This window comes from Sinohyriopsis cumingii, chromosome 3, assembly GCF_028554795.1.
Source record: "Sinohyriopsis cumingii isolate HCF-2022 chromosome 3, ASM2855479v2, whole genome shotgun sequence".
In the NCBI taxonomy this organism is placed as follows: domain Eukaryota; kingdom Metazoa; phylum Mollusca; class Bivalvia; order Unionida; family Unionidae; genus Sinohyriopsis; species Sinohyriopsis cumingii.
Genome location: NC_142963.1, coordinates 70,015,090 through 70,079,782, shown reverse-complemented (window position 1 = coordinate 70,079,782; position 64,693 = coordinate 70,015,090). Strand labels below are relative to the sequence as shown.

Genomic DNA, 64,693 nt, shown 5'->3' with positions numbered 1-64,693 from the left:
GCAGTTGTATGCCAAGGGACACGACCTGTAACTCTTCACGCGCATACATTAGTTTAATTGCTGCACCAATAGTGCCAAGCAGATAATATAATGCGTGCGAGTCGGTTTTTTAGACCTTCCACTCAAGATTGGTGATTCGACCTTTCCTGCCCTCAAGTTGTCCTGTGCATATAGGTACCGCGCAAAGATTTTTGAGGGCAGGTCCAGATCAACATCCAGCGTCTCTAATGTTTCCAACTGTCCCTGCACCGCCGTTTAAAGAATGGCATCATTACGTGTTTCGCTTGTACGTCGCATTGCCTCATCGTTTAGGGCTGCCACAACGGCTGACAGCAGCCAAATCCACTCGGTCGTACGATTTGCAGTCTGACTCTCATAAAGCAATATCTGCTGGTGTACTGGTGCCCAAACAGCCTCACGAGCAGAGTGAGGTTGAACCTCCCCACAATGTGCTGCGCACGATGTACGCTGAACTTGCCCCACCTCACCAGCACGCCTTACGCAACACGTGCCCATAAGCTCCTGGCCGGCATAGACGCGCAGCAGTTATGACAACAGTAGCGTTGGCGACTTTGGAAGCCTCCTTTGTGATGATGAGCTCGGCCTATTTGTAACGATGGCAACATCATCCACGGCCAGATCTTGTATGTGTATCGCCAAAACTTGTCGTCCGGCTGAAACAAGATGTCATCTTGGTACTCCTCGTTAGGGGCTGAAATATCAAATCGTGGCAGGTAAATCTGCCATATGGGCAGCTTTTTTAGCCACACCATAGCAACATCTTATGTGACTTTAGCGGCTTTTCCTAGTTTTTTTTTACCAATACCGTGCCCATCTAGTAGTTTCATGGGCCATAGTATATTACCGCAAGCTTAGTATCCATTTCATTTTGTTTTGATTTCCCTTTGGCTACAAATTAATAGAGCATGCTCAAACTCGACAGCAAAAAAAATGTTCCACCAACTACAAAGATTTGTTCGTATATCTGGAGCTTATGCGAGCTTGGGCTCAGGGCCGATCTGTGAAAAGTTATTCTTTAATACAGGCACAAGAAAGTACTCAAGGGTGACTTCTCTAACGCCCTAAAGCGTTATTTCGGCGAGCCATAGTCGAGTCGCTCAAATCTCTTGTGTTGGAAGTTGGCCTGTACAGCTTGAAGGGCTTCTGAAGACCTGTAGTGTCACTCGCTCTCTTTCTCGGATTCTTTGGAATTCGGCAGCGAAAAGAGGTTGTTATAGCCAGTAAAGGCAAGGGTGTTGACGATCGCCTAGACGACCACGAGTGCTGAGGATCGCCCAGACGACCACGAGTGCAACTGTGATCATCAGTCAGGCCTGTTTCATTATGTTCGCCTAGAGAATGCCCTATTTTATCAACATATCTTGTTATGTCGTGTTAAGGGTTTCAGCGCTTGTCTAATGAAAAGCGCGGACACAGGTGGACCCCCAGACGTGTTTTTTTTTTTTCTCCAATGCATTAACCTGCTCTGGCACGGTATGAAGATGCAGGAGGCCTGCAGAAGTCGAAACTACGACACCCAATAAAACATAAGGTGGCATTGCCGGATCAGTCGTTTCGTTGGCGGGTTGCGTGTCGGCAGTTCTGCGCAATTTTAGAACGGCCGCAAGTCTTTCCCATAAGTGTTCTCGCTTGGAGAGCGTCTGATTTTAGTGACCAGAGTCACTTCCCGTGAGGGTACCATCTCCGCAGCGTGACCTAATCTAGCTCGGGGGGCCACCATTTCTGCTGTTTCTTTGGTATTCATCGCTGCTCATCGTTCTTTTATCAAGGCTGCCAACGGTCACGATTTTTTCCTTTAATTACTTGTGCCACTTCCTCTGACAGTACTGTCACCGCTTCTGCAAGTGCTGAGGTCTTCATGACCTACAACAGTTCCGCTGACGCAACCTTTCCGTATCCATTTAGAGCAAGGTTCCCATGCTACTGGGAAATTGGGAAAAGGTCGAGGGGAAGAATATGTTTATTCCCAACCGGTAATACCCTCGAATGTTGCAAATATCAATCAAAAGCATGGGAAACCGGGAATTTTCAGCCGCCACTTGATCACCCCCACCCCATAAAGCTTTGCTTCCCAAGTTCCATTGTGATATGCAAAGTTAAACAAAAATGTATTGTGATAAACCTTTGCTTATTACTTGATAGTTCGCACTGAGAACACGTTATTTATTATCGTTCATTGTAACCTTCGCCTCTCTTAATTCGCCTTTGTGGTGAATTTTAATCTCAAACCTTGCAAAATACTTTAGGGATTATTCCAACTAAATTTTTGGGGGGACTTCATCCCTAGAATTGGGAGTTGTTATCTCAGAACGAGTATTTGGGAGAATGTTTGACACACAGTCTTATGGTTTATAACCTCCAATCCTTCGTCACTCCTAATTTTGATTGCAGTTTGTATTCAGATGGAAAAAAATAATATCATATTGGTTTGTTTATAGTGTAACTAAAAGTTACATTGTTAATTTTGTTTTTCTTTGGTAGAAAAGTTATCTTTCTAATAGCAGAGGTGGTAGAAATTTTTTGTTGTTGTGTTCTTGGCATAAATGTATTTTTTTTTTATAACAAGCGATTAACATAAAACAAATGTATATGTTTATTGATCAAACATATTATAGATTTAGGTTGAATTATAATATTCGTGTTACTCACTAGTGTTACTGCAATAAAGATGACATACGATCGTCTAGCACCGTTGGTTCAAATTAAAGTCCAGTTCTGCTTTAAAGGATATGAACGTAATCTAGAATAAAGTATTGAACACTGTTACAAACTATATTATCTTTACAATGCAAAAAGCTTAAAACATAATTTCCTAAATCAATCATTTGGTTCGTTAGAAGTGAAGTAGTGAAACGAGTCAACACATAACTCCCAGGCATATCTTTGCAGACAAGTCTCGGGCTCTATGTTGAATATCAGTAATTCAAAGCACAAAATGTGTGTATCGATCAGTACCAATATGTATTGTCAACTATCAAAATGGCTGGTAAAAGAAATTTATAATCAAAGAAGGAACACGTACCCGTCGCTACGAAAATAGTGGAGTTGTCTACCCGCTTGTCTGCTTTTCGACAATGCTAACATGTTGGAGAGTCCGAATGCTGACAGGATTCATGCCGGAGGGGTGGGGTGAGGTGATTCGATTGAAGTAGTTTCATTCGAGTATGTCATTTCACCTAAACAGGACTAAAAGGTGATTTCAATTCGCATTGTGTTGATTTCAAGACCTTTCCCCCTCCCCACCTCATTTTGTTTCAATACAATGCATTTATAATCGAAGTGATGCGTTTACTTTTTTTCGGTAAATTTTCCCTTCAAGGAGGAAGGTGGAAGTACAGAAAAAGATGTTTTATGTTCTGTTGACAATGTTAGTGCACATTTGATGATTTTAAATACCAGAAATTACATTGTTTTCTACAGAATTCCTGCTGAAAATTCCCACATGATAACAAGAAAACCAAGCGAAAAACGTAATTGTTGTAAGTAGTGAAGTGGGGCGATTTGGCGACAATGGGAATTAGCATTAAAAAACACCCTGGGCCTGTTTAGCGACAAGGGAAATTTAACATTAACCACCCTGGGCCTGTTTAGCGACATGGGAAATTTAACATGGGCAAAAAACCCTGGGCCTGTTTAGCGACAAGGGAAATGGAACAGGATCTGGACCCTATTTTAATAAGGTACCGACCTGATGGGTCTATGGAAATAGAACGTGGGAAAATTGAAACAGGGATGGGTCTCTATTTTTTTTTTTAAAAAAAAATGGGTAGGCAATGAAAGTCAAGGTCTTTTCCAGACCTATGGGTGGCCCTGAAAAGGGCCGTTGGGTTTATGTTAATATACCCTTAATATTAACATAAAGGGCATCTGTGAGATCTTCTTCTTCTTCTCAAGCTGCGCCTGACTGCAGGGCCATATACTAAGACTCTCTTTAGGCATCCTTGCCTCTCCACATATATCCTTCGTATCCACAGGCTGGTGTCTGTCCTGTGGACAACTGTCCACTTGGATCGGACATACATCGGTATGTCCGTCCGGAACATCATGGAAGAAACAAGAGTTGATGATTCGACTGTGGTCCACATGTTGAGGGTGTCGAGAACAGGTGAAGGAATGCAGCAAACGGCGCTTATTTATAGGGAGAGGAAGGATTGAAACGGATTGAGTTGGTTAACCAATCCAAACACGCGTTACAAAATTCAGTCAGTCCACGTCCAATCCGAAGACAGCAGTCTGTGACGTCACATGTCCTATATAGATTTCCTAGCGCCTGTGCGCAGTCAATCCATGCGACAGTTTTTCAACATGACGGAAACTCAGAAAACGATAAATTGGGGTGCACCAGCAGTGGAGACTACCCAAGGGAACTCGGACTTACTTTCAGAAGAGGTGAACTGGGATTTTGTGGATTTTCTTACCTCGCAAGAATTTGTTCCGGAACCTTCGCCACCTTCTTCTTCATTACCGCACGTGGAAAATTTTAGACAGAGACAGAAAGAAGAATTGGAGAAATTTATACATCAGCAAAAGGAAGCGGAACAAGCTTTTCTCCTACAGCAACAGCAGCAAGAAGAAGAGGTAAGAAAAAACAAGAAGAAGAAGAAGCAGCAGAAAAGAAACGAGGGTGTGGAAGTCAGACGGTCACGGTACTGTTAGGCATGTTAGCAGAGTTAAGAAGTCTGAAACAAATGTATCAGACTTCTTTATTACGACCGAAGAGAATGCGACCTTCCCGAGCTAAACACTCCAACCCTGTGACTAAGCCTACTGTACCACCCTTAGTGATTTCAACCACATCATCATCAACATTACGCAGTCCAGAAGTAGGCCTTGGCCGTGGCAAAGGCTTAAGACAGTTAAAGTTGATTGCTTAAACTCACCCCTACCCCCAAAGGCCCTTTTCAGGGCCACCCATGTCTCTCGAAAAGAGATAGACTTTCAATTGCCAATAACTCAAAAAAGCCCCATCTTACCCATATAGTACGTGTCTGATTATGAGTACGTGATTATAGCTTCTTATTTTAAAATCAAAACCCAAAGACACTTACCTTTATATCTAATTTATTCTTTTATATATATTTACAATCCAATTCACAATTCACAACATAAAACTTTAAAAAGTTCATAGACTTCTTCTGTCTCATTGTCAATCTCTCTGTTTTTTCAATTTCTTCACCGTCACAGTCTTTTCCTCCTCTTCATCCTCACTTTCTTACCTTCTTCTTTTCTTCTCCTGTTTCTTTTTCTTCGCCTGTCTGCTTTCTTCCTCTTCTTCTTCTTCCTCTTCTTCTTCCTCTTCAGAATCCCTCTCTTCTTCTGACTCCTCTTGTTTCTTATGGCAATCTGGAGACCAATGTCCTTTTTCTAGACAATAATAACAGGCATCTTGACTTTTGTCTCTTTTAACCCCTGTTTTGCTTTTTTGACGGCCTGGACACTATGAAGACCAATGCCCTTTCTTCTGACAGATATAGCAAGTATCTTGACTTTTATCTCGCAAGGAAGGAGAGTAGTCCGTCGGCTGGTCTGAAGAGAATTTTCTAATGACCCCTCGCAAAGCTCTGATGAAATGTTCGATTTGTGTAGTCTCTTCCATCGTTGTGCTCGGTTTGAGGGTGAAATGAATAGTGAAAGGACAAGACACATACCCTTTTATATACGCTGGTCTGCCATGACTATAAATTAGTCCATGGTGTTTGAACTTGAGTCATTTGACATTTTGCTATCAAGATGAAACGATCCAATTCATTTGAGAAGAAAGAAGAAGAAAGTAAGAGGCAGAAACGTGATCTATCGCCTCGTACCAGGGCTGAAGTCTTGGCACAAATTCATGCCAGTGATTTTGAAGAGGACATGAATGAACCAGAATCCAAACCCTCTAAACCAAGTTCACCACCCTTAGTCAACCCTGAAAAGTACTATTCCATTCGAGAGACGGAAAAGCGTCCCCTTGAAAATTTAGAACCACGGCTTACAAATACACGGTGAAGTTTAAAGATTTCAAGCCGAAGTACCGTTACAGAAAGCAGAAGGGTTCATCACCGAGATGTGAGATTCTTTGCTCACCACACTCAAGCGATAATGTCAACCCAAAGAAGACGATCGCTTGAGACTTTCCATACAACACGACGGCTTGAAATCCCCTGTTTGGATCGAGTTTAGCAGCCCTGCAGAATTGACCGCTTCCAAAGTCATGGACAAGATTCAACACGTACAACAATCCAATGACCAGTTTGATATCACTGATGGAAAAGCCACACTGTTTATGACCCACGTTTCTCCTCCTCAAGGGACCGGACAGCGCAAAAAGGTCTTATTGGTGAACGATCTTCGTAACACCAAAATGAGTCTCGTCCAAATTCACAATTCTCGAGACCAGATGTGCTTAGCCCGAGCCATCGTGGTGGGACGAACCTAAGCCAACAAGAACGACACGGTAGAATGGAAAAGAGCCTGGAAAACTATTCAAAAATCGGACCGAGCCAAACAACGAAGTGAAGCAGAACTCCTGTTACAACAAGCCGGTCTGTCCAAAGAAAACACCCTGTGGCATTCCTGAGATGCAAAAATTGCAAGATGCCCTAGCTCCACGATACACCTTGAAAGTGCACCCTCAAGAAGTGCGCGGACCTCTGTTGTTTCGAGGGAAAGACTTTAAGGATGGAAAATACATTCACCTCTATCATCACGATGAACATTTCGATACCATTACCAGTATCACTGCATTCCTGGGATACAGTTATTACTGTGAGAAATGTGACTATGGCTATAACAATCGAGAGCAACACAAACATTGCGGATCGAAATGCTCAGGATGTTTGGCCTCTCCACCCTGTCTGAACGAAGGGCAAGAACGAGTGCATTGTCCTGCTTGTCTGAGCACGTTTGTCAGTCCTGCCTGTTACCAACAACATTTGAAGATGCAAGGTTCACAGAAGAAATGTACTTGTCAACTCCTGAGATTGTGCCCCACGTGTGGACAAGGCATACTTACCAATAATATCAAGGCACACGTTTGTCGAGGAAAGAAAAAATGTCACATTTGTCACCACATCGTGGACTTGGAACACCAATGCTACGTACAAAAATACCAACCCCCACCAGAGAAAGAGGACGGTCACAAGAAGAAAAAAGACAATTTCATCTTTTTCGATTTTGAATGCATGCAAGATGCCGGTATTCACATTTCTGATTGCTGCGTGGCTCATCGAGCGTGTGAGAAGTGCATTCAAGAACCTATCTTCAGTCATTGCCCTCACTGCAGTAAGATTTCTGGAGCACGTGAAAAAATCTTTCGAGGACCGAACACGCTAGCCGATTTCGCACGATGGGTCTTAGACCCCATCGGCAAGACGTGGAGCCAAGAGGACATCGAACGTTACGGAGATTGTCATCGTCATGCCACGGTAATGGCTCACAATTTCTCCAGATACGATGGACAGTTTCTTTTGAGATACTATACGGAACATGGTACCGAGCGTCCTAAAGTGACTTCGAACGGAGCCAAAATCATTTTCATGCAAATGGGACAAGTGCAGTTTAAAGATTCGATGAGTTACTTGGCCATGCCTTTGAGTCGAATGCCTAAAACGTTTGGAATGACAGAAATGGCTAAAGGGTACTTTCCACACTTTTTCAATACCGAAGCCAATCAACATGCCGTTCTACCCCATTTGCCTGTGGCTCACTAGTACGACCCCGACAACATGAGTACCGAACAACGAGAAGCTTTCTACGCTTGGTACCAGGTCCATGCCTCCGACCCTTTCGACTTTCAGGACGAAATGTTAAAGCATTGTCGTTCCGACGTGGACATTTTACGGCGTTGCTGTGGAACATTTCGAGAACTGCTCATGGAACATGGAGGGGTCGATCCTTTGAAAGAAGCTTGCACCATTGCCAAAGCATGTTCCTTAGTGTACCGCCAACGATTCATGCCTGAAAACACCGTGGCTGTCATCAGTCCTCAAACGACCAGCTATGTCAAACGTCAGTATTTGGTCAAAGCCCTACGCTGGTTACATTACTTGTGCAACAAGGAAGACAAATGGATTCAGAATGCCCGCAACGGAGGGGGCGAAAAGACCATCGGAACGCATTCGGTCGATGGCTGAGACTTAGAAAACCCCAAGATCGTGTACGAGTTTAACGGTTGCTTATTTCACGGATGCCCCGTCTGTTACCCTGATCGTAGCACTAAAAATCAGTTTTTACATCGAACCATGGAAGACTTGTACCAGGCCACTTGTCAGCGACGCCTAAAGTTAGAACAGGAAGGATACCAAGTAGTGGAAATGTGGGAACACGAGTACGATCACCGTTTGAAAACCGATCCCGAGTTTAAACGCATCGTGGAAAGTTACCAGTTCATGGAGTCCCTGGACCCGAGGGATAGTTTGTACGGAGGAAGGACCAATGCCACCTGTTTGCTGTACCAAGCCGACGAAGAGAAAGAAGAAGAAATCAAATACTTGGACGTGTGTTCGCTGTATCCCTACGTGTGCAAATATTGTCACTTTCCTGCAGGGCACCACAATTGCTGACGGAACACATCGACCTGGTCAACATTCGACAATACGAAGGCTTGATCAAGTGCAAAGTTTTGCCTCCCACGAAACTATACCATCCCGTCTTACCTCACCATTGTCAAGGCAAACTGATGTTTCTCTTGTGCCGTACTTGTGCCGAAACGTGCAATCAAGATCGGCCTTGTCAGCACACCCAGGAAGAACGGGCCTTGACGGGAACCTGGGTCAGCGTAGAATTGTTCAAAGCTCTGGACATGGGATACCAACTGTTAGAAGTGTACGAAATTTGCCACTTTCCCAAGACACAACAATACCACAAGGGAGACCCCAGTCAGAAAGGCATTTTCGCAGACTACGTGGATGCCTTTTTGAAACTGAAGCAAGAAGCCAGTGGTTATCCGTCCTGGTTTCACACTCCCGAAGTCCAAATACAATTCAAAGAGAAATACTGGGCACAAGAAGGTATCACTTTAGATCACATCGAGAAAAACGAAGGCAGGCGATCGTTTGCCAAGTGATGTTAAATTGCTTGTGGGGAAAAATGGCACAACGACCGTGTTTACCCAAGACGGAATATTTGACAGAACCTTCCCGCTACTTCCAGATGATTCACGACAAATCTAAATTCATGAAACACGTGGACGTCGTTCGCGATTTGATCTTAGTGAATTACGAATAAGATCTGGACTTTGTAGAAGCCGACCCCTTTGGAAATGTCATCATTGCGGCTTACGTGACAGCTCATGCTCGCTTAGAATTGTGCGAAGCTTTAGAACTGTTAGGGGAACGCGTCCTGTACTTTGACACGGATAGTTGCATTTACATCGATCACCTTAGTCAATAGCACCCTGACATCGAAGGAGACCGTTTAGGAGCGTGGACAGACGAGCACCCCGACGACAAGATTCTAAGTTTTGCAAGTGGCGGTCCTAAAAATGACGGCTGCGAATACCGGGACAAACAAGGAGAAGTGCACACGAAGTGTAAAGTGAAAGGATTGACTCTGAATTATCGTACCAGTCAAGTGGTGAACTTTGACGTATTGAAAGAAGCCTTGCAGTTCAGAGAAGATGAACACTTTAAAGTGACCACCTATCAGCCCAACAAGATTGTACGTTTACCCAATCACCACATCGTCAGTCGACCCTTGGAAAAAGTCTATCAAATCGTGTACCAGAAGAGAGTGCGACTTCCAAATCATTTCACCTTACCGTATGGACACGTCGGTATTGGTCTGTATATAAAAAGGAACCCTAGGCAAGATCGATAGTTCATTGTGACTACCAAGACTAAGAGAACAAGATGAATACTTTCAAAGAAACACAAAACAAGTTCAGACCGGCACAATTCAAGTTTGGGGACTCTGAAGTAGATTGTGATTGTGAGCCTTGCGATGGGAACGATGCTGTACGTTGTGACCTTAGCGATGCCGTAAAGCATCATGGGAACTTTGTTCTCACTACCCCTATCATGGAAAGTGATGCTGTGCGTGTCAAACCTGAGGGATGCGAAAGCGATGCCGCTCGTCCTCTTGGACACTTTAATGGGTTTCGTTTTAAAGGCGGATGTCCACCTTCACGTCTACCCGCCTACGGATGTCATCCAGCCCTGAGCAAACTCCTGTCCATGTCACCCAGCCCTCATCGAAACGAACCTGTGAAAGACGAATATTCGTTTCCTGTGCGTTTGTCGGAATATTGCGACTTTGAAAATCGTCTTCAATCGTTCAAAGGAAAATGGCCTAAGTATCTGGGAGGACCGACCCCCGAAGAATTAGCCAGAGCCGGATTTTTCTACTTGGGCAAAGGGGATAAAGTCAAGTGCTTCAGTTGCGGTGTGTCACTTCACCACTGGGAACCACAAGATTCGGCCTACGTAGAACATGCTTGATGGTCACCGAATTGTCATTACTTACCCTTAGTGGGACGGAGACATTGAAGTAACTTACCATGTCGTTGAAGGAGAAACCAGATTGGTTAGGAGTCAAATGTTCGACATTACTGAGACCAGTATTTAAACTCCATTTCAAAAACGATATTGAATCATTACCTAAAGAACTGCAAGAGAAGATTTACAAGGAAGTTTGGCAGGGACTTGCCAGAGTGAAATCTCAATGGGTAACTGTAGAACTTTTGTGCCGAGAAATTCACAAGAGGAAAGTGAAAAAAGTCAACCAGTGTGTTAGATTTCTCTGGGTCAAGGATGCATTCATCCTATTATATCACTCTAGACCGTTTACATCAAAAGAGTTCAATAAGATTCTTGGACGTTACCCTGAATGGCAGTGGTCAGAAATTACTTACTATGTGGATTACTTTTGCTCTAGGAGAAGATTGTGAATTGTACTGACTGACCAATTCATGGATACTTTACAAGAGAACATTCGTGCTTTGCCTGTGGAGTTGAGAGAACGCATTTACCGAGAGCTGGTCAAAATACAAGTCAAACGTAAAGAACAATTGCATCCGTTACATCACCGGTGTTTGAACCACTGGTACGTAAATGCTATACAAGGACTGATTCAACTGAAAGTGTTCCATTGGACAGACATTGATCAACGACCCCCTGGTTTAAAAAAGGATTGGTTTGCTATTGATGATTCTATGTACTACATTGTAAACTTACTGCATCGAATTCCAGAGGAAGAGTTAACGAATTACCAACATCTTTTACACAATGTCAACTTAGTGAAAGAGGAAACTTCTGAACGAATTGTAATGTGTAAATTAGTGATTAAACGATTTAGATTCGACAATGAATTAAAACCATGTCTGTGCAAACGGTACATTTCTTGTGTCAGAAAGAGGATTTAGTATGACCTTTTCATGGATACTTTACAAGAGAACATTCGTGCTTTGCCTGTGGAGTTGAGAGAACGCATTTACCGAGAGCTGGTGAAAATACAAGTCAAACGTAAAAAACAATTGCATCCGTTATGTCACCAGATGTTTAACCAATGGTACCTGAATGGTATAAGAGGACTGATTCGTCAGAAATTGTTTCAGTGGTCAGACCTTGTTCAACACTTTGAGTTAGTAAATGAACGAAATGTTCATCATTTTGGTTACTTCGAGATTCACCTAGATCAACGCATTGAGGAAGACGAGTTAAAGGATTACCAACATATTTTACGTGGAATCTGCTTAGCGGAAGAGGAAACTTCTAAACGAACTCTGAAGTGTAGGTTACAGTATGCAAGATTTAGATTCCCAACTGGAGAACGAAGATCTCTAGTTAGAAAGTACCTTTATTGCTTCCGAAATAAAGAGACTATAAAAACAGGAATCCATGCCACGGCTTATGTCACAAGTGATTGAACAGATTCCGTGGAAGGAACTCAATGATCATATTCAAACCGTGGATCATTACCATCAATTATTACAAGAACTGTATCCAATCAATTTGGGACGACGCATAGTGTGTGTCTTAGTGACTTGTTTTCTGGGATTTCGTTTACCAGCCGATTCCTTGTGGACTCTTTACGAACAGTACTTACCACCCCATTCAACATGAAAGTGGTACCTTTAAATGTTCACGAGAGACTCATTTTGCTCAAAGCCTTGCGTTTTCATCTGGATACTTCTCGACCTCTACGTGAAAAAAAAAGATTCGTCAACTTTTAGCTACCGAAGACGTGTATGACGATGTGTGTGTAGGTTGTGACTTACACCCCCATTGGACAGATGTACGTGCCTGAAAAAAAGGGGGTTTTGAGGCATGGACCCAAGAAGTGGCCCAGTATCCACGAGAGTTGTGATCGTTCCTTTCAACATCCAAAGAAAAAAGTCACTTTTCAACCTGTGTTAGTGACAGTACCAGAAGACGAACTCGTCACTCAGGACAGGACTGTCGTGGACATGCCTGAAAGACCCTTTCGGGAGGACACTTGTGTGACTTTACCCCCTATAGAACTGGTCAGAACATTACCCAAAACATGTTGTACAGAAACTTGTTTCTATTCCACGTTGATGGTTTTCGTGTGCCTTTTATCGTTGTACTTAAGCCTTTGGCTTTTATGTATTTTTGTCTTTCGTGTTCATGTTTAAAACATTCAATAAACGTGTTCTGAAAAAAGTATATAAACTCTTGTCTTGCCTGTTTTCGTGTCACAAGTGACATTCTTGACACTATAGCTACCTCTGCTGTCTCTGCTCCCTCTTCCTCTACTGTCAAAGTCATCGACGAACACTTAGATCGTGCCAGTTGGGAGGCTTTGTATCTTCGCCATCCCTTTAGCATGCTCATTGCTGGACCTAGCGGTTCAGGCAAAACTGAATTCGTCAAACGTTTGATCGAACATAAACATCATTTGATCGATCGTCCATCTCATCGCATCGTGTGATGTTACGAAGAGTGGCAATCGGCGTACAGCCTCTTGCGAGAAAGTCAAGGCGATTGCATCGTGTTTGTGGAAGGCATTCCTAAAGAAGACGACGGAATCGTCTCTGACTCCCGTCAAACCCATTTGGTCATTTTCGACGACATGTTAGGAGAAGACGAAGAAGAAATTAAACTTTGGTTCACGCGCAAAGGGCATCATCGTAATGCCAGTGTCATTTACATCACCCAAAATTTGTTTCAACAAAGTAAAGCCCATCGCACCATCAGTCTCAATGCGCATTACGTGGTCTTGTTTAAAAGCCCTTGAGATAAATTGCAAGTGCAAGTCTTAGGCAAACAGTTAGGAACGCCTTGGCTGACTCAGGAGTACGACGATGACTCTCAAACGCCACACGCCTATTTACTCGTCGATTTGAAACCTACGACCCCCGATGATTTGCGATTTCGTACCCAATTGTTTCACCACTGGTGTCAAGACGGAGGGCCTGTCCTGTACACGTCTCCGTCCTCTACTTAACCCCACCAAAAAAATCTATAAAAACCTCAGATACCTTTAGTCTGTCTCACACACCGTCAACATACGTCCCTTCAGTGGCATCTTCCCGTCAAATTGATTCGTGCCTTGTATGGCATCAGTCGAGAAAAAAATCCACAAATACGGGCTCGTGTCTTAGAAGCTAGTCTCAAAGAAGTCTTACGATGGTTCACGGTGACAGCAATTACTGCAAGGGATCATTCAGATTCCTCATCAAACCAAGCGCTTTTTTGATCGAAACAAAGCCGCTTTGACCCAACTGGCCGATCCCCGCATCGACACTCAAACCAAAAAACAAATCATTTTGAAACCTGGAGGGAGCGGTACTCTAGGAGGTGTCATCATTCGCTCTCTCTTAAGATGGGATCCTAACGCTCCCAAAGTTCTCCCCAAGAAAAAAGTCAAACGAAGCTCCAAGAAGAAGAAGAAAAAGAGCCACGGTGTCAAGACCAGGTCCCCATGGAGACCCGTGTCTCCAAGAACTTCTCCTGTGGCGGGACCCTTCTCTTACCAGTCACCGCCCCGGAAAAAAAAGCCCCCAGAAAAAGAAGCAGAGAAAAAGTCCCCAGAAAAAGAAAAGCCCACAGAAAACTAGTCGCAAGAGAGGCACTTCGGCCAGGACGCAACCTTACACTCGCAAACCACGACCTGCAAGGACGGTGACCGCGTCTCCGGTAGCCTCAGGTTCATCCACTTCTCCGTTGATGACACCAAGAACTGAGAAGTACTTGGAGACGTTGATCACACCAAGAACTTCTCCGTTGATGACCCCAAGAACTTCTCCAGTGGCAGGACCCTCCAATTTAGTGGCAGTGGCCGCTGCTCACAAAGTACCTGTTCCCAAAATCAAAGTTCAAGAAAGATCGGGCATGTTACAAAGTTTACTGGATTTGTCCAAGCAAGAACTGGCTCGATTTAGTCCGTTACGTACCCCTGCACGACGTGTCATGCCTGTCCTCAAGTTGATACGACGTAAAGACAATCAGTGGCGACGCGTTCCAGTATAAAAAAGACCTGCGACAAAGTAGGGGTATCAGTGAACTTCCAAAAGATGTTAGCTCCAAGAAGTGCACACCGTCACTATCGTCAAAAAGAAAGAGACAAAGGCAGACTCGTCATCCGACAAAGCGCTTAGCCAAGCATCGACGTTACCCTAAGAAAAGATACAGTCGTTCAAAGAAAAAGAGGCGTCAACAAAGGGAGGATTCCTTGGCGATTTTGGAAAAAACTTTGTCACCTTTTTGACAAAGCGATAGTCTCAAAAAAAGAAAGATAAAAGGGCGTGTGTTAAGTCATCGACGTTAGTGTATGTTTGGTGAATGTCCCGGAACCCACAAGCAAAGATGTCACCCTCCAGAAAACATTCCTCTTCTAAACCCCAAGGAAAGAAAAGGAAAGGACTGCCTCCACGTTCAGTCAAACATGGGGACATGTTATCTGTCCTGTCCAAAGCTTCTCCACCCCTGCGAAAAAAACTCATTCAAACGGCCTCCAAAGAGGTCATCGATACCGTGTGCGAATGTTGTTTGAACGTGTTGAAAGGCACGATCCCTTTGTCCAAACACCAGAAACAATGCTTAGGCAAACATCATCACGTTCTTCGCCAAATGGTTCAAAAGAAAATTCCCATTCGTCAAAAGAAGATGTTGGTCCAACGTGGAGGAATGTTACCCCTCTTGCTAGGCCCATTACTGAAAGGAGTCTTGGGAACCGTACTGGGAGGACTGGTGGGAGCAAGATAAAAAGGCCCTCTGGAGTCCCAAGATCTCAGAATCGACCCCTGACATCCCATGGAAGGACGAAAACTAGCTTTAGTGCCTTACAAACGATGGATGGAATACCATCGTTGGCAAGAACAATAACCCCGCATTTACCTCCCAATCCCAATTTGAGCGGAATGTCCCAGTTACAACACGAAATGCAGTCCTTAATGGATCGCCAAGATTTATCCGAAACAAAAAAATCGCAAAAGTACGGTCAACTCTTGCAACGACTGCAACTCTTTCACCAGAAAGCCTCAGACGAAACAGCTCTTCGCACTCTGAAAGATTTTAAGACCTTGATGAAAAGTCTATCACCATCACCACCACCACCACTACTACCAGTGACCAAGACAGATAAAGGAGAAGAAGAAGAAGGGTTTCAAACTCCACCAGAAAAAGTACGCAAGTTAACAACACCACCTACCTCCAGAATTGGATGGATTAAAAAGATGATGACCACCCCTTTTTCATCAGAAGAGAAAAAGAAGGTGAAGACAGAAGTGAAACAAGAAAAGATATCCCCTGTTCAGACATCCTCCTCTGCGACACCTATTGCCGGTCGCACACGCAAAGCATTGCAATCCAAGAAAATACCCCAAGAGAAAAAGAGTAGCATCCTCCAAGAGTGGGTGCCTTATTAACAAACAAACAAAAAATGGAAAAAGTGTTAGCCAGCATTTAGTACGATCCCTCGCATCCTGCAGGTTACGCAGGAGTTCAAAAATTGTATCGTGCTGCCAAAACGCGACTGAAAAGTCTCCGTTTACCTCAAGTGCAACGATGGTTACAAGAACAAGCTACTTACACTTTACACAAACCCATTCGACGCAAGTTTTCCAGAAGTCGCACCCGAGTGGAAGGCATCGATCATCAATGGCAAGCCGATTTAGCCGATGTCTCTCATTTAGCCAGCTACAATCGCGGCTACAAATATTTGTTTTGTGTCATCGACGTCTTTACCAAATTTGCCTGGGTCGTGCCCTTGACTTCCAAATCGAGCAGTGAGTTAGTGCGAGCCCTGCAACGAGTGTTGAAACAAAGTGGTCGTCACCCTCTTCGATGGCAAACTGACAAAGGTACCGAATTTCTGAACCAAGCTTTCCAAAAAGAATTAAAGAAACGTGACATTCATTTTTTTACCACCGAGAATCCTGAAACCAAAGTCAGCATCGTGGAACGTTTTCAACGCACTTTCAAAGAACGCATGTGGAAATATTTTACGCATCACCACACTCTGAAGAACATCGACATCTTACCGCACCTGGTGCAAGTGTACAACCAATCTTACCATCGAAGCATTGGACGTGCCCCGCAAGAGGTGACTCCCGAGAACGAAGTGCTGGTGTCTGATCGCCTATTTGGTACGTCCCCAACGAGGGCTGTCCCCAAGAAAAGTGGAACATTGGACGTAGGAGATTGGGTACGCATTGGCAAAACCAAACGCACTTTCGACAAAGGTTACTTACCTAACTGGACTACCGAATTGTTTCGTGTCACTGGACGAGTGCATGGCCGTCATCCTGCCTTCTATAAATTGGAAGACATGAACGGAGAAGTGCTCAAAGGAACGTTTTATTTGCCCGAGTTACAGCGTGTCACCAAAAAAGAAGACGACGTGTACGACATCGAAAGCATTCTCGAACGCAGAACCCGTAAAGTAGGCAAACGACGTGTCAAAGAAGTCAAAGTACGTTGGAAAGGATATCCACCCAGTTTTGATTCTTGGATCGACGCTTCGCAAGTCATCGACTATAAAAAGAAGTGACCATCATGCCCTTTCACACAGACGCAGCTACTGCGACCACTCCTTCACCCAGTTCTTCTCTGCAAGATTTACAAAAACAACCTTTGTGGGTGTGGTGGGAGAACGTGTGCCTAAAACGTAAATTTTCTTTTTCTGCCAAATCTTTGTGGTGTATTGTGTCATCGGTGCAGCCATTGCCAATTTGAGTTTGCAACAAGAAGACAAACAATTGTGGACCATTTTATTAAGCAGTTGCATCGGTTACCTGTTTCCCAGTCCCTCCCTGAAATTCTCTTCCAACGGGAACAACGGGAACCTTGTGTCCAGTGCCAGTGTCAGTCACCACTCCAATAACAACAACAACAATCCCATTTTGGGCGGAGACACGCCTCTGACTTCCAGTAACCCCTCGGACAGCCACAGAAGTCTGGAATTATGAGTCACACTAACCAATTTTACTTAACCTTACCCAGTGACAGTTCCATGGAGGTGTTTCCCAACAACAGTTTGTGCTGTTACACTGCCAAATTACTTCAGGCCATCCAATTAGATCACGAAGCCCATTGGGAAGTGGCTTTGGTAGAAATCATTCACCCGACCCAAGTCTTCAATATCCTTCCCAATCAAATTTTTTTACGGTGGAAGTTCATGACGAACAATTGCAACAGTACTTGGATGCCCACGTCAAATATGATAAGAAACCTCTAGCACAAAAACTCAAAAGTGGACCACCTATCACTTGTTCATTCCTTCAGGCTATTATTTTAGTGGTCAACATTTGGTCAGCACCATTGCCTCCAGGTTTAATGTCGTGTTTCTTAAAGCTCTGGAGAGTGTCGGAAAAAGTGTCACCCTGGAGTACCACAAAGTAGCTCGTCGCTTCCTGATGAAATTTCCTGAGGGGGGTAAAATCATGTCTTTTTTATTTTGTCCTGAATTGTTTGCCATGTTGGGCGGGGACATGGAGCTGAGGAAGATAGTAGAATAAAAAAAAGACGAATTACCAGTCATTTCCGACAACGATTCTTTTGCCAAGTTTTTTCGTGCCCCGGTAGAACTGAACCAAGGACTGAATTTGATCTTTGTGTACTCTGATGTGGTGGAGTATAACGTGGTGGGACCCACCTCCGTACCGTTACTGCGTGACATTCCTTTTAAAGTGGATTCTGTCACGGTCGCTGACGAGGAAGGTGGAAACACTTATCACGTACACCGCGAATTTGTACATCCTCATTATTTACCTGTCAGTAAGTCTTATTTGGACACGGTCAACATTGCTATAAAAGGAGATCTGGGACAAAATATTTCATTTACCAAAGGGAAAGTCACGGTGAAACTCCATTTTCGAAAACGGTTCTCTAACGACTCGTAAGTCATGTATCCAGTGTACCGAGGGGTTGCTCGACAGCGAGGACACGGTTTAGGAGATATGTTGAAATCGGCCTTTCGTTCGGTGTTCCGGTGTTGAAACCGATGGTGACACGCGAATTGCACGCCTTGAAAGATGCGGCATTGACACACGATAAAGAATTTCTCCAAAATGTCATCATCGACAAACAAAACCCTAAAGAAACCTTCTTGAGAGCAGGCAAAAATTTCTTGCTGCGAAGAGGTAAAGACCTTTTAGGCCGACGAGAAAGACCTATAAATGCCCTGCACCCTACTGAGTCAGGCATTCCTACTTCCCTGAAGCCACAGCAAGGACAAGGTAGAAAGAGACGACGAAGAAAACACCCTTTCACCAGACTTCACACTTCTAAAGCTAGAAAGACAAAGAAAAGAGGAACCGTTCGAAATTTAGACGTTTTCGATTATTAAATTATTGACACACATCAAAATATGATGCACCGAGAATCTTGCGCTTGTTCCAAGTCGGAACTGGATCTGTTTGCCATGCCACCCACCATGATGACTATGCAAGAATCCCAATGGGTGGAATTTCATCCCATCTCGTCTTTGACGGATTCAGCCCCCATCGAGTTTGAAATCAAAGGACAACCCGAAGATTACATCGATCTGAATAGCAGTTACTTGTACCTGAAAGTCAAAGTTCTAGATAAGACTGGAGGTTCTATAGACACTGAAGCAGTAGCTCCCGTCAACAATTTCATGCATTCCTTGTTTAGTGGAGTGGACTTGTACTTGAATAACAAACTGGTCAGTAGCAGCATGGATACTTACCTTTATCGCGCCTACCTGGAAAATCTCCTGACGTACGGAATAGACGCCAAGAACACCCATCTCAATGCCTGTGTGGTATGGGAAGCTGACGATGCATGCCAGTTTGAAATATTGGAAACTGATATAAAGAAAGACCACAATGAGGGATTTGTAGAACGGAGAAACAAAATCATGGGAGTCAACAAAAGTTTAAAACTGATGGATCGTTTGCATTTGGAATTGTGCTTGCAAGAAAAGTATTTGCTGAACGGGGTGAATGTCCGCCTGAGACTGAATCGTAGTAGTACCGCTTTCCATTTAATGGCTGATAGTGCCGATTACAAAACCAAAATCGAAGAAGCTAGACTCTACGTACGACGTGTGGAAGTGTTACCTAAAGTGGGAAACGACATTAGTCACACGTTGAGTAGAACGACCGCTAAGTATCCGATCCGACGAGTGGAAGTGAAAACCTTCACCATTCCCAAGGGTCTGCGATCCATGATCGAAGATCATCTGTTCCAAGGACAGTTACCCAAACGTTTGATCGTTGGTATCGTCGAGAATACAGCCTTCAACGGAGCTGTCGATAAAAATCCTTTCTACTTTCAACACTTTGACGTGTCCCAGATCGAAGTCAGTCGCGATGACAAGACCTTGTGTACCCGACCTTTCGAGCCTGACTTTGAGAAGAAGAATTACTTGAGATCGTACTTGTCCCTGTACGAAGCCACCGGACAGTTAGGAACCAACACCAGTCACAGTATTACATACGAAGATTATGCAGGAGGCTATGCTTTGTGTGCTTTTGATTTTACTCCAGACCAAGGCAGCGACGGGGGACAGTTCCACCCTATAAAATCCGGTCAGATTCGTATGGAAATTCAGTTTGCAAACCGAGACCCTGATGAAACGGTGAACGTCATCCTGTATGCAGAATTCGATAATACGATAGAAATCAACAGTTTGAGAGAAGTCACTCTAGATTATTAGAAGCCATGGAAGACTGTTACCCCTCTTTACCTATTGGAGAAACTTTGGACATGGAATGTGAGGAGACCGTGGAAGAAGTAGAATCCCAAGACGAAGAAGTTATCATGATGAAGTCAAGATGGCCAGAACAAGAAGCCCATTTAGTCTCCTGTTTTGCTACAGTCCTGGCAGATAAAATGAAAGAATTGATCAAGGAAGAGTGCTATGGATGTCACAACGATCATCCCAGTCAAATTCAACACGACAAATGTCTGATGTTGAGTCAAGAAGAAAAGTTGGACGAATATCTGGACAAAGCTTGGGATCACATCGAAATAGAATTCGTGTTGAACGAGTGGTATAAAGCCTTGGATAAACATTCTTCTCCTGCATTAACGTCTCTGGAGTGTCGTCGCATCGAATCTCTCTTTGACCAGAGTAAGAAGTCGGAGCCAAACGCCTTTTACTTGTCAGACATTTTCAAGCAAAAAGTCAGGATCAAATTAATCACTTATCATTACCTGTGAAGAAGAAGAAGAAAACAAAAAACCCACACAAAACATGGATACCTGGGAACTTTATTACCTTTTGAACCACAGTTCGTACACTGCTTCTTGGAATCCTGTCGTCTGTGCTAAAGATGAACTCCCTCATCGCAAACCTAAAGACCATCAAGCTTATGTGATCAACACGGACGACAGTCATCTCCCAGGAACCCACTGGGTAGCCGTCTACTTTCCTCAAGAAGGATGTGTGGAATATTTCGATTCGTATGGATTGCCTCCTTTGGAAGACGATATCATTGACGTAATGAGACGAAATGCTCAGACCACACGATTCAATAATGTGAAATTACAAGGCACAGATTCCTTGGTGTGTGGACAATACTGTGTATATTTTCTGCATCATCGCAGCCTGGACTATTCATTAGAACATTTAGTGACTCATTTTGATCCTCGTTCTTCTTCTAGAAAAGATGTGAAAGTAGATCGATGGTTCTGTGACCATTATGCTTATCTTTTGTCTCAAGCTAGGAAACGTAGTGTCCATCAATGGCCTAATGACTTCCAACAGTGGAAATCACAATTTTATCCACAACGTTGCCAGCCCTGTCCAAAATAATGTGTTAGTTGAAAAAAATGTTTGTGATTTGAAAAAAAATGTTTGATGTTTTATTGTTTGATTATTGTTAAAATGTTATAGTTACGTGTTAGTGTTAAGTGCTTTTGAATAAAAAATGTTGTGTTTTGAAGAAAAAATGTCTTTGTGGTTTGTTTGGCTATAGGAATCTTGATTCATGCTCTTTGACTTCTCTCTATCCCTCCCATGGCACTCATTAAACGTTCCGACTCGAAAACCGTGTAGGGATGTTTTCCTTCACGTCCGCGCTTTGACTTTAAAAACCGGGGGCAATCTCCAGTCTAACCATCCATTATCGACTCATCCTCCTTCGAAGATGTGCTCCAGACTAGCTAAGCTAAACGAAGCCTACGTGAATTTGCATAGGGTCAGACACAGTCTGATACCGAAGCCAGAAGAGATAGAGAATGTGAGAATGTTAAAAGTCACTGAAGACCTGATAGAAGAGCTCTTCAGAGAAGAAATTAACAGGGAGAAAGAAGAATGGACAGAGAACTACAGACTTCAGAAACAGCAGAGAGATCAGCAACAGCAACAACAGCAGCAGCAGCAGCAGCAACCTGAACCTGACAAAGGCTTTGTCGACTGTTGTATCGACACCAAAGAGTTCTTCTTCTCTTTCCGAAGAAGCAGACCTTATCCTGGGAGAAAACCTATCGTCAGAGGAGTCCGCAATCTTAGAACCTAAAAAAGATTGCCATAGCAAACAAAAAAAACAGCCCTTTTCAGGGCTACCCCAACCTCTAGAAAAGAAATAACAATCGATTGCCTATAATAAGTTAAAATATAGAAGTGCGTGTATAAGCACATGAATTATTTATGTTGCTAAGAAAGTGTGTGTGATTGTAAGAGCTCAAGTAAGTTTGTGTGAATAGTAGATTATGATAATGTTTTTTTTGTTGTTTGAAGTGTGGGAATAGTATATTTGGGTTTGATTTGACTGATTTAATTATATGGATAGTATATTATTTATTTAATGAAAATTTTTAAATTAGTTATGGGTAGTAAAAAAAGTGAGTATTTCTTTTAGGTCCGCGCGTTGTTTGGTCATGATCTAGGTAATATAAATTTTGTCTTAGGGGATGTTTTCCTTCACGTCCGCGCTTTTCGTATAAATTGAAAATCGCTCAGCAGTCTAGCTACCCTTGTTGATTGATCAACACTAGAGAATGAACACCAGACTAGCTAAACTGTTAGAACTCCATGTGCACCTGGAATATGCCAGGCTCATACTGAATGAGCTGGCCGCAGAGGCTATAGTGGAAGAAGGAAGGATGAAAGAGGAGGAGAGAAGAAAAAAAGAAGATGAGGAAAAGGAGAGAGGAATGGCTGTACCACAGCCACAACAAGGAAATTTCTGAATCCCAGAGAGAGAAGATTGGGATTCTGAAGCCACTCATCCCGCCTCTGCACTCCCAGCGAAAAGATTGAAAGGAGACTGGAGTAGAAGATGTGTGTGTGGTACCAGGTCGGGGAGGTGCAACCACTAACAGGTGTCTGTGGAGTTGGAAAAAAACGGCCCTTTTCAGGGCTACCCATACTATAGAAAATAAATAGTAATCGATTTGCCATTGTGTGTATGTAGAGTAGTGTGAATATAAACACTCACTCTTTTTTCCTAGTGTGAGTGTATGTGTTTGTGTTTGTAAGCACTCACGTACTTTTGTGTGAATAGTAGATTATGGTTATGTTTTTGCTGCTTGACGTGTGTGGATAGTATATAATGAGATTAGATTATATGGCTCATGAACTTTGTGTGGATAGTAGATAATATGAGATGAGAAAAGTAGGGGATGTTTTCTTTCACGTCCGCGCTTTTTAAGTGATGATCTAGGTATTATAAGTTTTGGGTTTTAGGGGATGTTTTCCTTCACGTCCGCGCTTTTCGTATAAGAACTCACAACATTCGTCGTTCGCGCCATTTTACGGAATAAGCGAAAAGAAAATGGTAGCTGTGTCTGACCTGTTCAACAACTTAAAGGAAACATACTATTGGATGATAGACAGTGAATATGTAGTGGAAAGAATTGAAAGAGAATGGAGGATAAGAAACAGTCTGGACTTTGCTAACAAACTAAAAGTAGCCAGGGACAAGATAGAGGAGTTAATAGAAGAAGAAGTGAAGAAGCTGAGAGGGTTTATTAATCCTCCCTATGTCAAAATTGGAATGTTAAAAGAGGCCTTGGATAATGTTGTAGAAGTAAGGTGTTTTTTGGAAGGAATGGTGAAATGGTCAGATTGGCCCTTTGTCAAAAGGGGTCTGGAAGATCTGAAGAATGCTGAAGAACTAATCAGAAAAGTGATGGTGGAAGAAGTAAAGAAATAAAGGAGAAATGGAGTAAAGAAAGAAAGGATAAGGAAAATTTAAAGAAAAGGGAAGAGTTTGAAAGGCTTAATCAGAATTGGATAAAAGTTCAGGAAAAGTTTAGAGCTCTAGGCCATCCTGACTGGATGCCAGAAAAGGAGAAGAAGAAGACAGGAATAGTGGCAAAAGTGAGAAGATGGTTAAAGAATTGGAGGAGTTAGAAGACGAAGAAGAAGAAGAAGAAACATAAACCCAACGGCCCTTTTCAGGGCCACTCATAGGTCTGGAAAAGACCTTGACTTTCATTGCCTACCCATTTTTTTTTTTTAAAATAGGGTCCCGACCCTGTTCCATTTCCCTTGTCGCTAAACAGGCCCAGGGTGGTTAATGTTAAATTTCCCTTGTCGCTAAACAGGACCACGATTTTTTTCCCATGTTAAATTCCCTTGTCGCTAAACAGGCCCAGGGGTTTTTGCCCATGTTAAATTTCCCTTGTCGCTAAACAGGCCCAGGGTGGTTAATGTTAAATTTCCCTTGTCGCTAAACAGGCCCAGGGTGTTTTTTAATGCTAATTCCCATTGTCGCCAAATCGCCCCACTTCACTACTGTTGAATGACTTAGTGGAAGTATTCAGGTCCCTTACTAATACAGATAATCACTGTATTGAATATTTCGTCGTACAAACGTATGAAAAGAGGCCTTCTGGTGTGGAAACGGTTACAGAGTTTTTGACTCCAACCTATCTTCAATGTGGCCGTTTTTTATACATCAACTTTAATGAAGCAATACAAGAAGTGTTTAAATTTTTATAAACTTCGAATAGTATTTCAGTAGGATTTTAATCACTTGAGATGAAAATGTGCAAAAATTGTTTTCAAGTGACCATTTCAAACTTTGTGTATCCTCGTCATACTATTTTAGCCAACTTCACCCTATTCTGGCTAGAGATGGGCAATTTTGCCCAAATATTGATTTATTATGATTAAATGCACTTTAGAGTAATGTCAAACTGAATGGAATGAGGTCAAGATTCTGGCAAGCAAGATCTACTGATATACGTTTGGAATATTCTAAAATGAAAATTCTGGAGCTGCGAGGCATCCCCAATTAATAGAGCAGCATCATCCATGTACTTAGAAATCTACGAGCTACTGGGGGTAATTTTCAATGCAGAATCCCATGCTTTGAGTGTCCTAGCTTGTATGTGACTCTCTCTCTCTCTCTCTCTCTGTGTAACAAGAATATGTTAATGACAAATTTAGCTAAGTTTATTTTCAAAGCACTGAAAATTAAAGAAGGTACTCTGACACCCTGACAGGTAACTTGGTATGTATCTAAACAGAGTGATGAACCGACTCCATGCTAAGACTCTATCTAGGAATATCACCATGCATGCATATTCATGAAATAAAAATGTCGAAAGTGTATGTAAATCAGTGGTGCCAGCAGTTATTTTCGGGGTGGGGGATGGGCGGAAACATAAACTGGTCAGCAATTAAGTTTTACAGATGTTGCCCAAAGCATGTTTAGAGGTGAAATCCTGGGGTACTTGCCCCACCCCACCCCACCCCGCCTCTATGTGCGGGCGCCCATGATGTAAGTAGTAATGCTATACCATGTAAATATGTCTTCAGTGAAAGAATGTACACAGGGGCGGCCCTGGAATAGATACAAGCAACTGGCAACCTAGGCAAGCCATGCAATTAGCGCCTCTCCCCCTCCAATAATCTAGCGACCCATTTTAACTTGTTTGTCTATATAGACAGGTCGCCACTGGACATACCGAAAATTAAATTATGTATACTTTTGGGGCGGTGGCCTACAATACGATTCTTATTATTAGTGATGATGATGATGATGACGACGACGACAATGATGATGATTATCCTGGTTTGAGGCATCGGTAGGCAAAGTTCCGATATGTTAACCTATCTTAGGTTAACCTATCGGAACCTTGGCTAGCGCAGATGGGTTTGAGACGAAAGGCTTTGAACTGTTAAGTAAAATCATTGCTCGGCAAGAGCACGTTCGGGTCTTTCCGACAATTGAGGGAATATTTTTTATTTTTTTATTTTTTTTTTGTGTTAATTTTGGTTTTTTTTATAATTTTTTTTTTTTTACAAATGCCTCAATGTGTTCCGATTGTACTAACACCTATAGAATTGCTTCCCCTACCGGAAATGGATATAGATTGTTTACATGTTGCGAACTGCCAGTTGATGGATATCAAATTACCGTTGCATTCTGAAGGATACCCAAAACAGTGGACAGTACATGGAATAACAATTTGTGGTACTGTTTGAATCGTACTAATCTTGTTCAGTCATGTTAGATCTCAGTGATCTCGCGCACTATAAATGCAACAATTTGAACACCGTGCATCGTTACCCAGTTATGGCTGGTTATCTTACCTCTCAGTAGGTCCTGGAATTAGGTCAACAATTTTAAGGCCGATATAATTTTTAAACATGTAGTACTCAGTAGAACCATTTTTAGTGGGGTTGTCTTAGTCTTAGTAGTTTGGACATCGACAATTTTTACAGTATTAATCAATCGGACAGTTTAAAATACAACGAAGTTTATGTTAAAATCTTTCCATGTTTGAGGTTAAAAAAAATAAGGGAAAGAATTATCTTACAAGGAACTTCTGTAAAGAATTACAGTGAAGGAAAGGAATATGGAAGTTCTTGAATGATAATTTGACATCGTGCATTACAACAGTATCAGTTCAGCATATATTTTACAAGCCACCAAAATGAGTCAAGCAAAAGGTTCAAAGAGGCATTACTGGAAGGGTACAGACTTCCGCCGTGAGTTGTCATATCGAGAGAAGAAAGTGGCAGAGATTAAACGTGAGAAGATGAGAGGTTATGCAGACCATAAACCAATTCCTCGATACATGTTAACAGTAGATACATCTTTTGCAAGAGGAAATCAGGATGTTTTGAAGCTTGTCCTTAAAGAACTAGGCTGGAAAGAGGTAAAAACTGATTAAACATAAAATATTTCTTCATGCATGCTTTATATTTGGAAGTCTTGGAAGATTCATGTTAAATTGCTAATGTTGCCTGGTAAAGCTCAAATTATTAATTAATAAGTTGTTTCCAGCCACCCAAAAATGATCGAAAGAAAATAATAACAATCATAATAATAACACTATTTCATAGCGATAATTTGCTTCAAATTCCTTTATCACATGTAGCCACCTGTACATAGATTTTCTTGTTTTACATGAGAATTGCATAAGCAAAACAGCAGCATCAACAATACAGCATGACAGTCTCCAGCACATTAATGAAAGCAGCTGTTTTATCGATTGATAAGTGACTGTACTTAGAAAAGAAATTTTGATTGGTTCATTCATAGAGCATGAAATCTCATGTTGGGTCACAATGGTGAGAAAAGTACACCCATGATAGTAGTGACTGGTTAAGCAAGTTCATGCATATTCATGTGAAATAAGGATCTCAGCACATGCGAGAAGAGTGATAAAGGAATGAAGCAGGTTATCATCCATGGCTTGCAATAATTATAATACTAGTAACAGTGACAGCAGACTCTGAACAGACCCTTGCAACTGATCATGAATCTGGTGAATGCCAGTCAAAATCTTTTGAAAAAATATAAAATTTCCATCATAAATGTCAAAATATTAATTGTGATTATGTTGTAATTCATATACTAGAGACAGATTTGACAAATTTACTACTGTTTATCATCAGAAACTTGAAACAATGATAAAATATTTATCTAGAATATAAATTGTAATTTATTGCTCCGTCACCATTTCAATAATAAGTAATTATGTTTTTATTATAAAATTATTTTGACTCATTCTTACCCTAGGTTCAAAATAATCTCGCTATTGGAGAATAGTTAATATTTTATGCATAATATTTGGGTACCATGCCATGATGATAAAAATCATCAAATTGAGTCCTAGAAAGAACCTTTGTGGAATGATTTCAATGAAAACAAGTTTTGAATAAAATTCAGAATAAAAAATTTGGGAATAAAAACTACCTTGTATACTTGCTTATAAGTTGAGTCCAACTGCAGACTGCACAGACCCAAATCTGCTGTTACATAATGCACCATCAGATATGGTTTTGTACAATTTATTAGGAGTAATCAGTAGAACAAACAATATTGCCCCGATTTGTAGACACACTATGCTATGGCAGATCAGGATCTTTGTTGTTTGCAGTTTGACTTGACGGCAGATCTGGGTCTGTGCAGTGGCTCAGTTGGTCAAGTGTTGAACTCCTAATCCAATTGCCATGGGTTCAGTACCCATCCAGGCCAGTGCAGGATAGCTGTCTCAGTGTGTCTTTGGAAAAGAGACTTAGGTCCTGTTTCCTTAGAATAATATACTGACAACAATGTGTTAAAACCAACAAAAACAAGAAAAAAAACATATTTTAAGAAAGTGTTGGAATGGTAAATAAAGATAGTCCTGAATATTATTAAAACTTTCTTCCCATGTTCATGTCCAGAATTTACATTGCATCAGGCTGGTAAAGTATCAGTGGGAAGTAAAGAAAAATGGAACTGTCTTTTCATTCAACTTTGTTATAATGGAAGATTTTTAGAAAAAATAGTTTTTTTTCATGTGCAGTTTAATTTTATTATTCAAATTAATGTGATGGTCATTATAGGCCAAGTTTAATTAAAGTTTTATTCCTCCAACCAACCCATAAAATTGCTGTCACTGATTTTTTACTGTATATATGGACCACTCTGATGGCCTCAATATTTAGAGCACGATGCCTCAGATTTGGGAGGTCACTGGTTTAAATTTCAGCCAAGTCATACCAAAGACTTATAAAAATGGGAGTTGCAGCTGCCTCACTTGGCACTCACCATTAGGAGGTTAATGTCAGGACTGGTTGTGGTGGTATCAGGATAATGTTACTGTGTGGGACATGATGATACATGTCTGTGGCATGATGCCCCATGCTAGACATCATAATAAACTTTCACACTGCAGACATTGTATCAATATGACTAAAGTTGTTAAAGCTGCATAAAATACACACTCACTGTATATATGTCTATACTTGCTTATAAGTCAAGTCATCATGTAATGTGCCAGCAGATCTGGGTCTGTGGGGTTTGATAACAGTAACCAGTTGACCAGATAACATACCCTGAGCTGCCGGCACATTATGCAATGGCAGAACAAGGTCTATGCTGTTTGCAGTTTGACCTGACTTAATAACAAGTATATATGGTACTAATGTCAGACATTTAAAATTGTTTAAAATAATACAGTTTGCACACCTAAAATAGTCTTGGTTGGGGGATAGCAAACAACTATTTTTTGATGGCTCTAGTTTGACATAAGAACCAACCAGTTAACATAAATTATTAAAAATGAACAGGTTAATCTAAGATTTAAAATGGGAACAATGTATTTTGATGTTTAGTCTGTAAGATTAGTCTATATTTGTATTTTCACCTTTCGTTTTCTTGTGATAAAAATTTGTAGTTGTTGTTGTTGTGGGGTTTAACGCCATTTTTCAGCATGATAGGCTATACATGGCGGCCAGTATTAATGGTGGAGGAAGAACCCGGAAAACCCCGGAAAGAACCACTGACCCACGAGAAGCTACTGGCAGGCTTTCTCACATGCCCACATGATAAAAATTTGTAAATCGAGTATAAATTCATAGCTACACAAACCTTCACCCAAATACTGCTGGCAAAATGTAAGCTGTACAAAAATGTTTTATATTTCTTTTGACACCATTTTGAGCATGCAATAATAATACTGTAAGATTTTAAGTCAGGTCAAGCTACCATCTACACAGGCCCTGATCTGCTGTTGCATAAAGCACCATGAGATCAGGGTCTGTGTTGATTGTTCAGTTGATTACTTCTAATAAATTGCATAGTCCCAGATTTGTGGGCAAATTATATGATGGCAGATCTTGGTCTGTGCAGTTTAAAGTTGGACTCAACTTATAAGTGAGAATTTCCTTTGTTACCACTTTGAGCATGCAGTATAATTACCACAAATACTTGCCTATAAAATGAATCTAACTGTAAACTGCACCGACCCAGGTCTGCTGTTGCATAATGTGCATTTTGTTACAAATAATCAGTAGAACATGTAACATAGATCCTGAACTGCAGGCACATAATGCTACGACAGATCTGGATCTTGTTTGTTTGCAATTTGACTAGACTTGACTTATAAATTAGCAAGTATATTCAGCAAGTTTTGTTTTTCTCTTTAGTTTCCATATGGTCGGAAAAATGAGTCCTGTGATATTCACTGGCATGCCATCAACTTTGAGCAGAATCCAGATGTCATTGGTGGGAAAGTCAACAAGTTTCCAGGTGAGCAAGAGAAAATCCTTAAATATCATTAATGTAATTATACTCTTTTTAAAAGTACTTTTCATCTTGCTTGTAATTAGAAGCCTAATGCTGTTGCATAGTGCACTGGCAGATCAAGGTCTGTATTGTTTGTTCTATGAATAAATCTGGAGATCCTGATCTGACATTATAGTATGTGACGGTAGATGTGGGTTACTGTGCAGTTAGCAGTTGCATCTGACATATAAGCAAGTTTGTACATCAGCAGTGATAAGAACAAAAATATTTTTCTTAATGTAGATCCTTTTGTAATATGATTGTTAAGTAAAAAAACATTGTCACAAATATACAAGTATATATATATATATATATATATATATATATATATATATATATATATATATATATATTAGAAAAACTTGCTTATTGAAAACCTATCTTTATTTTCTGTACATAGGGGTGGATTTATCAAGTGTCCTGAGCCTTTTTATCAGATATATCATATTTCCTGCAATTGATTTTGCATCCTGTTCAGTCAGTAACTCTCTGTAACCCTCCCACCACACACACCAATTCCTTTCCTCGCATCTCCCTTACTCTGACGAATGTACTTTTGGATCATCTCCTGGTAAACTGTTTTATTTTTCTACGAAGAAATTATGGTTTTTTGAACCACAAGTTTTTTTTGAGTTAATGTGTACAGTATGTACTTGCTTATAAGTTGAGTCCAACTGCAAACAGCATAGACCCTGATCTGCTGTCTTTTATGTGCTGGCAGATCAGGGTCTTTATTGTGTGCTCTACTGATTACTCATAACAACTTCTCATCTGAGATCTACCAGTACAGTATGCGATAGCAGATCAGGGGCTGTGTAATTTTGCTGTTGGTCTAGATTTCTAAGTGAACATATACATTAGTTGCTGTTCAGACTCTATGTGCAAGGGATGGTTTTTAAGTACAAATTGAATGCTACATACACCTGCATAATATAAAAATTCATAAAAAATAAAATACATGAGTGAGGTCAAAATGGTCCATATTTTTTGTATAGGTAAATAAAGCAAAACATAGGAATATCATTCACTTGACCTGACAAGTCAATGGAAGTTCATAGAATAAAATGTTTAAACACCCCAACCCAAAATTTATACATGCAGTTTTCTTCTGACGGTCATTTTTGACAGCATGTGATGCTCAAAGTGTAAACACAAGCCCTTTCCCTGGATGATAATTAAATAAAACCATTGAGTACTTCATACCTGGATTCAATTCAAAATAGTTGTCATCCATGCAGTTTTTTGAGATATTCTACTTGAACCCATATCTACTACTATGGGTATTTAGTTCTGCTTCCTAGCTGACTATCAGTATTTCACCGGCAAGTGACAATGGGAGGTGTACATGCCTGACATCAGTTTCAAGAACAACACAGGCCTAAAACACATAATTCACATATATATTCATATCTTGAATTATTAAAAAATAATATCTCAGAATGTCAGTACCGGTATGCATAAATAGTCGTTTTAGTTGGTCCTAATGGTGCCATTCAGACATTCACTATCTCAGCAATGGTGGTCATTTTGAATTTTTTTATATCACTATATGTTTTGAAAAGATGGTCGTATCAGCATGGGGTTTTCGCTGAAAGACTTCATATGATGTCTGCTTGGTAAAAAATGAGAATGGAAGCTGATCCAGCTTCTAATATGACTGCCACAATGGCAGTTCTGAAAATCTTGTTGTCACTACTTATCATAGTTGGCTGGTCATATTGACATTTTGGTTTCAACAATAGACACCTTATGGTGTCTAGTTGATACCCAGTAGAAATGGTGCCAATTTGATTTCGATTATGGCCAGCATGGTATTCATTTTGAAAATCTTGGAGTTTCCACCAGAAGACTTCTTTGATGCCTTGTTGGTCCTAAAGGTGTGTGTGTGTGTGTGTGATTAGGATTTTTAACGTAGCTTTAACAATTTTGCAGTCATATGATTATGATATCTGCAGTGTGACAGTTTATAGTGATGTCTAGCACTGGGGCATTATGCCACAGACATGTAGCATAATGTCCCACCCAGTCGCATTATCCTGACACCAGGCTGACCAGTCCTAACACTAACCTCCTAATGCTGAACGCCTAGCGAGGCAGCTGTTAGTATCATTTTTGTAAGTCTTTTGTATGATTCAGCCGAGGATCGAACCCACAACCTCTCGCTTCCAAGGTGGATGCTCTAACCAATAGGCCACTGGAGCGGTTTAGGTCCTAACTGAATATGGTGCCAAGCTGGCATCCATTATGTCCACCACAGCAGTTAATTTGAAAATGTTAATTTGAAAATTCAGCACTTGTAACAATGGAATGGTCTTGTCTCGAATTCTGAGAAATTCTTTTCAGCCAGCAGAGCATTAGTTCCTTCCTTATGAGAATGACATGTGAGTTTTGTTCTTGGATTTTTGCTACATCTTTTAGAATTTTGCTTCTGCATGTTTTTGGATTTCATTTCTGCAGATAAAGGAAAATTATACTCATGGAAAGATGCAATGTTTGTCATGTTTCCAGTGGTATTCCATGGGTTGGTGGTTTTTCTCAGGGTTTTTCTGTGTTCTTCCTTCACCATATACTGGCCATCATGTATAGCCTATCATGAGCTGAAAAGTGGAATAAACCCCACAACAACAACAAGAATAAATCATGCTATCTTATGGAATGAACTCCCAAACATTATTAAAACATTTAACTATTTCTTATAGGAGCTGAGTGCATATTAATGAATAAACTTTCTACTTTTGGAGTTTTATAAATTTATTGAATTAATTTATGAAATCCAATTTAATAATTTTTCATGTTAACATGTATGCTGTCTTATATATATGTCATGACTTACCATGAATTCTTTTAACATGTCTGTAATTAGTGTTCTAAGTGTCAACACATTTCAGACTGGTACCATAATTTTGATCATGCTTTTGATCTTTCCCTGTCCTTTATGAACTTAGCCCATGGGGTCTTAACATAAGAAACTATTGAGATTCCCTCTCTGTAACCTTATATACACTCACTCTGTATGAAAAGAAAAACGAATACATGCTAATGGTATTGACTCCATGGGTCCATCCCTACCCTTAGGGGCTTTGCTCTTGTGTCATAACTTGGAAACTAGTGAGAACCCTGTTTTAGAATCTTATGTACACTATATATACATATGTGTGTGTATGTATGTATGTCTATCTATCATCTGTTTACCTACCTACCCACCCACCCACCATCCCACCCACCTACCTACCTACCTACTTGAAGATGGTAAAACATTTGAGATGCTCTTTTATTGGTCATGCTATGCTATACTCCAGTGTGTTTGATATTCTCCTTTGATGAAATAAGAGAAATATCTTTCTTATTATTATCTGTATGATGACTTAATCTGTCATATCTTACATCTTCAGGTATGAGCTGGATCTGCAGCAAGATAAATCTCTTTAGAGTTTTAGATCAAATGAGGGACCTCTACCCAACCGAGTTCAACTTTTACCCCCGCACATGGTATCTTCCAGATCAACTTCATCAATTCACCTGTGATATGCGCACTATGATGGAAAAGAAAAAATCCAGATCTACATTCATTGTAAAACCCGATGAGGGATCACAGGGGGAAGGAATTTACCTAATTAGGGACCCCCTAGAATATATATGTAACACAGGTAGAAATCACGTAGCTCAAGAGTACCTCACTGATGTTCTTCTCATTGATAAGTTCAAGTTTGATCTGCGTGTTTATGTAGTTCTGACAAGCTTAGATCCCCTCCAGTTTTATATTTGTGGAGAAGGACTTGCAAGGTTTTCTACAGTTCCATATGAAAATCCAACCAACAAAAATATCCATGAAGTTTTCATGCATTTGACTAATTATTCGTTGAACAAGAAAAGCAGTACATTCAATAAGTCAGAAAAAGAAGATGAAGGAAGTAAAAGGACATTAACAAGTGTTATGGCCCGACTTGCCAGAATGGGATTTGATACAGACCGATTATGGCGGACAATAGAGAGGTTAGTGTGTAAAACTGTGATAGCCATATTACCAGATCTGAAGATAGAATACCAGACCACCCTTCCACCTGGCAAACCAGGGCCATCATGTTTCCAGGTATGGTCAGACTTGTTCCATTAATCGTCTATTTTTAGCACTACTGGTTAAAGACCAGAAGAGCTTATGCTACGGCATGTTGTCCAATATCCAGTGTCAATTATCTGTCATCCTATAACTGGCATCTGTCATCCAGTCATTACCAGATGTTTGTTATTGCTCTGAAACCACACTGTATGGATTGTCTTAACAGAGATTCATCCTTGAGTCTTGATGATCCTAACTAAAGATGACATCACTGAGACAGTCAATTGAAAATCTGGTTTTTCCTCCAGAGAACCATGAAGTAGATATTCAGTGAAATGTATTATATTATTTCTCTTTTTTTAGAACTATGTTTAAATCATATCCCACAGAAGTTAGTGTCAAAACCTATATACATGTGGTGCAATTATTCTTTGCTTTAATTTTGGTTGAGTTCACATTATTGGAAAGGGAGGAATAACAGTCAGTTTTCCATCACCACAGTGGCACCATCAGATTTGTGAAGATTTTGATGCAAGTTTTTGTTTGCAGATATTTTAAGTACCCCATGATAGATTCTCATCCTACTTGATCTGAATTTGTATAAGTTAGGACAACTAATTCTACCACATACCCACTCACCCCTATGACATTAGGGTTAGGGTCACAGTCAGAAAGTAAGGTTTTTGTTTTAGTGTTTTCTTTAGTTACATTTCCTAAGCTTTTTGTCATTATGAAACTTAGATTATTCATTCTGTAACATGAGTGCTTGCCCATTTTTTTTTAATGTAAAGATCATGATGATTTATATTACCTAATGATGGATTTTCTTCAGACTTGTGTGGAATAATTACGAAGCTATGATGATCCATTATATAATATGCTTGCTCAACACGCTGACCCTGGCCTGCGTGTTATAAGTTAAGTCCAACTGAAAACAACATGGACCCTGATCTTTGTGAAATGGGCTGGCAGATCAATTCTATCTTGTTTTTCTGATTACTGCTAACAAAGCACATAGACTTAGATCTGCCAGCACATTACATGATGGCAGATCTGAGTCTATGCAGTTTGCAGTTGGACTTAACTTATAAGCACTTATATATGGTAATTACAGAATGTCAGATTTTCAAAATCTTTACACTTAATATTCACATTTAGATGTCATGCCACATATAGAATTTGGAAGAATGTCTGCCTTGGATGCGGGAGGTCATGGATTCGAACCAGGGCCAAGTCGTACCAAAGACTTTCAAAAATGGTACTTGCAGCTGCCTTGCTTGGTGCTTAGCATTAAGAGGTTTGTTTTTGGACTGGTCAGCCAGGTGTCAGGATAATATGACTAGGATGGAACATGATGCTACATGTCTGCAGCATGATGCCCCAGTGCTAGACATCAATATAAACTTCCACACTGCAGACATCATAGTGATATGACTGAAAAATTGATAAAGCTATGTTAAAAATCCAAAACACACACACATGCAAAACAGAAAATTATAGATTGTATACAAATATGATGATGAAACATGCCATGTGAAATATGACTACCGTACAAAAAAACAGATTTAAAAAATGACTATAAAATGTCCATTATGGGCTGTTGTCTATTATATAGAGGTTAAAAATATACATATTATTTTAAAAAATGGTGTGCCATTACGAGCAGATTTCCTTTATAAGGAGATGTATGCCAAGAGAAGTTTCAGTGTATTCAATTTGAACTTTTACTTTGTCATACTGTTACTAATGTGTTGCTTCTGACAGTGAGTTACTATTATAACACAGGCTTTGACTTGATCGATAGTTTATTGGACAAGCTCTGTCTAGATAATATTACATTAGTATATTACATCAGGGACTCACACCAGGTTGAGTGGGTCTCTTACTTAATGACTAGGAAGGGGAGAATGCAGGAAACTTAGACTTCTATTCAGGCATAACACAGTATGATTCAGTTATTAACAAATATTAATGTGCTGTGATTTTCTGATTTGGAGCTCACCACCAATAAGATGTCTCCTATGTAACCTCCTCTTGATATATTTATGACTTCCTAAGGACCAGAGTTCGAATCTCTGTTTCTGTACCTTAAAATAGCAGACCACAAGTCTGTCACTGTAATTTTGGCCCATATAATATTACATTAGTGTAAGACACCTGCATGAAGAAGGCTTCTTGCTCAGTAGGTTTCACTTATTAACAAGCACAACAAATAAATTTGTACATCATGACTAGTCATGATGTTTCTAGTCTTTTTATAATGGCCAGAATATTATCATAAATGTATTTGTTAGCAAGTCTGTTTGTGATAATCTCATAACAAGGTCGTGATTAAAATTAGCTGCATTGTATTGATTCATTATGATAAAACCAATCTGAAGAATGAGGTTTAGTGAAAAATTATGAGATTAACTATGCCTTCATTTGCATTAAAAAAAATATTTCAAAGGAAGGATAATATGACTTGATCATATGCTGGTAAATTCTAAATCTGCAATGAAAACACTTGCTTGGCTTTATACTTAAATTGTTGTATATTACTTGTTTGAATTGAATTGATATGTACAACTCTTTGGCATTTAAACTAAGAAACAGAAAAAATGAAACCAACAAGTTTAGTAAAATTCAAGAAATAGTTTAATTCTCTTTCTTAAAAAATGAAAATTTAAGAAGAATGTACAGTAATGTGGATTAAATCCCAAATAATCCCAAAAGTTTCACAAATATAGAGTGTTCCAAATGAATTCCAGTATTATATGTGCTGATGTACCAGTAGTTTTGGATGAGCTGACGTGCAAACAGTATTGATTTATCACACTGATATAATACAGAATGTCCTTGAATGAATTCACAATAATCACAAGAAAGTGATTTAGTCCAGAAATGTTGCTAAGCAATTCCTAATTCCAGTGAGTAATTTTTAAATAAATGATTCCTCTCAAATTATATCTCATCACAACTGAACTTAAAGTAGGAATGAAATAATTGTGTTTGCTTCAAACTTATATAAAAACTGAAGACACAATCAGACAACCAGGATTTGGGTAATTTTCCCCTCAGACTGGTAAACAAGCTCTCTTCTAGAACATTCTAAGGCTAGACCATGAACCCAGATCCAAGTAAACAACCTATTTATAGCTTACAGACAAGACAAAAAGCAGTTATGCCTGAATAGGTCATGTCAGCATGTTGACATTATCTTAAAATATTATCTACAGTCATGGAAAAAGTTAGCTATGTAATATCTTGTTTATGAATGACCCTTACAATTAACAATAATTTGAAGAAAATAGATACCTGCCCCCAAAAAATACTGGACACACCATATGATACAAATTGATTGTGCTAGAACTTAAAACACAGATGTAAAATCCTCTCAGTTACAGGATTATCAAGTTCTCTACTTGACCTCAGGTCACAATTAGCATTTTCTACAAAAAACTATTACCTAATGGAAAATAACTTTATAAAATGATCCAGATGTTTACAAAATAAAAATATTAGTTATTATTAGAAATCAGAACCTGGACTATATCAAATAAACTAAGGAAATTTTAAAACCTAGACCCGGACCCAAATAAACTTATTTATTTCTATTAATGATAATTCTGATTTTAAACCCATACACATAGAGAATAATTTAGCTATGTATTAGTTGTTTAAAGAATAAAATGTTAACAAATCAATTCGGGTCAAGCAGAAATTATCTCAATTTTGGACAAGGTCAAGCACAACATACAATATTACATTACAAAAGCAGGTAATGAAATAAAAAAAATTAAAAAATAACTAACAAACGATGCAAATTAAATATACATAACACATCCACTCTCTGAATGTTACTGAAGTAGACCACATGACAAGGGTAATCTAAATATGCATGAAGCAAAGTCAATAAAGGAAGAAAATAGCCAAGTTGAATGCAATGAAACAATATATATATATATATATATATATATATATATATATATATATATATATATATATATATATATATATTCACACATACATACATACAGTCAACTCCGCTTATATGCATAGCCTCGGGACCAGACCCAAGCTATGCATAAAAACAGAGTATGCATTTAAGCGGAATTCACATACATAATTACAATATAAGATGAGACCATACTTTCGCTATGCACTTAAGCAATCTATGCAATTAAGCAATATGCATTTAAGTGGAGCCGACTAAATATATATATATACAGTGGAGCCTCGTTAATCCGGACACATTCGTTCCCAGCGAATATGTCCGGATTAACGAGTTTTCTGGATAATTGAATCATGCACATTTTTTATTTTACAATATCATCACACCGTATATATGTACACGTATATGCTAGCTTTAAATATAATGTACTGTATATTCAATAATGGTTGAAATAAATTAATGAATACATCTATTAATTTGTGTTTATTTCACATTATTATAACATGTACTTGTACGTACATATACAGTAAATAGAAGTTTAGACAATTAACACATCGAACACATCACACCATGTTCATGTACATGTATGTACTGTACATACATTTGTTATGTCAATTTCCTGAAGAAGTCTGTAACCTTTGTTTGCCTGGATTCTTTGAAGCCCTATACTGTCCACAGCTTAAAAATGTCAACTGTATTTGCACAGCAAATAATAAACTGTGATTGTTACATACAATTGGTAAACAACAAAGAGGCTTAATGACACTTTTAATTTATTTACCATATGTTATGTCAAAAAGCGTGGACAATTTGATCCCAGTGTGTTTATTTAATTATTAACACCCCCGTCGGCGACTAGCTAAAACAGACATTGTTTATACAATCGCTGGTTACAATATGGTCACACTACTTAGTTATTGATAGTGGCCATAGATTCTCAAGGGCTTCACTACTGTGTTTTATGTATTATTCTTCTGATTGTATTTTCACATACGATTTTTCGAATTTTCTTATTTTTGGACAGATTATTTCCGGATTATCGAGACAAGTTTTAATGTGATTTTACACTTTGGTCCCCAATTTTGATTTCCGGATCCGGAACACAGATTTCTTGATTAACAGAGCAAATTAATGTTTAGGAATTCTGTTCCCATTGAATTATGTCCGGATAGCGAAGTTTCCGGATAAACGGAGTCTGGATTAACAAGGCTCCACTGTGTATATATATATATATATATATATATATATATATATATATATATATATATATATAATTACAGGCTATTATGGTACTCAATTGTATGGGATTCATTTTAGAATATAGTGACACCTATGATGATAAAAGTATACAACTATTTAGAGCAGAGGGGTTTTAGTTTACTAAATTAAAGTTTCTTGAAATAAAATTGCAGAATTAGACATTCTAGACCAGAAACCTAATCAGTTTCAAGTCTATTTTTATTTAATGAGGTTTTGGTCCGCCGGTGGTGGTTTCAGTGTACCAGTATTTTTTATTTATCTGAATATGGAATTTTAGATGTTCGTCTTTCTCTGCAGATTTTGGGCTTTGACATACTTCTGTTACAAAACCTCCAACCCATGCTGCTTGAAATAAACAGTGGTCCAAGTCTGCGCATCGACAGTGAGCACGAAGTTTCTCCTGGTGTTGTGGAGCACATTCCTAGTCCCAAGGATGAAGAGGTCAAGGTCACTCTGGTGCGTGATGCACTGCTACTTGTTGCCCCACAGAAAAAGCTGCGTGAGCTTAAGAGGTAGTGCCATTATAATACAATATTTTGCTTGCAGTGTGATACTGGTTATATGACTTTAAAAAATTTAACAAAACTTAAACATCAAATAAAAATGTTGATTTTAATGCCAGATCAAAAGCTGGAAAATTATTCCTAAGTCTCTCCTGTACTTTACAGGCATGATAATAGTTCATAAATTTGATATGTTTTTATGTGACATTCAGTTGGTAATAATACCTGTACTGGATTTCTGCTAAAGCATGTGCATAAATAGGGTCTAAACAAAATGGCAAATCCAGAAATCACTGCAAGTATTTTCTTCCCAGTCAGCTTGAAGGATTTGCTATATTCACTTCATTATTTAGTTTCAAAAGAAACAAACTTTTACAAAAATATTTTAGACACAAGGGGCAAGAAAATTAGGTCAGGTAATCTATTTGGAGCAGTAATATTCTTTTCGTCTTGAGTAATGTATGTTTTCTCATAGTTCAGCATAATTGCATTTCTTTGATTAACATATTTTGGATAACATGAAATATCAGTGCACAGACTGCATTTCCTCTAGACAGAAGTACATGTAGTCGAACTCTAGTCACATACACAAGCTTTTAGTATGATACAGCTCATTCTGTTGTGTTTCTGTGTGTCCCTCAAAACATGCGAACAAAATAGTACAATTTTTTTTTACTACACCACTTAGCATAGATTGATGCTTTAAAATTTATGAAATGGTATATATTTATACTACTATACAAAGGGCTTTAATAGAAATGATAAAAGTTAGCTTGCCCGTAGCAAGCTGACTGGAAAAATGAACTTGCCTTTGTTTAATATGACCTTTCCTAAAAATAGGACAACATAATGTCACAATAAAGTCAAACATTAGGTAAAAATAAAATCCTGTTTTGCTTTGAGCAGTATAGTAATATTTTCTGCAGTGGCCACAGCACAGTAGCTCATTTTCTGAGTCGAACTCTTGCCAGAGATACTCATTAATCCACAACGACTGGAACGTTTGGTTGCCTCATTCCAGGTTTTTCTTTAAAAATGATCATTAGATTTGTTTGTGGAAACTTCATCAAATTTTCTTCTTTAGTCTAGATAAAATAGCAGATTAATCTCTTTAACTTCATCAATGATGAAATCTAAACTTTTTGGAATGATTTATTTTCACTCGCAACATATTAACTTGCCAACTTTTGAGCAAGATTCAAGAACAGTTACTCTTAACCATTTAATCATCTGCTAAACAATAAACATGTATCTGTCTCCTGTAATTATCAGGTAAACAGTAGATCATATAGACAGTCTTTTTGTGATAAATGTTTGGTATGTTGATAACACTTTTAATAAAATGCTCGTCATCATTTGTTAACGATGAGTGCCTTTTACTTCCATACACACCTCTTAAAGAAATCTCACAAATTATTATATTATTAACAATTACCACCTCAAGTCACCATGAAAATCATAAGAAGCATCAAAACAATCATTGACTAATGAATTGTTTAGTCAGCAAACTAAAAAACTGCCAAAAGATAGGATACATAAAAAACCCGGATATTTACAAATATTACAATCAAATTCTAACTGATAAGTTTAAATATAAATACTTATTTGTACCTGCTTTGAACAGTAAACATTAACATTATTCAGTCTGCGTAAGAAAATTTGAGACTGACCTTGACATTGACTACAAGGTCGAAAAAATGACAGACATTGATAGTATATCATGTAAAATAAAGAGTTCATAGATGAAAGAAACTGCAGCCAGTTATGTAATAGAAGACTGCAGTAAATAGAAACACTAACTAAAGGTTATGATATATGCAGTGTGGCAAGATCACAGGGTATCAGATTTGCAGGACATTCAGAATTATAAACCGAACACTTTCAGTTTACAGATTTTTCCTGGAAATATGACATGGAAAAGAGAAAAATATGTTTTGTCCAGGACTTAAATAAAAGTATATCCTCGTGAAATTGTCCCCCATCAATTGCCTTTTTTTACATTTCACTTCGGAAGAATCCACATCCTTAACTGTATTGCCTGTCAAATATCAGTGCCACAATAAAGCGGAATAGCAGGCGTTTACAAATCCACTAGCCCAACTACCAGAACATGCTGAAATTTAACTTGGGCAAACTCAGTTTGTAAAGTACTTGCCTGTGAGCAAAACCCAAAATATTTAGAGAAACAGAGAAAGTGTTCAGTTTATAATTCAGTAAAGATTTGTTTTAATTTTTATTTTGAAATATTTTATATGATGACATAGAGTGAATTCAAATTGTTGTATGAAACCTGTAATTGGACAAGTTAGCACATTCATAGGTTGTCTCCCATGCACAGCTGTTGAACATTACATACCTGTTGCCTTGCAGTTACAGTTATTGTTAAATTCTTTTCATGCAGATACTGTTACCTTGAATCTAATCATGTTTGAAATTTCTGATTGTACCATAGGTTAACATTATATGGTCTCATAGATATGCATTCCAATACTGGTAGGTCAGTGTGTTACTTGAGCCAATGATGTATACTTTCTTATATGAATTTTGGGTTCTTATGTGCATATTTCCATGGTATGTGTGCTCATCAAGACTGCAAGGAATAGGCCAGTCAATATGAGGATCACTACCTTGAAGAGCCAGGTTCTTTGTAAGCAGTATTGGATTTTACCTTTTGTACTCCATTGTGCTCAGTAAGTGGTATTACATATCTTACAGTTAGCCAAAGTGTATATATATGTAAATACAATGTAAACAAATGTCAACACAGTAAAAAGAAGCAGGTTGAAAGAAGACTTTGTGCAGTGAAGTAACCTTTAAAATGCTCTCTATGTTTTTCTATATATATGTGTGTGTGTGTGTGCATATATATATATATATATATATATATATATATATATATATATATATATATATATATATATATACCACATCAGCTAATTCTGTGTGTCGGGTAATTCTGTGCAATGATACATCATTTCTATAAACATTGGTTCACGTGTTTTGTTTGTTAAAAATCCATCTTGTATCAAGAAAGAAGGATCATACTTTAATTAAGGAAAGTGATATTCATAAAGTGTACAAAAATATCCCACATTTCAACTCAAAATGCATATGAAAATGTGATTTCTAAATGTCAGCATGAAGACCCACTCCATGACCTTCTTGAACCAGTAACCCAGAAAATCCGATTTACTATGTATCTTTTAGAATCATTCAGGTAAATACATTATATAAAAGATGGCAATGTATATCTTAAAACAATACTGCATTTTAATCCAAGTTTTTAATTTTGCAAGAAGTTGTCCCACACATACAAAATCGTCTGCTACCTAACGTGTCAACTTTCCGCTAGAACATAAATTCACAAGAAATTCCCTGGTGTATAGTATGTTTCTAAATTCTTTAGTAATTTTTCCCCATCAACAAGACGTTGTAAACACATTGCATCCTATTCTTTGTTGTTTCTCATCCACATAATAGCTTATTTGTTTATAAAATATTGAACTTTACTAACTTTTTTACAAGATTGGTTTAGTTTGCTTAATATCTCTTGCCATTTATTGGCATTGTTACATTTAATTTTGTAAAACTAGCTATAAACCTGACCTAATTACTCAACTGCTGACAGAAACAGTCCAAAGTAATGTATTTCATTTATATAGCCCGATGGATAAACATTACATCTTTTCAAAGCTGTGCACAGAATAGGCCGACATATTTCGAGTCAGGAAAACATGGGGGGAGGGTATCCCCTGTGTCCCAAATTAATATTATTTTAAACAGAATATGCTGTTGACAATTGCCTTTTTTCAAATGGTAAGCATTGCTGTACTTTATTTTGGTCAATCGGTCGAATTCGGTATGCATTTTGCTTCAATATTGGAGATGGAAACCTTAAGTGCACAGAAATGCTCAACAGCATTGTATATAGATGTCAGTCAGAACTGATGGGCCTCAGTCCTGAAAATCTTATGGTTTCTACATGAGAAGGAAGAACAGTTTGGATTCTTAACATAGTATGTATTGCAGATAGCATTATTTTAGTTCTCTACTAGCTCATGACAAAGAAATTATTTAAATAAGATGACAGAATGGGTCAGGATATAAAATGATTGCTTTGAGATATCAAATCTCAGCCAGAAGAAAGATAAGAAGAAAAGCAGGGTGGGGGGCTGGGTGTGTGTGCGGGACCAGAGTAACTTAAACTATAATTATCAAAGATGGTTTCATTAAAGAGCAGTTAAAGCGAAGACACATTCTAATCTTGGATTCCTTTTTGGCCAGCAGAGCATCAGTCCCTTCAAGGGACTCTTGCCTCATATATTTGTCCCATTCTGTTGTGAATCTTATTGTAAAGAATTTTTGGGAGCTGTTGTGGCTTAGTGGTCAACATACGAGATATATGACCATAATTATGCAGTTTGAATCTTTTTTAAGACCAAGCAGGGTTAACCACTGTGGTGTCTCACTGAGCAAAGCAACTTATTCCCATTGCCTAGGCTATGCATAACCTTCCATATGTTGATGTGCCATTAAATACCTGTCAATCATGCTTTGTTATTAGGTCTTTTTTCTAGACAAGGATGATGTCACACAAGGATTGCATGAGCTCTGAAAGGTAATGATAAAAAAAAAAATGAATTGTTGGACTTAGTGTTGGTCAATGGTAATACAACAATGTAAAATTAAAATATTGAAGCATTATTTCTGTCAATTAGAGAGTAGGCAGGCTTTATTTGTTTTGATAAATTTAATTGAATATCTGCCGTGTCCCATCTGAATCTGTATTAAGGTAAGCTTCTGAATGACCAATCACATGACCATGTGGCATAGTCCATTAAAGAGCAAAAAATATACAGTTGTCATGTACCCTAAATCTTTTGTCAAAGTGAGGTACTACAGCAGTTGATTTCATCAAACATGTTCCAGATAATATTATACAGCTAGATCAATCCATGGTAGTTATTGTTTCATGTGTCACATAATATATTTTTATTTCAGGAGAAGGAGGAAGGAGAGAGATAGACGAGAGAAGGTAAGGAAATTGCTAACAATGAGAACGAAAATGGGTGAGAAAGAAAGAAAGTCTGAGAAGCAGGATCGTCATTTGGGATATCTCAGACATGATGGAATGATTCACATTCCAACGAATCACCCTCGCAGTAGTATTGTCATAATTCGGGCTGATGAGTCAAATGAGGACCAAAAACTGGACAGATTGGACACTTTTAGTCAGCTTACAATTAGATCTGATACCAAGGCAGAAAAAGAAGATCAATCATATGAAGTAAAAGGTGGAAATCACATTGAGAAAATTGCAGAGGAACCCAAAGAAGAAGAAATGGATATAAAGGATCAAGATGAGGACATGAAGGAAAGAGATGATGAAAATGTAGATGAAGATAAAGATGAAACAGATGATGATAGTAGCAAGAGTTCAAATGATGATGAAGGAAATGAGGAGGATGATAACCACAAGAGGAAATCATGTTTGAAAGAGTTGTACCCAGATCCTTATGATGAAGAATTTGAAAGACTTAGACTTTTTGAGAGAGTAGCTGATATTTTCATTAGCTGCTTGGGAGTCAGGTCTACACATCGTCTTGGTCCAACTGGATTCAGGACATTTTCACGGTAATCATTGTTACTTGCATGGGTAACTATATACTCGCTAAAAAGTTAGGTCAATGACAGGCAACATAGACCCTGATCTGATGACACATACTGTGCCAGCAGATCAAGGTGTATGTTGCTTTTTCTACCGTTTGCTCCTAATATACCAGTACTTGATCATACTTAAGGTCCAATGACAAACAACACAGTCCCTGCTCAGCCATTGCATAGAGTACTAGCAAATCAGGGTCTGTGTTGTTTTTTTCTACTGATTACTTAAAGCAAATTGCATAGATTTGATTAGCTGGTGCATTATGTGACAGTAGATCTGAGTCTGTGCAGTTTGCATTTGAATCTGACTTGTACATGAGTACATACTGTAACTTATTGAGAAGCTACACATTCATTTAGCTGTCTGCTTGGAAACTAGGCATGCTGACCCTTTTAAGCATCATAACACTTTCTCAGTTATATTTAGAATTTTGCTTGGAAAAATTTATTTTCCAGACTATTAACACAAAATTATGTTTAGATTAAATCATATAATTATGCAAGAAAGTTGTTGAATTTATATATTCTTTTGGCTGTGGTATCATTTTCTGAAGAAATATTCTAAAAAAATAATTGTTTTGTCAAGTGATCTCATACTTTCATTATAATTTTATATGTTAAAAAGGAAGGGTACACATATAAAAAATACAAAAAGCTGTCTATGGCTTGCATGTCAAGCCTACAGCAGATATCTTCAGTAATGAAGGCATTTATTCACATGCATAAAGATAGGTACATACTGAAGCTATATTCCCAATCTGAAGAAGGTGAGATAAAATAAAAAGCAAAGTAATCAGTTTATCATGATTGAAGATAATCTAAGGTGTGGGCAGACATGCACATGGATGCTTAAGTCATTTCTACGTTCAGCTTCTGCCAGGGTTGCCTTTACAGTCATCTTACTGATTTTTGCCCACAGGAAGTGCCACCTAAATAAGAAGGGTGTAACTAATGCCTCAATAGATATCCTGTACATCGACATGCAGCGGAAATGGGAACATGTCAATCCTGAGAGAACAACAGGTAATAATAATAATAATAATAATAATAATAATAATTGACATTATTTGGAACCATTCAGAATTATGACATAATGACTATCTGGTGAGGACAATATATACTCTACATACTTATAAGTCCAGTCCATATGCAGACAACATATATATCACATCATGCTCCAGTAGATCATGGTCTATGTTGTTTGCTCTACTGATTGTTTATAATAAACTGTAGAGATCCAGATCTGCTGGTGCATTATGCAACATTGGATCTGGGTCTTTGCATTTTGCAGCTGGTCTTATAAGTGAGTATATATGTTACAAAGGGATATGCAAAAGCCCACCACTATAACGTTGTTAAGGAAAGTCATAAAAGTGTATTCCAGCTTATGTGAGGTCATCTGATACTGAGGTATAATGAATAGCAAACTGCATGCATCACTAAATTGAAAAATTCATGAACATAACTATGTTATGTGCAGAGACTGCACTTTACTGAGATGTTTTATAATGAGTGACGGGGGCCCCGAGTGGTCTAAAGTGCTCTCCGTTACAGATCACTGCCATCTCACCACTGTCTGCTTGGGTTCGAGTCTAGGATTCGGCCAGTGTGGGTATGTGAGAAAGCTTGCCAGTAGCTTCTCGTGGGTCGGTGGTTCTTCCCTGGGTTTTCCAGGGTTCTTCCTCCACCATTAATACTGGCCGCCATACATAGCCTATCATGTGCTGAAAAATGGCATTAAACCCCACAACAACAACAACTATAATGAGTAACCACTCAGTATTATCCACTGCCTCAATAACTCATGCCCTGACAACTCACAAGAACTTAGATTCTTCTGGAAGTGAACTTGATTACAATTTTATGAAACTTTTCATTTAAAATGACCCAACTCATGGGCATTTTGTTGAGCCTTGGGTGAAGTGAAGTTAGTATATATATGTATATATATAGGATGAGGTATACAGTTATTCATTCCTATTTTGAGTTCTAATTTGAGAGCAATCATTTATTTAAATTACTTATTGGAATTACAAAGTGCTCATATATGTTTTGGACTAGAACACTATTTGGGGATTATTGTGAATTCATTCAGAGACATTCTGGATTATATCATTGTGATAGATCAGGATTATTGTTATATCAGCACCTCCATGATTACTGGAATTTATTTGGAACATTCTATACTTTTGGACTTCTGATAGGACAGTTAGGATTATTTGGGATTTAATTCACAATACTGTCTTATTAATATTTCCTTTGAATTCAAGGGAAGTAAATTATTTGTTGATTATACCAAACTTGTCAGTTGTGCTTATTATCTGTTACATAGTCTGAGATCATAGAGTCATAACACTAATCAATCACAGTGGTAATCAAAGATAGCAAGGTAACCAACCAAAATGAGTACTTGATGAACAAAAATATTTATTTCACACATACGATTCATTATGGAGAAGTGAGTTCCAGAGTTTGTTGTGAACTTAAAATTCCTGAGTTGGCACTCGGAGGCTTGCTCAAGGATGAGAAGTAACTATTAGTTGCAATGAAATCATGGTATAAATATTTTACTAATAGAACAATACAAAATTTGAATCTTGATGTTTATGGTCATTTCAGAAAATAAATGTTATTACAGTAGTATTTGAAAAAAGAAATTTTGTTTTGTTGTGAATCAAAAAGAACAAAAAGCAATGTTTTCATGTAGATGTTGAAATCAGTTGGAGTAATGTTGTTTATGATCTTTCATGGGTTGGGTATCTTGCAAAAAATGGTAATTTTTACAAAAAAGTGAACAGCTTCATTAGAAAAAGCTCTTTTGTTCACAATTATTTGCAATGACTATTCAGCCATTGACCAGATCTGATACCTGTCCCCCCCCCCCATTTTCTTGATTGACCAGCAGGATTGCATCTCAGTTTATTTGGGGGTGTCCATCTCAAGCACACATTTAAAGTGAAGTCTATGTTTTTGGACCCCATTGTGTGCAAGTTATCAAGGGAGAGGTATAAACACAAACCATGTATACTAAATTATAATTTGATTCCATCTGCGTACTGCTCAGACCCTGACCTGCTGTCACATATTACATAGGCAGATCGATATCTTTGCAGTTTGTTAGGAGTAATCAGTAGAACAAACAAATGTAGACCCTAACCTACCTATGCAGTATGCAATGACAAATCATGGTAGTGTTGTTTGCAGTTGGACTTGAATAATAAGCAAGCATTGTATATAATTATAAGATGAGTCCAACTGCAAACTGCACAGACTTAGATCTGCCAGCACATTATACATGGTATTTGCAAAACATGTTCATATGCAGTTGTACACAAACACAGAATTACCATTTTGTAGAAGAAATGGATGAGAGATAAAAATAGGAGGCAGATGCATAACCTGAATCGTTTTTTTTCCCATTTCTATTAGTTTTGATAGGATATCTATTCTACACAGTGAAAAAGACAATATAAAATATCACATTGTTGTTGTTGTTGTGGGGTTTAATGCCATTTTTTAACACACGATAGGCTATGTATGGCGGCCAGTATTAATGGTGGAGGAAGAACCCGGGAAACCCCCGGGAAGAACCACCGACCCACGAGAAGCTACTGGCAAGCTTTCTCACATACCCACATTGGAAAATATCACATAAAAATCACACCTATTCTGTACCAGCTATGAGAGGACCAGAGTAAATCTTTTTTTGTGTTAATGTTTCATTTTAATGTTTAGCTAACCTTTATGAAGATGAATATTAGAAGATATACATGTTGTGTATAATAAACCATTACACAAATCATGTAGAAAATATACATGTTGTGTATAATAAACCATTACGCAAATCAATGTAGAAAATCTTGTTATCCATCAATAAAGAACATTCTAGGTATCACAAAATAATGTCCTTAGTGGCTAGATGCCATTTATGTTAATTTGAAACGGTAATGAATAATGTCCTTTATGAGTAGGTGTCCTTTATATAGATTTGTGTGCTAAGACAGAGATCCAGTGAATAAAACCCTCTATAATGATGAATATACTGGGATTTTTTAAATTTAGCAGGACACTGGCTGATTGAGATAGGAAGGAAATGTCCCCTGGACTCAATCAGGATGCAGCAATTCATATGTGAAATTTAAAATAACATCTGAATTGTGTATGCTTTATTAAAAAATATATCTCTAAAAGTTAGGGATTGGTCTATACATGTGTTTTCATTCAGTTGGCATAGTCATTAAGTAATCTTGACTGTTGTTATTTTGTTTTACCTCCAAAGGTCAGCAAAATATCCATACTGTTTCTTCCTGATAAATTCTCAAATTCATGAATTGTATTTCTTTCTTTTTGTTTAGAATTTTTTTTTAAAAATGATACACTCATAAGAGATACCTACTTTCATGGTTTCTTTTGATACAGGGCTTTGTTTCCGTGGTTTTCTGGATGCTTGTCAAGAGATTGCCAAAAGAAAATTCTTTGATGGCACTAGCAAGCTAAAGATGATGGAAGATTTCATTGAATATTGTGAGAGCAACCTGAAGGCAGATCAAAGAGTTCAACGCCAGAGCCTTCCACATTTGAAAATTCGCCGTTATCGACAGACAGACTTTCATTATGTACCGCCAGTAGTACAGTCAGTAGAGGAGACAGTATCGGAGCTGTACCAGGAGAAACCTGCCTTTAGGCAACCAAAATCAGCTGATGATGTGAATGCTTTTCTTAAAGTAAGACAGAACAGAACATATGTGCCAAGACAGCTGAGATATTTTACCAGATTTAAAAATGAGTAATTAAATCACAAAGATGACGACTCGTTTTTATATTCAGATAATTGCAAATACAATACAGTGTATACAGTCAATGCTTTCAAGAGCCAAAATCAACCTAGATAATGCCATTGACAATCTGAATGAAATATGTCATATGTACTTGCTTATATGAAGAGTCCAACTGCAAACTGCACAGACCCAGATTTGCTGGCAGATCTGGGTCTATGCAATTTGTTAGGAGTAATCAGTTGAACAAATAACAAACACTCAGAATTGCAGGTGCATTATGCTATGGCAGATCAGGATCTTTGTTATTTGCAGTTTGACATGACTTAGAAGTGAGTATACATGGCAAGAGAATATACAACCCAAGACAGTTGTAGTAATTTACCTGGTTTAAATGAGAGTGATTACAAAAGTTCAAGCAGAGTAGCAATGTGAAATAAATATGCACTTGAGCAGCATTTTTTCTCTTCCATATATACTTGCTTTTAAGATTGTCCAACTTCAAACATCACAAACTTGGGGGACATGAAAAGTATTAGGATAAAAAGTACTTGGATGAAAGAGTTTTGGTGTAAATATCTGTCTGCTGATTTAAAGGATGTATTTCATACCTGTGGTTTGGATAATCTGATAGTTTGGATTAACTCATGTACATTATTCTTCTATTGCCTTACGTCTCCATGAGAAAGCAAATGCTGATCACAGACAGGTAGAACAGTGACATTTTCACTGATTTAAAGGGAGACAATTTTGCATTTTATGTAGAATATGTATTAGATATCTGCTTTATTATATTGCATGCTACCTTGCCAGTATTGAGCTTGTTGATGGATTTTGACAGAAGCCAATGTCCAACAAGTTCAAACAGTATATTTCTAGACTGACTCACCTACTATCTGTCAGTTAAAACATACTCAATATATATGTGATAAGCTGTGTATTTGTCAGAGATATTCAATTATTTTCTTACTTTTGCCAATATTTAATGTTTTGGGTATGCATTTATAAGCCAGGTTTTATCATTTTAACCAGTGTGTAATGTTTTCATATTTGTCATGCTTTTCCATATTAACTGTGTGTACCATGTTGATACATGTCAGCTTTTATGCTATTCACCTGTGTGTAATATGTAGATGTGTGTCAAGTGGTATGGTATTAACTTGTGTATAGTGTATTGATGCCTGTCAGTGTTTTACCATAATAACCTGTGTATAATGCACACCAAACAGCAGTTGGGAGAGACTCTGATCTGCTCTTCTGTGCTGGTAATGTCTTGTAGATATGGGTCTGTTCAGTTCCCTCTACATGGGTTTGGAAGAAAATATCAGAGACCCTAATCTGCCAGCACATCATGCATAACCAGATGAATGTGTTAAATATAGCAATCCTTCAAAATTGTTTAATGCGCATTCTCTTGCCATTTAATATTTACTCATGTATGAGATTACCTATGAATGGATTTACATATGCATGAGATAACCTATAAATGTGTGTGTGTGTGTGTGATTGTGATTTTTAACGTAGCTTTAACAATTTTTCAGTCTTCATTGTGATAGTTTATAGTAATGTCTAACACTGGAGCATCATGCCGTAGACATGTAGCATCATGTCCCACCCAGTCACATTATTCTGATACCAGGCCAACCAGTCCTAAAATTAGCCTCTTAATGCTGAGTGCCAAGCGAGGCATATGTTAGTACCATTTTTGTAAGTCTTTGGTATGACTCAGCCAGGGATCTAACCCATGAACTCCTGCATCCAAGGTGAATGCTCTAACCACTAGGCCACTGGAGTGGTACCTATAAATGGACTTACACATGTATGAGATAACCTATGAATGGATTTACATATGTATGAGATAACCTATGAATGGAGTTACATATGTATGAGATAACCTATGAATGGATTTACATATGTATGAAATAACCTATGAATGGAGTTACACATGTATGAGATAACCTGTGAATAGATTTACATATGTATGAGAAAACCTATGAATGGATTTGCATATGTGTTACATGTGATTAGATTTACATATATATATATGAGATAATTTATGAATAGATTTACATATGTATGAGACTACCTATGAATGGATTTACATATGTATGAGATAACCTATGAATGGATTTACACTTGTATGAGATAACCTATGAATGGATTTACATCTGGATTTACATATATATCAGATAACCTATGAATGGATTTGAATATGTATTACATATCTATGAGGCATTGCCTATGAATATAGTTAAAAATGTATGAGATAGACTTTAAATGGATTTACATATGCATGAGACAACTTATGAATGGATGACTTAATTTTGCTTGTTTGCATACACATGTAGTCTGTGATAAATATTAAAAAACACAAGAGTGCTGTCTCATTTCGAATATATATACATTTTTCATAATAGACAAATGCCATTTTGTAAATGAATTTTACTGTTTACCAGTATTTAAATTATGGAATGCAGAAAGAATATTGTAAAATTATATAATATTTATGGGAATCAAGTTTTGATATGTAATGGTAAACGAACACTTTTATGAAGTCACACTATTTTTAGACATCCTGTTTAACAGCAATATTGTTAGAATGGATTTAGTTTCATTGATATTTGTTACTTATTTAAAAAAAATGAAAGTAAATCCTCTACATAAATTTCTGATTTTGCAGTAACTTATAACATTTGACAAGAAGAAGGAATCAGTAGTAAAAGGTTTTGGTTAAATTGGAAGGTGTTTTTCATTTTGATTAATATATTTTTTACACGGAGGAGAAGTGTTCCCACTTTTTTTTTCAGATAAATGTTTACTAGGCCTTGATTTGTGGATCTAGTGCTGTGGAAGAAGAGGAAAAATCCAACTTTTAGGGATACAAACAGGATTTCAGATTAATTTTTATCCCCATTTGGGGGTTTCTGGGCACACTTGGAGCAATCAATACAAATGTCAAAGTTGAAAAACAGATTTACATAATTTTCTTATGAGAATGAATTGATTCATCAAAGAAATATTGTGAATTCAGGGTTGTTCCAGTAAGAAAAATACCTGGGACCCAGGGAAGGCACTTTTATAGTAAGGTACTCACCCATAGATGCAGTTAGAATTATCTTATCCTTTTAATATAACTTTCTTGAAATCAAAGTACCGTGGCATATATTATTTTAAAACTGTCTTCCCTGGGTACTATGTATGTTTAAATGGAACAGCCCTCACCATATATGTTGCCATATATACTTGCTTACATGTCAAGTCAAACTATTGCATAGCGTGCAGGCAGATCTGGGTCTTTACAGTTTCTTAAGAGTAATCAGTAAAACAAACAACATAGACCTTGTTCTGCTTGTTCATAATGCAATGGCAGATAGGGTCTGTGCTGTTTGCAGTTGAACTTGACTTAAGAATTAGTACATACAGAACAGTACTAGTATATGTGGAATTCATGGTTTCTAGACTTAACGTAATCTTTCTTTGGAAACAGTAAGGCCTTTTCCTATGATTCAACAAATTGAAGTACATTAACTGGTGAAAATATAATTTTTTTAATGCAAAATCATGAAAATTGATCACTAAAAAAGAATTTCACAGTGTGTACATTTGGAATTTAGATTTCTTTAGTTCAATATTTACATTTTTAGCAATTTTAATTCATGATGATGTTCATCAGAAAATGGCATATGCAGTGAGTATTCAGAGCCTGTGCAAATCATATAAATTTATCACACCACTTTATTGATTCACTTACAAAAAATTAGTACAAAGTTTTCAATAATATCATATGGCATAAAAAGACCTGTAAGATACAGTCAAACTTGTCCTGATGGTCACCTTTACTCACTTGTCACCTGTTCACAACAGCTATTCTAATTTTGCCCCAGCAAATTTCCTATATAAATGTCTTGTATGTAATGGTCACCTGCCTTCTGCAGACAGCAGTCAGGTATTTCTGAACCAAGCAGTTGGTTTTTCCATGCCTTATCAGTCACTTCAGTTTATCTACATTGATCATTCAGCCTATGCAGACTCAATTTTGGCGTCATGAAGAAAGGTATTGTATGGGTAACGGAATATTCTTTGAATTGATGTGCAAACATTTCTTATCACTCTTTTACTCATAACTTGTTGACAGTTTAACTCAGCAGTGTCAGTATGTAACTATCGAAAGTGAGGCAGTTTTTCCCATGATTGAAACTTTTTTGTTTGTTTTACTTCTGTCATATTAGACTGTTATAATTTTTATATAAAAAAGAGCATTAATAAAAGGAAACATTTTCAGTGTTATGTTGCCTATTGCTCTTTATGTTGCTAAATGGGCCTGGTATGAGTATACTGTATGTTGTCTAGGTTGGATATTCATTTCAAAAGGCTATGTTCATGAGCTTAACTTTTATAACTATATATATATAGTGCTTGTGCATTTTATACATATTTTTACAAGCTAATTTTCAGGGGAATGCATTCCAGAAAATTTTGATTGCTTGTCACTAGTGTTGGTTGATTGTGAAAGACTAAATGTAGTAAATGAGAAAAATTGCTCAAACAAATTCAAATGATTATTGTTTCATCACCACTGGCATTTAAGTGCCGGCCATTATTAATATAACTTGTCTTTGCACCAATGATTACTAAACTACTCAGTTACTTTTCTCAGTCATAAAACATCACGATTTTAAATTCCCAAAGTTTGTCACATGCATGCACTGCTAAGGATGTGTCTATGTCTTTACATGGGTATTGTCACATGCATGCACTGCTGAGGACATGTCTGTGTCTTTACATGGGTATGTGCTTACCTATCAAGCTTAGGTTAGACTTTTTGTTAAGCTTCATATTTGTTTATATTCATTACACATGCAAGGAACTTAATTTAAGCACCAAGACTAGATCACTGTAACCTAAACCTTATCTTAATCATTGTGTAAAACTCCATTTTGAAAGTACACTGCTTCCTTGTTTTAGCCTGCCCAGACAACTGACAAAACCTACTTATATTGCTGGAGTAGGTGTGGATCCCATTTCTTGCTATGGAAAATATCCTGAAAATGGTGCCAAAGTACTGAACATGAATAAAATGGCAATAAAGTTTGGTAAATGAAACTATGATATACATGTATCATCAAAAGTGGCAGTTAGTATGCATACATTTGGAATCACTTTAAGAAATAAATACTAGTTAAATAAGTTTGTAAAGTGAATAAGCAATAACCTACTTAAATGTCAACTGTGTTTTCATCTGTGACTTGCAGAAGTTTTTGTTGCATTATTACAGTCAGCTAAAAATAGACTGGCTTTGTATTATATTAATTATATCTCTTGGTTGAAATTAAGTAAAGGGAGTAAAAAAAAAGTTACAAGACAAGAGAAGTCCTACTCAATGAAGACCTATTGGTCATGCTTGTGTGTTAAGTCAACTCATTTCAATTCACCAGTGAAACACTAATTTAAATATTATGTAAGTAACATCATTTACGTAGGTAACATTAATCAGTGGTTTATCATAATGATATGCAAATGAAATCAAGGATAGCAAGGAAACAAAGTGTAAGGCATCCCTGAAGTTTCGTATCCTAGATAGGTTTCATTATGAAGAAGCAGTATCTATTGTTTGTAGTGAACTTAACATTTCCATGTTGACAATCACATGTTTATTCAAGGATGGGCAAAAATTCTTCATTTCTTGCAGTGAAATCATTGCATCAATATTTTGCTAATAGAACAATAACAAATCAAAGTCAAAAGTTTCTTCATTGCTGTTTCTCCAAATGAATGTCTATCTGTTTTTAAAAATAATCTATTTCTGTTCTGAATAAAAAATAACACTCGACTTCACTTAAAAAAATCAGTCATGTAATACAAACTTTTTGGTGGTACACAGATAATGTTTATTGAAATCTCTTGGATTACTGTAACTTTCAGAGATTGGTTATCCTGAAAATGAAGGTAATTATGTAGCAAATTGAATAACTTAATTTTTTTAAAAAGCCCATATCGACAGTTCTTCCCAGAATGATTATTAAATAATCATTCAACCATTTAACCCCATCCTGACCTCTCTGTCTTCTCACTGTTGGTCTCTGTCATTTTCTTAGTTTTGCAGAGATAACTTATGCCTTTGCTTGTGCTGCCATCTATGTTTTTGATTCCATTGTGCACAGTTTATGAAGGTGCACAGTTGGGACACTTTTGCATTTAAATGAATTTTGATAGCATTGTGTGTGTTAGAGCTGTGAAATTAAGACAAATGAAGTGTAGCACCTTGATAGACATGTCTCAATTTCCTCTGGGACAAATTACCAAGTAAGAGCCTTTCATAGACTTACCTCTACACAGATCATCAACTAACAATATTTCACAGACTTGTATCATTTACCTTAGAGAGTGATCGCAAAATGAACATTTAAAAAAACTGTGCATGGTTCTGCTTGTTGATGAGATGCATCACTGCCTGGATATTAAAGTGTCACTAACTTAAGTGAACTTGTGCATTTTCTTTATTTGTATAAATAGATGGATGGGATGACTAGATAGTACCAATTAAGTGCTAACATATTAGAATATAAAGGTGTTGTACGTGTTTCAGAATTGTTGAAATAAGTGATGCAGTAGAATATTCCTTAAAATACCTTCTTGTCAATAATAGGACAGCTTGACCTATTTTCATTTTCTTGCAATATTCGCTTGTTTTGTTTTGTTGGTTTTAACAGCACTTTGAACATATTATTGCCTACATCATGCCAAGGAAATTGGAATTTTTACATTTTTTTTACACCCATCTTAAGACTGGTGTATTGTGATATGGCATAGTCCATCCATGTGTCTATCCATCTCCCTGGTTGTTAATATTTCCTAGTCTGACTTGTAACTTTGTGAGGGTTGCAAAGATTTTCACAAACCTTAGGACAAATAGATGTTTTGAAGAGAAGGTGTGTCATGTGCCACTGTCTTGCCCTTCCTAGTAAGGTCAGTTTTATATCATATAAAGAGTGTGCTGCATAACAATACCATGCCCCTTCCTCAAGCTCATGGCAAGGAAAAATGTAATTCTGAAGACTGTATCCTTGTCCTTTTTATATAACTTTTGAACAAAAGATTATTTTGATAGACTTTCTTCAAATATATATCATGACCACACAGTGTCTCATATACCTTAGCCATGCCCCCTGCATCAAGGTCAAGGTCATGGCAAGGGAAAATGTCATTCTTTAACTTGTATCTTTGTTCAGGGTAATACTTTGAACCACTGAAGATATTTTCATGAAAGTTTGCCAGAGATTAATATCGTCATCAGATTGTGTGTTGCCTATCATAGTTATGCCACTAGCCAAAAGTTAAATACCCGAGCAAGGACAAAATTAATTCTTTGACTTTTATTGTTAACTTTTGAACCAACACAGATATAGTGTAATTCTAACCATTTCTATATAATGTATAGTCAGTCTGTCCCATACCATATCCATGCCTCTTGGTGAAGATCACAGGACACATGAAGTAATAACTTCTTCTTGAAGTTCAAGGTCAAAACAAGGAATAATTTTAGTCAGTGTTCTCTTTCTTTATCCAGATGTCACTTTTTACCCCTACTGATATTTTGATGAACCTTTAACCAAGTCTACACCTTGCATACAATAGTCAAGTCCTTAGCTCAGAGGTCAGGGTCATTAGTTTGGATAAGGTCATCAGATTGGCTGTTTATGGCACTCTATTGTTTTTTACTTCTAATGCAGTGTTTTTGTGTATGAGCTTTGATATTATGAAAGGCATTTGATCTCTGTGAATTATGCTCAGTCTCTATCAAAGTAGGTCACTGTAAACCTTGTCTTTTCATTAGTTACTTTGAGTAGTTTTCATCCGAAATTGCCATTGTTGTGGGCACATGTGTCCTATTGACACATTATTTACTCTATAACTTTTGTATTTAATTTATGGTCTTGGTGATATTCTTACCTTGGAATCTAAAGGCAGCTTAAGGTTTAATGACTCATCCATGCATTGTTTACCCAGCATCTTTACACACAATTCACATTTTAATCCTTTTTTCAGTAAATTTGATTGGTGACAGTCATTTGAAATAGGGACATTGTCACAGTCCATACGCATAACTTCTAGATGAATACCTTAATGTGGTACTATTTCATATTAATATAATTATTGCTATCTGCAGTATAATCAGAGATTCTTCAAACTCATTTGGATGCAAAAACTTTGAAAGTTAGGCTGTTTAATTATAATTGACATTTGACTTATTAATTGTTTTCAAATACAAATATTTTGTACAAATTCCTGTTTATGTTTACATTATGTTTGTTATTTTTTATTTTGTCAGAGTCTATACAGATGACTTGAATATATTTTTCCATTTTATTTGTGTTTCCTACCTGTATTTTTGCTGTGTGTGAAATGTATCAGGACTTTCTTTTGTGAATAGCAATTAGTATTTTAGATACTGTTTGTTTGGATTTGAATTAATTGAATATGATTTCAGTGTTACATTTTTGATGTGCTGTTATTTGTTTTTGTTTTTAGCACTAATGGTGACAGATCAGAAGAACTTAAGCAATGTCGATTTGTCTGGCATTCAGCATCCATTAGCACAAGTTTTTTTTATTGTTGCTCATCCTCTTTTATTGGGAGGATTGCCCCAAATGTTACAGACACCTGCATCCCAAAGTCTCATTGATCCTAAATAAAATTGGTGCATCGTGTTCATCTTTTATGGTCACCACAGCAGTCAGTTTGAAACTCCTGTTACTGCTTCTGCTTCTGAAAAGATGGTAGTATTAACATGGGGTTGACACTAAAAGACTTTTTAAAATTTCTGATTGGTCCTAAATGAAGGTGGTTCTGATCCAACATCCATTATAGCCACCATGATGACCATTGTATAAATCTTGTTATTGCTAATCCACCTAGATGGATGGTCATATTGAATTGTTTTTTAAAAAAAAAAAAGAATAATTATCGTGTCTATTTGGTCCTAAATGCAAATTGTACTATTCTGACATTCAGTATGGCCTCTGGTAGCCATTTTGAAAACCATGTTATCACAAATCCTTAACAGAATATCATAAAATGGCATTTTTACCAGAATACTTCTTACGTCTGGTTGGTTCACAGTGACAATGGTGCTGATCTTACATCCATTAGGCTGCCAACTGCTTTCAATACTCTGCAGTTAAAAAGAGGAAGTAGCTTTGTCTTGGTTTCCTTGAAATTATTTTCGACCAGTAGAGCATCACTCCCTTTGAGGGACATTTTGTTATAACATGTGGTTATTTGTATTGGTGCTAATCAGTATACATTATGTTATGTTTTGACAAAATTAATTTTGCTGTCCAGTTCAAATAATAATGTTTGGTATATTTAGTTTGGTATGAATTTACTTGGTATCGCATTGTTCTGAAGTTATTATGCAGCAAGTACTGAGAATTCATTTATTTTCACGGGTACACATTTTTTGTGGGTTTGTTTTCTTCAAGAAGTGACATTTTCTTTGTTAATCAAATTTGTTGAGAGGCTGAGTTAAATTTTCTTTTAAGGGAGAAGTGAGTTATATTTTCTCCCAAAGGCCTCTGATGGGTAAGTGGATTATACTTTCTCAATAGGGCCTCTGATGGAGAAGTGGGTAATATTTTCTCCTGAGTTCTTCTGATGGAGGAATGGATAATATTTTCTTATATGACTTTTGATGAGAGAGCAGGTCATATTCTCCCTTGAGGGCCTCTGATTGGGGAGAGGGTCATATTTTCTTTCAGGGGGCTTTGTTGGGGAAGTAGGTGGTATTTCCTTTCAAGGGCCTTTGTTCTGGCCTTTGTTGAAGGAATGGGTTAAGTTTTCTCACAAGGCCCAGTGATGGGAGAGTTCATTGTGTTTTCTCTCAAGGTCCTGTGATGGGCAAATGGGTCATATTTTGTTCTCAGCATCAATAATTTTAATTTTAATAATTTGGGGTCTTAAGATTTGTGGTCTGAATCAACCAAGAAAACCATAAAAATTGACTCACCATGAATGAAAGTGAATTCACAGTAGATTTCTGGCATGTAAAATCTTGTATCATATGATATTAAGAAACCACTCCATGTCCTTGATCAAACACGTGCCAAAATGAAGACTTGGTATCCCATAAAAAAGCAACCACAATGAATATATCTATTTCAGTTATCTTTGAAACATGCTCATCATAGGGTTCTGTAAAAACAAGGAATGGAAAAAATTATTTTTCTTTTACATCTAAAATTGCACATATTGCTGTGATTATTACGAGAAAAGACATTTTAAAGATTATTGTTGTTTTCTCCACCTTAGTAAGTAGGTTTTAATATATATTGAATATAGAAAAACATTTTGTATTGTCTTAAGAAATGCTGATGATGTAAAAAAAATTCAGAGTGAATATCAGTGTTTAAAATTCACATCATGGAGACTTGGACCATTCTGTGATACTCTTGTTGGTGATAACATAAGTTATTTTTGTTAGCAATTGTCATTGTTGATAATTCATCATTCATCATTCAGTATCTTTTTCTGCAAAACTGCAAGTCCAGTTTCAACCAAACTTGGTAGAGATCACCTTAAAGGAAGTTTTTGGAAGACCCCCAAAAATCCAGGCCTGAAGGCATTTCCGATTTGTACAACTTATTCCAAACCTTCATCAGATATAATGACTAGTATTACTAAAAATAGAAAACTCTCTTCAGAACTGATTCTAAAATTACACTGAACAGAATTTGACTGAATAGGTTGTAAAGCATCCTTACATAAAGGACTTTCAGATTTGTATAAATGATTCTGATCTGCCATCAGATATATCTGCCAGTACTAAAAGCAGAGAACCTACAAAAAGACTTATGAAAAACTGCTAAACAGAATTTGAACCAAGTTTGATTGAAAACATCCTGGTATAAAGACATTTTATTTTAAAACTTTGATGGCAATCCACCATCAAATATGGCCACCATGGTCAAAAAGAAAAAGCTTTAAAAGCTGCTTCAAACCACCCCTCCTTGAATTTGACCAGCATTGACATAAAGCATATTGACATTTAGGCCTTTTGTGTCTAATATACAGATAGTGCCAATATGAATCACATATAGTTGAGATGATTAAAAATAGCAAAACCTTAGAACTGCTTTTCAAAACTGCTTAACAGAATTTGACTAAATTTGAAAAAGATTCCTGGCATGAAATTCTGTTTTGTTTGTGCAAATGATACCTTAAGATATAGTTCTATAATTTAAACAAATAGAAAAATGTGAAATGGCTATTTCTCAAAAATTGCTTGACAAAATTTGACCAAATTTGATGAAAAGAAAACTCATAAGAAGGTATTTGAAGTATGCACAAATTTTGCCAGTCTGGCTGGTGTTTCAAAGAATGGAAAGTAAACTTTAAAGGATTTTTTTCTTCTTCAAAAACTGCTGCATTGGATTAGACCAAATTTATTGGAAAACATTGTTAGATTTTGGAATTTCAGATTTGAAAGTAAAGGATGCCAATCATCCTTCACTTAAGACTCCTGTAAAAGTAAGACAACCTTTATATTTAATTTTTTCTCTCAAAAACTGCTCATAAGAATTTGGCCACATTTGACACAAAACAATTTGGCATGAAAATCTTTCACATTTTTTACTGGTGATGCTGATTGGTCATCAGATATCGCTGCTGTTACTAAAATTGAAAAACATTACACTATCAGCAAGTACATAGATTTCTTGGCTAATTGACCTTGGATTTTGGCTTTTAGGTGGATGCTATATGAGTGATCTCAGGTCTACTTGGGTTTCTTTTTTGAGTTTGACACAGTAAAGGAAAGAGATGTGTTTTAAATACATGTAAGCCAAAAAGACTGTTGTCATGAGAAGAAGCATGTTTAAAATTGTTATATTTCTGCATGTTACAGACATGAAATGGAGCAAATTTCAATGTAAAATATGTTGTATTGAGCTTACATTGTGTAAATTGGAGACAGACTAACTACATGTGCAGATTTTTCTGCATTTTTAAAATTTCACCCCAGTGATGCAGCTATGCAGATGGATAATTAATACAGTGTTTGTCATGATCAGAATTGCATTATTTTAATTTGCAATTTATTTCAGATTTTTGCATCTGCATTAAATTTTATCTTTTTTTACAAAATATTGCTGACAGTTGGAAATATTGCAGGCTTAGGAGTAAATTACAGGAAAATATCTTTAACATGTATCTTGATTTATACCAGTATCCTTTGTTATCTTTTTCTCAAGTGGTATTTTTTTTCCTAACTGCATATAACAGTATGAATGTTTCACAAAATACAAGTGTGTGTGCAGAGATTCCTTGCTGAGTCCCTTTATACTCGTGCTTAATTGAAAGAAACATCACATATATTTGAACACCCTCAGAATGATGTGTGGGACCTATCCATTGCAAATTACACCTGAGACATTTGAGTTTAAATTTTTCCATGATTATTGAAAATGTATGGGAGTATGTAGTCAGAACTATTCAGACATTTTCTTTCTTTCAGAAAACCTATTTAAACATTATGAACTTTCATTAATAAGCTGGTAAAATGAAAAACTGATCACAACTGAGCACTGCAGTATTTGATGGATTAATTTATATGTAACACACATGCCTTTAAACATGGTCAGTGCCATTGACATTCAGTATTGTTTACACAGAAGAGAAGTGCACTTTAATAAACATGAGACATTGCAATTTGTGTTAATCTGTGTATAACATCTATTTATATGTGAATATGAAAGAATACAGGTAACAGTATATTAAACTGATTGGTCAAAGACCAGAAGAGCTTTTGGGATGGCCCTTTCACCCATCCATTATGACACAATTGTTATCATTCTTTCTCCAAAGTTGCTTGGAAGAATGTAATAAAATGTAATACACACATTCATCCCACGGTCTAGTTGGTCCAGAATGAAAATACAGTCAAACCCCACTATATCATGATGGTTTTGGTCCATAAAACGAGACAGTGTTATGTACCAAGCCAAGCTATAACCAACCAAGTCAGCTGAAGAAAATAATGCATGCATAAATAATCGGGGGTGGGGGCTAATAAAGCGGGCGTAAAATACGTGCTTCATTGGCATAGCTACCATCTTAAATCAATGGATATTAAATATCAGTTATTAAATTTTAAACAAGTACTTAAAACAATTGTTACATGTTAAATATTTTTTTTTATATATACGAAATCTGAAACAAGAATAAATAGTTTTTGTACGTACTCACCAGTCCAATGCCAAATCACAATAGTAATTCCGTCAAACGTGTGCAGAAAGAAGCATAATTTCTATAATAAAATAATATTTGCGAGGTCCATTCGAACATCCTATAGAGATGCCATAGTGGGCATCTTGAAAAGCTTATCACTGCTTCTACCGAGGGGCTAGTCCTATCAACATTGTGTCTAAGCTAAAGACTTCTTATGATGTCTACTTGTTTTTGAATAACAATGGTTTCAATTTGACATTCAATGGTTGCCATCTGTAATATCTTGTTGTCGCCACTCTTCCTTGGTAGATGGTCGTATCCACCTGGGGTTTTCACCAAAGGGTACATTTTATGTCTAGTTGGTCCTAAATGTTGCCTATCTGAAATGCATTATCTTTCGTATATGTAGCCATCTCGAAAACATTGTTATTGCTGCACCACCTAAGTGTGAGGTCATATCAACGTGTGTTTTTCACTTGTAAGACTTATATGATGTTCATTTAGACTCTAATGAAATGTACGCCAGATGGAAATAAAGTTATTGCTATGGAACTTTTCATAAAAAGACCACTTGTGATATTTATTTGATTCTAAATGAAAATGGTGTAGAGTAGTAACAACTTGTATTTTTTTTTAGTTTATGCAACGGTTGCTAAAAACACCGAAATACGCTCAAAACCGAAATACACAATTATTTACATCTTTTAGGTGTATATATTGGTGTATTATGATTTGTATTTGTTTTATTAACAATAATAATAAGTAAAACAGGAGAACAGTGATGGGTAATAGAAGTCAGCTACCTATATATGTGACCAATAAAACCTCCATTTTCATTACTACTATGTCTTTGAAAATGTGACTTGACAAATTGTTTTGAGTATTTATATGTTTGTTGTTGTTTTTGCTGTACTATTATTATATGTAAATCCACTACCACACTGCTCCTTATTTGTACTTGGAGTTTCAGTGATTTTGAATTGCAGCCAACACTGTCTTCGGCCTGGCCTTTCTAATTATATTGAGATTTCATTGGCTGATATTTCCCCAAATATTCCCCATAAAGTTACAAAGAGTGATGGTGTAGGCACGTCTGAGATTTTTGTTCATCCAACTGTTGTTTCATCCCGTCATTGGCAGTATCAACAGAGTATTATGTTTAGGGCTTTAACTTGAGTAACAAGACGAGATTAATCCAACAAGCATACAATTTTCCAAATATAGGTTTATTTAAACAAACATAAAATCAAACAAAGTGAAAGAATTAAAAATAACTTAAAGTGTATAGATCCCTAGAATATTATTATAAATTGTATTATATATTTCACACTAATTGGCAAACTGTCCAAAGGTATTTCGAATGACGGTGCTAATGAGTTTATGTGC

The 64,693-nt window shown here is 37.5% G+C and overlaps 1 protein-coding gene across 1 annotated transcript; it reads left to right on the top strand.

Moving 5' to 3' along the window:
- Positions 1-25,708: 25,708 nt before the first annotated feature.
- Positions 25,709-62,788, top strand: LOC149803065 (tubulin polyglutamylase TTLL11-like). The gene is made up of 7 exons (XM_089952636.1): positions 25,709-26,489; positions 29,752-29,854; positions 33,283-33,980; positions 39,439-39,653; positions 44,646-45,278; positions 46,228-46,331; positions 49,728-62,788. The coding sequence occupies exons 1-7, from the start codon at positions 26,265-26,267 to the stop codon at positions 50,096-50,098; spliced, it is 2,349 nt and encodes a 782-aa protein (XP_089808762.1). The 5' UTR covers positions 25,709-26,264; the 3' UTR covers positions 50,099-62,788.
- Positions 62,789-64,693: the final 1,905 nt, after the last annotated feature.

What these genes read in the sequence shown, in the direction of transcription:
- LOC149803065 (XM_089952636.1), top strand. Translation starts at nt 26,265, where the DNA reads ATGAGTCAAGCAAAAGGTTCAAAGAGGCATTACTGGAAGGGTACAGAC. An exon ending in GAAAGTCAACAAGTTTCCAG is followed by an intron (nt 29,855 to 33,282) that starts GTGAGCAAGAGA and finishes TTACATCTTCAG; the next exon opens with GTATGAGCTGGATCTGCAGC. An exon ending in CAGGGCCATCATGTTTCCAG is followed by an intron (nt 33,981 to 39,438) that starts GTATGGTCAGAC and finishes CTTTCTCTGCAG; the next exon opens with ATTTTGGGCTTTGACATACT.